The sequence below is a fragment of the Motacilla alba genome, chromosome 2 (assembly GCF_015832195.1).
Source record: "Motacilla alba alba isolate MOTALB_02 chromosome 2, Motacilla_alba_V1.0_pri, whole genome shotgun sequence".
Taxonomy (NCBI): Eukaryota; Metazoa; Chordata; class Aves; order Passeriformes; family Motacillidae; genus Motacilla; species Motacilla alba.
This window is the reverse complement of record NC_052017.1, coordinates 62,408,633-62,466,340: the sequence shown is the minus strand read 5'-3', so window position 1 is coordinate 62,466,340 and position 57,708 is coordinate 62,408,633. Positions and strand designations below refer to the sequence as shown.

At 39.7% G+C, this 57,708-nt stretch overlaps 1 protein-coding gene across 3 annotated transcripts; it reads left to right on the top strand.

Annotated features, from left to right (window-relative positions):
* Nucleotides 1–21,188: 21,188 nt before the first annotated feature.
* On the top strand, nucleotides 21,189–56,611 carry RNF182 (ring finger protein 182). 3 transcript variants are annotated; one of them, XM_038129784.1, is made up of 5 exons: nucleotides 21,189–21,359; nucleotides 27,091–27,219; nucleotides 27,441–27,520; nucleotides 41,767–41,847; nucleotides 47,144–56,611. In XM_038129784.1, the coding sequence occupies exon 5, from the start codon at nucleotides 47,351–47,353 to the stop codon at nucleotides 48,086–48,088; it is 738 nt and encodes a 245-aa protein (XP_037985712.1). In that variant the 5' UTR covers nucleotides 21,189–21,359; nucleotides 27,091–27,219; nucleotides 27,441–27,520; nucleotides 41,767–41,847; nucleotides 47,144–47,350; the 3' UTR covers nucleotides 48,089–56,611. The 3 variants fall into 3 exon arrangements, with proteins under 3 accessions (XP_037985712.1, XP_037985711.1, XP_037985713.1); XM_038129783.1 differs by lacking the exons at nucleotides 27,091–27,219; nucleotides 27,441–27,520; XM_038129785.1 differs by lacking the exons at nucleotides 21,189–21,359; nucleotides 27,091–27,219; nucleotides 27,441–27,520 and adding an exon at nucleotides 41,265–41,323.
* The last annotated feature ends 1,097 nt before the right edge of the window (nucleotides 56,612–57,708 follow it).

Genomic DNA, 57,708 nt, shown 5'->3' with positions numbered 1-57,708 from the left:
ATTCTCTGTGGGAAATGAGGCTAGGAGCACAAGGATGTGGGATGGATTCATAGCATAAGGTTAAAAAGTCAAGATTGTATATTTTTTTCACAGTTGATAGAGCCTTGGAAATGCTGTTCATGGAATCGTATCCCGTTTCCTCGAACCAGGTAGGTACTACATCCCTCATCCTTAGTGTTGCAGAGTTTTCTTGATTTCTCACTCCCAGTGTGTGGCCGCAAAATATGTAAGAATGCTTATTTCATGCGTTTTCTCCCAGGTGCTTCATCAGAAAGCACAGCATTTAAGAGAACCCAGAACCTTAGGTCTCTGCAAGGAATACAGAGCTCTCCACAATGAAGGTTTAAAGGTTAAGACAGAGGTGTCAAAACAGCATTTAGCATTTTTCTCAAGGCACAGATTTTTCTGTATTTGGGATATGATTATCAAATATCATTTAAGCAAGCTCCTGCTGTGAATAAGGTCCACCCACATGCTTCATGTCTGTTGTGAAGTCCCTGGTGAAGGGGGTTGTTTATTTATTATTATTAATCTCCTGTGCAGCAATAAAAATTGTCTGCTTCAGTTCAGCTAGCAAAACTGGAAGCCTTTTGCTATATGTTTTAGCAGACAACTGTTTTTTAAATAACATACTGTGTGTAACATTGCAATGTCAGCTAAGGAACAGTGACAGAAGAATCCACAGCCACAAAAGCAGAGCAGTCATGTATTTTTAGGGGCCCAGTGGAGCTGCAGCCACAGTGTTTATTTTCTGTCATGCCTTGATCTTGACGCTGCCCACACCAGCAAGTAAAAGCAACTGAGACTTTCCAGGCTGCAGCTAATGAGAGGCATGTAGATTACTCACAAACTGGAGTGAGGAAAGTTTAAGGACAAGTTCTCTTCTCTGCCCCTTTATGGCAGATGTTGGGTCAGGGACTGCCTTTGCTATTTAAACAGTAATGATCCAGCAATACTGAGAAACCATAACACTGGAACTGTGACCTGGTGGGAAGCACAGAGCTTTGTACTACAGACTGTCTGCTACTGCCAGCTCAATAAATAGCACCCAATTAATTATACACAAACAGCCAGTCCTCTGAAGTGCCTGGACTTTCGAGTGAGCCATTTGAGATGTGCCAGCCCTGTTTGTCAAAGTGGGAATTAAGTATACTCAACTAGAAATTGAGTGTGACTGAAAGAACAGATCCAAAATGGAGGCATCCAAAATCAGAAATCTCTTTAGATAGTGTTGACCTGGGAGTATAGGAATTGCCTTTAGGCAAGAAGGGAAAGGGAGCAAGAGATTATCACAAGTCTATGCACACAACTGTAAGAATTAGGATAAGGCTGTACTGAAGCTGCACCTAGTCCAGCATCTTTGCTGTTTGCAGCAGCAGGCAGTGAGCTGTCAGGTAGCCAAGCAGCCCAAGGTGCTGTATTCAAACTTCAGTATCTGCTGGAGATACACATTGAAATCTCATTTTCAACAGGGCCTGGATTCTCTTTTTTCATCAGTTTGGTAGATGGTGCTTGTCTCACCAGGCCTGGGGACATCTTGGAGAGAAATCTTTGCAGATTTCAGTGTACTCTACATTGCTTGCCCTACATGTGGGGTCATCCATGCTGCCCTCTCCAGAAGGTAAAGAGCAGATTATTGCTCCTGGCATTTCTACTCAGTTCTGCAACAGTAGTCTCCATATAGTCCCTGCATTGTACAGGTCCTTCTTGGATCTTGCGTCTCCTTGCTACACCCAGCTGGGCATTGTTTTACTAGAGGTCTAAAGTTCAGCATGTCTGCCCCCAAATCATGCTGTGGAAATGTTTACTCCTCATGGTGCTCCTCTCTCTTTTCTCTTGCCTGTACAACTTCCCTAAACACATTCTGTGGGAGCTCTTGCACTGGAAGAAGTTAGGGATCCCAGTAGATCACCTTGTACTCCTAGCTGATTCCATGGCCCACAGGGAATGCAAGTCAGGAGCTGCTCCTGGGAGCAGCCTGTGCAGACAGCAAGCCTTACTGGATGCCCTGACCATTGTGTGCCATCCAGGGACCCAACCATGTACACACACCAACTGTGCCAAGCTGTGGCCCCTCTCCTGGCGTCTTCCAGACTTCTTGGTTTTTTTTAATACCTTCCCCTTCTGTGGTCCCACTGAGTCATGGGATTTCCTGATCAACTTCCCCCACCATCCCCAGCAAAAGAAAGAGGAAGCCTGGTGAAGAGTGCTGGTGACCATGGTGCCTTTATCCATTCCCTTTTCCTCTGAAGTCTGCCAGCACAGCATCAGTGACAACTGTCCGCTGGCTCCTCAGATACCTTCAGGGTGGGGTGCATCCTCCTCTGGTTCCCTATCTGTACATTCCTGACCTTTTGATATTGATCTGCCTTTCTTCTCTCCTTTGCTGTCTCTCATGATCATTTGGCTTTCTCCAGGCCTTTCAAAGAGCATGAGATGAGTGCAGACCTGTGCTGACACTTCAACAGAATACTCGTCTAGCCTGAAATGAGTTAAGGCAACTCGCCCCTACTATGTGTTAAAACTCTGTGCCTTCACCAAATTGTCTTCTCACCATATGCCCTCTTTTCCAGTTCATTTATAAATAGGTTAAACAGCAGGAGCCCAAGAACAAAATCCCCTCAAGCATCACTAAAGACCTCCCTCAAATGTGGACAATGGCCATTCACCCTCCTTTTTTAATAGGTTATTCACATGAAGGCTTTTTCTGTTGTCCCATGGTACCTTAATTTCTTTCAGACTCCTTACCGATGGACCTTTATATCTTCAGAAATTGTTGCTGGGGTTCTATATGGATGACCTTGTTGTGGTTTTCATTTAACTTGCCAGAGTTTATGATCCTTTCTATTTTCTGGTCTTGGACACAACTTCTATTTTGTGAAGAAAGTCTTCTGCTTCTAATAAATTCCTTTATCCTGCTGTTAACTGTGTCAGCTTTTCTTTTCCAAACTCTTTGTCCATACACAGAGGAGAGAAAAAATTTATTCCTACACACTATGTTTAAATAGCCACCAGGCAAACATTTTAGCCTTTAGGGCATCCATTTTAGCTTATTTTTAACAAAGTTCCTTGTTCTTACATAATTCTATTGCAGTCTGGGCTTTTTTGCTTTTCTTTTTTTTTTTTTTTTTTTTTTTTTTTTTTTTTTTTTTTTTTTTTTTTGGTTTTGTTCTGTAAGTATGTTGAGCAGGGGCATTTTGAACCAGGTTCTGCATGTTGCTCTGGGCTAAAATAAAAGTTTCTTCTTCTTTTGTATTCTCTTTCATGCAGAAACAATATTTTCATTTTATGCAGCATCAATCCCCTGTGTGACATTTATATACAAGTAGGAAATTGATACGTGATACAAGTAGGAAATTGATACGTGCTGCTATTGTTGCATTTCTTGCTCTGTCAGCAACTCCAATCTCCCTCGGCATGTAATAGTTACAGACGTTTGAATTAATACTAATATGATATGGCATATTTCTGACTTAGGCCAGAAATGTCAGGCTATATAGGTTTTGAGCTGCTTGTAAACAAAATTTAGCATGTTACTTTGATTTGGCACAATGTTTTCTCTAATATATGTTACCACTTCTCTACTGTTTCTGCCTCCACTGTCTCTATTTTTTTGCTTAGTACCCCAATTCTAAAGCATCTGATCTATTGTCTCCTTCCCATCAAGTTTCTGTTTAAAGTCATCTTGTTTGTTAGACCTCTAGCTTTCATTAAAAAATGCATCTTTTCTTTATCTTTCACTATACTATGAGATTCTTCTTGTTTGGTTATTCTTCATTCTCCCTTTTAAAGTTTCACCAAATTATTGTTATTCAGTAGAGGATAAAGTTTTCCTGACTACTTGTTCTGAATATGTGCCATCCTGAATCATGTTTTAGCACTTGTCAGCTTCTCCTTTCCTTCAATCTAAAAAAAAATCTCCTAATAACTTTTTAGGTGCCACCGCTGGTTTTATTTTAGTTTACCTGAATCTGACTCATGCATAATGAAAGTTTTTCCTTTTTCTAACAAGTTCAAATCCTTTGTCTTCAGCTGGTTTGTAGCCAGGCATTGACAGCTTGTCTCTGTTTCTCTCAGTTCAGCTCTGCTCATGGTATTGGAGGCATTTCAGCTGAAGCTACTATGGAACTCCTGGCCTCCAAATTACCATCTGACTGCACCCATTTTGGCCCCAAAACTATCTCCTTCCTTCTTGAGGCCTTTGCTCCATACACTGTGTCTGGAGATTTTCTCAAGCCTCCTCCAAAAGCCTGCCCAGCTTTTCCACATCATCCAGCAAACACGTATAACATCCAGCAGTCTAATCACCATGCAGTTCTTTTTGGTATCACAAAACCACATGGATGTATGCCTGATAGAGCATCAGGGGTCATCTACTACTGTGTCTTCCTCAAAACTCACTGCAAAAGTGAGTGTGGCCTCAAGATATGAGATCATTTCTGTCCCTCCCCCAGATAAGACTGCCACTCACAGAGCCTTTCCCCACCTCAGCAGCTTGGGATCAGCTTGGAGATAGGTCTGTTGAGTGATGATCCGAAAGACATTGTCAGTGCATCTGTGTGTTCCCCTGAAATCTTGCAGTTCAGGCGTCATGGCCTAAAGGACCGGGATGTTGGGCTAATTGCACTGGATGCACATTGCTGTTACCTATGCACAGAAATGATTCACAGTGGTCAGGTGAGCAAACTGAGAACTCCTTGCCCACTCATTCTGTAAACAGACACTGCTGGTTTACATTAGAAGGGGTCTGATGGATTCCGTAGCCAATTCCAGGGACAGATCCCTGAGGGAGGAGCCATTCAAATGCCTAAATCAGGGAGACAGGCAAAACTTTTCCTCTGGCAGATGACATCACCACGGGTCTGGACTTGCTCTGATCCCATGGTGAGTCTTTGGGTTCTCTCTTATTCCTTGTCACTGACATCCAGAGACAGAAAAGTACAAGGGATGCTGGAATATACTGCTACCTTGCTTTGCCCTCCGGTACATTTTGGATCTTCATTTTTTTAGGACACTCTTACAAATACTTTCATTCAACTGCCCTGGGTAGAAGCATTCCAAAGGAGTCAGAAATGGTGACTTGGAAACAAGAGACCTTATACTACAAACACTGCTGGGGTTGAAGTATGTTCATTCCTTTTAGTTACATCTCTTCTATATACTGACAGTAGCTCCTTCATTCTGTTTTAGCTTTCAAAGAAAAGATCTACTGCCTGAGAGCTCCATACTCATGGAAGAAAACAAGACCCAGCAAAAAGGAGAGCAGCAACACCCAACAAAGACTGTGAAGCACCATGTGTGTAGTTGCCACTGGAACAGCAGCTTCATGTGAGGTAGCTTAGAACGGAGCCTAGCTTGCCTGGAGGAGAAGGACAAGGACATCTAGACAAGGGAGCACACTCATGAGAGTTCCCATAAAGTCTCTGGGAACCACTTTCTTCAAAATAGTAGGACATTCTCCCAGACACTCAGCTCCTACAGACTCCCTCATTCCTTCAGCCTAGGGCTATGCTCACAAGCTGTCATCAGCAAAACTATTGCAACCCTGCTAATGCACAGAAGGGAAGGAAAGGGGAACCACTGTTTCTTGAGGGGGAGGCTGAGGAAACAGGTGACGATGTGTCGTGGGAGGATGAGCAGTGAGAAATGGAGAAATGAAAAATGGAAAGTTTGCACTAGAGCTGTGACAAATGCAACTCCTCTAATAGAACTAGACGGCAGAGTGGGCAGAGTCAACTTGACGTCCTTTTAGAAGAGGAAGGAGTGACAAATATGTGAAGATACTAAAGTGACCTGTGTCCTGGGTGCCCTGACTCTCAGGCTGTGGGGGTTCATGCTCAGGTGATTTAAGAAGCACCTAGTCCAAGCTGCTCACCCATTACCACATGTTGTTGCCCTGTCACTGACTTGTCACAAGTAGTGATGGGCCCACACCATAGGCACCAGACTGATATATTGACATAACTGAGGTGTCTGTGGCTAATTCAGTTTACTAGGAGGTGGACTGTGGTGGCCAAGGCATGTTCTTCTTGATCCCTTGTCAGATTTAGTTGAATAGGTGACCAGCTGAGGTCAGAAACCTCCCGAGACACCACAGCCTAACCAGACAAGCACCAAAAGTGACCAAGAGATCACCAGGAGAGCCTTGACACCAGTTTATCCTATTTTCTTGTCTTTACACCTCCTTCTCTATGCTTTTTACTAACTCCTTTGTTAGGAGTTGCCCCCTAGCTTGCAGAAGGCATTGGAGAAGGTTTTCAGAAGCCCTGTCAGCTTGTCCTTCTGGCATTTCCTTTCTTCCAGGGAGCCAAACCAGACTGAGTGGTACAGGTGGGAAGTGATCCCATGGCATGGTTCAGAGAAGAGCACTGGTAGTTTTATAGAGTGGCTGTCAGGGTGCAGCAAGGGGTGGGTAAGGAGAAATCCCAGGTTGGCAGCAGCAGGGTAGCCTGAGGAGAAGGCACCCCCAGCCCCAGGCTGCCCCAGCCCTGGCTCCAGGCATCCAGCTTCTCCATGGGGATGGAAATGGACCTGTGGCCAGGCAGGGCAGAGCTGTGGGGAGCTGGACACTGGTCCTGCTGTGACATTTCTGGGGCGGAGATTCACAGTTCAGCATCCTGGTCCCTGGTCATGGTGGGGTAGAGCCCTGGAGGAGTTGAAATGGGATCTGGCCCTTGGTCAGAGTTGGGGCAGCCCCAGGGCAGATGGAGCACAAGCAGGGCTGGTGGTGCCCTTGGGATCCTGACAATGTCATTGGCCAAGTCTGAGACTTTTGATCATCTCTGCTCTGCATATTAAGGAACAGGAGAAAAACCTACACCAGCAAATGAGTTGCAAAACTAAGCTTAATTCCCTGTAATCAAATTCCTCGTTGTTACCATGGTCATGTTCTCTGAATATCCATGGAGCAAATGACAACTGCAGAGCATAAAAACATTCCAGCCTTACACCTGGTGCCAGCTTTGGACTGCTTCTGGAAATTTGCTTCTCCTCTGACTACAGCAATCCTTGCATTGCTAAGAGGAGCAGCTAATAAATGGCAAATAGTCCCATGAGAATCACAACTAACGGCATGGCTGCTACTCACTGAGATAATCACCCGTTTAATAAAGGGTGAGCTTCTACCTCTGCACTTCCATGGGGAGCATTAATGCATTCTTTTCCCCTCCTTAGCCACTTATTTCCACAAAACTGGTGGGAACTTGATATTTTTGAAACCACTCTTCCTGTATTAATCTTAGCTGAAATTGCCCAATGAATTCAGAAGTTATTAGGAATAGCTAGTTGGTTGTATGAATGTTGACAGAGACAGACACAAAGCATTATCCTATTAAGAAAGCACTTGAGTTCATAAAAACACAGATTTTTAAATCACGTTAAAAACAGGGAAATTGGCACCATTATGAAGATTGTGTTTAATTTCTGCACAAGTCTACCTCACTAACAGCCTGAGAAGGTAAAGGAGCTCAGATGGAAGTGGCCATTGCTTAGACTTCATGCCTTGATGCTCTTCTCTGAGAAGGAGTGATGGAAGGTTCAGGGTTTGGCAGGAGGGCTTACATAAATATTCTTTAGAGACTAAGGGTTTTGCTTTGCAAGTCAAATTCTAGATCTTTCAAAGTTGCAATTATCATGTTTCTCTTCTCCAACATTTTATAAATTAAATTCCCTCTCACTCTGTCCCTTTTCCCCTTCTTTTATTTTGAAACTTGAATGTGCAGAGGTTGCTACTCTTATTCATGTTGAGTTTCTCAACAGCATAAAAGCCTTATTGTTTGATGAAAGTATTTCTTTCTCAGGCAAGTTCAAGGTTTAGATATAAACATTTGTGAGTAATTTCTCCTTAGGACTATTTAAAATGTAATGAGATCTACATTTTATATTTATTTGAGTTTTGGTTTACTTGTTCATGCATTTTTGAGAAAGAACAGATGCTGCTTGAATGTTTCCTATGAGGCAGATTAAACACACTCTAGAGAGCACACCTGAGCCAAAGGTCAATCTTCCTCAGCAAACCAGCCAAACAAACTGCTCCATGAGTTCTCAATTTTGGTAATGAAGGCTTATAAAATGAAGCATAAAGTAATTATATTTATTTTTATTTAAATTTTACAAACTACTGAAATACAACTTTTGAAAAAAATTTGCTTTGGTGTCCTCTGGAGGATAGCAGCTGCTTGTCTACATACAGTACAGTATAATTTGGAAAATTCCAAGTCTTCCAATAAATTGGTCTGGCAGCTTTCAGTGCAGGGTTGAGTGGTTTTCACTACCAGCCATGTCTACAGTTCTGCCCTTCTAAGAAGTACATTTCTCACAAGACTTAAGATTCTTTCCAGTTAAAGTCTGAAATGGCATTGCCATATCTGTGGGTCACTGTACTCTTATTGTAAAACACCTCATCTAACTAATCTCATTGCCATTGGCTTTAAAATTATGGTGCTCATGACAAGGACAAGACTTCCTTGGGAGGCTTGGCTGCCTCAGGGAGTTGTGCTAATTATGTCAGTAAAAAATCCTCCCTTCGTAGTGGTCCATGCTGGCCCTGAGCAGAGTAGTAAAAACAGATCCATGAAATAAAAGCTGTGATCTGTTGCTATGTATGGCCAAGAGAAATTACTGAAAAGCTCCTTGTATTCCCTCCTCACCCTCTGAGTTGGTCTGGGTGTTACAGTTTACTCTGTGTACTTCAAAAGCAGAAGAGAAACCAATGTCTCATAAATGTTCAAAATGACAAAGCCACCCTAACAAGCAGTGGATTTGTTACTTGTCTGTGATTATCTCTCCTTACAGATTATTCCTAAACTAAAAATTCCAGTTTGCTTATTTTCAGAAAGGGAATGGGCAGTTTGTGGGGGGATGAAGGGAGAAAGAAAAAGAAATCCTTTTTTTCAGGAAGAGTTTTATTGCTATTCATCTAAAGATTGAGCAATAGTTCGCTAGTCAGTGTGAGTGGTTTTCTTAAATGGAGATGGGGAATTACAAGTCATAGGAAGCCTGCCCATATTTCCAGGAGGAAACAGGATATTTGTCTACAGTGGTCGGTGAAAATGTCAACTTCCCTCAGCAAAAAAGCAGAATTACATGACTTTAAAAATATCAAAAGTATTTCAATACATAGCTACATATGCCGTCACTCAGACATTTCTTACAGGTGGGGGAAGCAGAATATTTATATTATAAATAATTCTTGATGGTTCTGAGCGATAAATGTCAATAAAAAGTAATCTCAGCTGGCAGAATTCTAAATCTGCTCTGAAAAGCATATTCAGCCTGAAGAAATTGATGAAACCAATATTTTTCTTAAGCCCTTGGTTTTCTACTTTTATATACAGTTTCTCAATACAGATCTGTAATATTTTCCCCACGCATTTGGAAAATGTGAATTTCTACTGAGATGACTTCCTAACTTTTTCCACCACCACTTCACCCTCATTACTTATCTGTTCTGATATTTTACCTTTCTAAAGTTTTGAGTCAAGGAGTTATCTTTGTGAAATGTCTGGTCAAGCACTTATGGATTACAAAAGCTCGTGTTTGGAGCTCTTTTTCTAGTAAAGATTATTAAAAATGGACACAAGAGAGAGCAGTGAGAAGAATACTGGGATATTTGTCAAAATTCTGTTCAATTTCTGTTTTCCAACTAGTCTGGGAATAAATCCGAATAAAATAAAGAAGCAAATAAACTGCTTTTGTTTTAGAAGTAAAAGTTTAATTGTCCAGTGTAGAAGTAGATACTCTACGTACATAAAAGAAGAGTTGTGAATGTGCAGCTGTTGTTGAACCCTCACTGGGACTTTATTTTCCACCAGTTTTCATCTCCACATTTCCTTTCCTTCCTGACCCTGTGTGACTAAAACCGATGATATGTGAGCTGTTTGGTTTGAAGAAAAAAAAGGGGAGAGGGATGGGATGGGATGGGATGGGATGGGATGGGATGGGATGGGATGGGATGGGATGGGATGGGATGGGATGGGATGGGATGGGATGGGATGGGATGGAGATCCTACCACCTGAATATCCACCAGCAAAGCAGCCCATCAGCTCCACATTTAGCCTGGCAGAGCATCCCATGCACTTGTCACTCCTGAGTTAGTTGGTTTAGTTTTAGTCCTGGTTAATTGAGGAGGCCAGAGCTGGGCTTCCATCTTCAAAGGACAAGATTACTGACATGTGCAAGGGGTTTCTCTGCAGACCCCGAGGAAAATAAGGCTACAGTCTGCCTTGCATTCTGCACAAATGCAAGGCAGACTGTAGACAAGTAGACAACTTGTTGGAAACACACCTCTATGGTTTTTAGATTTTGAATTTGGGATTTTTCTGGGTGGGGTGATTTTTTGTACTGGAAAATAAACAGGGCTAAGTGACAGGGTGATGGGAGGTATCTGGACATGTTGGAGGATTCCTTCTGCCTTAAGTGGAGTGGAAAAAAAGACATGCAGAACTTCTGTGTTGTTGAACTGACTCTAGGTGGCAACAACACCCTATGTAGCCGTACTAGAGGCTAGTCAGGCAAAGACTAATGCTGCTTACAGAGGAAAAAAAATATAGCATTTTCAGTACTGCTTCTAGAAAATTTTACAGCTGATCACACCAGCTGCTCATTGCTAGAAACATTTCCAGATTCTGCCAGTTTTCATTGTAATAGAGGACTTGGTTTTCAAGATGTATTTTGAATAAGATGGTGCATGTTTCATTTTGTAGCCATAATACTGCAGGTGTGCAGAGGAAAATTAGCAAATTATTCTCTTTTGGTTCTCTTGCTTGGATGGGCAATCTCAGGAAGCCTATGTGTCATCCTGATTTGTAATGATGCCTGTAAAAAGTGCACAGATGGATATGTACAACTGCAGTTCTGTAGCATTCACTAAGGATGTTCCTGAAATGCCACTTCACCACCTCATCAAGAAAACAGCCACACAGATACCTATGAAATGCTTGACACATATTCTGCGTAAAACACTGTGTTATCTGCCAAGAGATTTGTAATGCCCTATGTCATTCCATCTTCACTACATATCCAGCCTCCTGGGCCTCGGAGTAGCTAAGCAAACACTTGAACTACATAAAAATTCTTACAAGTATGATGGCCTGCAGCATTATCACATTTTTCTCCAAAGTCAGCTTAACTCCACTGACCTTGAAATATTTAAATCTGTTATTGATGTGTTCACAGGCAAAGGGAGTAAGCAGAGAAAAAGATATTAGCTTTGATTATCCCTTGTAGAAAAAAACTGTCATTGTAACCACTCTATATACTAATAATGACCATAGAAAATCTTTCAAGTGCAATTACAACATACTTGTAGCAGGCCAAAGTGTCTGATGGCACCTACAGGATATGATAAACTTCTTTATTACGCTGTCAAAGAGACAAAGCTGTAAACCCCTCTGATTAAATCAGATTGTTGGTGTAATTGACCCACTCACCTGCATGTTGTCAATTAATCTCCCATGGAGCTTCCTCCAGTGTTTCAATCCTCTAAGCTGTCTAAGCTGCTTTCAAAGATAGGAACTCTCCTTTAAAATGTTAAAATGCATCTCCGGAAAGCAATTTCTTCCTTTCTTACCAAAGTGTGGAATTTCCCTTTAGAAGATACTGAATCAGATTTCCAGATTCACAGTATTCTAAATCAATATCTTATAATACCCTATAACCCTGTAGGCTGATTTTTAATATATATTTATAAACTATTCAGGATTTATTTATATTAGGAATATATATATATATATATATATTTTATCTATTTTATCTTGGATAAGAGTGCCCTAAGAAGGAAAAACAGAATTCACTAACCCTTTTAGCTACTTTATGTCGAAATACTTTGTGTAACACCTGTGTTTATTAGTTTTTCTTCCTTTCCATTAAGCAGTAATTTTATTATACATTTTTCAAAAAGTCGGGACATGGTGGCAAAAGTGGTGGAAATGCAATTAGAAAAATTGGTTATGTCTATGACATATTGTCACTCCCGTTTCTTACTTCTTTCTCTTTCAAGACAGCCTTTTGAACACACCTGACATATAAGACCAAAATAAAAAGAGTTGTGTGTTGGGACTAACATGTTTTTCTGCCACCAGCTAGGCTCTTTGGAAGCTTAGGAAGTGAATTGTCAATGCCCACTATCCCAACAAAAAAAAGGGAGGAATGTGTTGCTTGCTGAGAGCCCAGTGAGTTTCCAGCTGGAGCTGGGTAGGATATATGCCATAGTCTTACCCAGTACTGAAACAGGCAAAATCAATGTGACTACAGGCAGTGAGAATTCAAGTGTAGGAACTGATAGGTAATAAATCATGTGTTCTCTAACTCTTCAGTTTAAAATTGTGCAAGAGTCTGTTTCACCATTCCTTTACCCTATGGGCATCCCTCCACCTTGGGTGTCATCCACATCAGTGAAACTTTCCCACCGATGATTAAAATATTCCCTGAAACTTGCAAACCAGTGCAGTAATCAAAGCTTATCATCTGCCTAAGCTAAAAGTGCCATGCATGAAGTTGTATAAAATAGCCTTGTCTCTTCAACCAGCCAGTGAAACATCAAACCCATAAATGACATGTCAGATGCCATATTATCTTTTAAGATGAGGCGTCATATAATAAGCAGTTTTCAGAACTTTCTGTTGTTTGTTGTAGTTTGTAGGCTTTTTTCTCAAATACAGTCAGACATTACTTTGTATAGATTAAAGCATTCTATTTTCTAAATTAAATTCTTTCATGTTTACAATGCATGACATTACATGTTTGGGTGCAATATGGAATATCATTCTCTACCAGCAGTTCTGGAGAATCCATGGGGAAGAAATACAAGATTCAAAACAAAACCAAATGTCCCCATGTCCCATAAGTGTCAATTCCTTATTTTTGATCCACCTAAAGGAAGCCACTCCATTCCCTCTTTATTCTCAACAGCTGTATCCATTTCAAAATAAGTTTTGTTTGGCAAAAGAGTTATCACCTTTTCAGGAGTTGGCTTCTACCAGGTTTACCCAAATTTTATTTGGTAGAGCACACCAGCATGGAATAGAATAGCTGTTCATGGCAACGGCACAAGTCCTAGGAGATATTTATCTGTTTGCATGTGGTTCTATTTCAAACAGCTTCTCTCTTCTTCCTTCCACATTACAAGTCTCCAGCGTGATTTGCAATCCTAAATACAACCCTAGTTACTGGAGTTGGAAAGTAAAACCTCTCTATGACTGATCTATACTAAGCTCTCACCACAAGCTGTAGAAGAGTGAGGACCTAAACCAGTCTTATACTTTTATTGATTATACAAATAAAAACAGAATTTATGTTTTGTGCTTATGAGGTAAACTGGAGTGAAACAAAACTCCAAATTCAATTTAGATTGTACCAGTTGACTTCTTTCAATGATAAATAATATTTGAAAAGTTTTTTCCCCCAATGAAAGCATACCTTTCTGAATTGCTTCCCTTTTACTCAAGTTCCCTTCAAATCCTGGAGTCACTTTCTCGTCAAAAAATCTTATTTTGTTTTCATTTTTCACTTTGCCTCTCCAATAGACTTTTACCATAAGATAGTTTAAGGTTTCGGTTTTGGGTTTTTTTTACAAGGCAAGCAACATTTCACATAAGATCTATATTTATTATACACAAAATTGGTTTTAGGACAGTAATCATTAATGGTAAATCATAAATTCAGATATTGAAGTTACTATTAAGGCTTACAGATCTTTGTGATGCAGGAACATTAATTCAGCCTGTTCTGCCTGCAGTGGCCTTCTTACTATATGCATCATTAATTCAAAATGAATATAGAAAATAATATATTCAAAGTAAAGAGGAAGTTCAAAGGAAAAGCTATAATGTCTGCAGCATTTTGTTTTCTTGGTTTGATTTTTTCAAACTTTACAGAATCAAAGAATCAACAAGGTTGGAAAAGAGCTTTGAGATCATCGATTCCAACCTGCGACCTAACATAATGTGAATGCTATCATTGTCATGCCACTGATAGACACAGAATCACATACCAGAGAAAGGTGAGCTACCACTAGATTGCTGTTTTCTCCCTTACTGTTGCTTGGGGCAGGGGTGGGGTTTGTAGCTGTTCATCAACATTTTTATGAAAATTCATCCTGACTCTAGCAAACAGCAACAACAACAACGACAAAGAGCAAAACATTATATAGATAGTGTTGATGGCAAAAGACTACTGATATGAAATTGTTACAGTTTTCTGAGGTTGCTTTAGCTGTGCCATCACATTTTGTGATGTGGATGGCAAATGTGAAGGGAAACAGCCATTGCTGGTACCAAATTGCTGCACAGACTCCATGAATTGGAGTGAACCAGCAATTGGGTCTTTTTATGTAAGGCAAGAAAAGATGGGCAATTTTGAATCTGTTGAAGTGTAGTATAGTTTGGTGAATCTACTTGGACAATTCAGACTGGTCTAACACACAAATAAGCATTGAAAAAATTGTGATTCCCATGTACTAAACAGAGAACTTGAGCCAGAGGATTTGTTAGGGTGACATAGCTTATAAAAGAGTGAGAAGTGTCGTGGTTTAGGAATGTCTTCTCCAATTTAGTATTCCCACTAAAACCACGCTGCCACTCACTCCCCCTTCCCCTGGCTCTGAATGAAAGGACGGAAGGGAAAGATCATGGGTTGAGGTAAGGACAATTTACTGGAAACAGCAATGAAATAAGACAACAAACAGTAATAGCAAAAATATTAATAACAAAAGTCATAAGACAAAGAAACCATTTCCATGGAAAGCCACAATAAATACTGACCAGCTCTTCCCGACCATGTTTCTCACCCAATCAAAAAAAGGATGTCCTTCTCCTTGGAATCAAAAGAGATTCCCTTTCCCCAGTCCCTGGAAATTCTGGGAGGTGGTACCAAATAATATTAGGGTCCAGCCATGCCCCCCTCCAGGCTACTGAAAAAAAAATGAACCCTGTACTGGCTGAAACTAGGACAGAATGTCACAGGTGTACAGAGCTCTGTACTGCATCATAATTCACTGTCAAATTTAAGCATAATTCAGGTTTATATATAAGTAAATCTCTGTGAGGTAGAAGTAGTTTTCAGTTGGCTGAACATCTTGGGATATGAGTGTTCTTGTCACATTGTCATCTTTCCCAAGATATATGAAGTCCCTACTCTTTTTGCCAGGCACATTTAGCATGTTGTTGTACCGAATATGAAAAATGCATATCTAAAATGGGTGAATCTATATTATTATGGATAAAAAAAACAAACTCTCTTAATGTCTCCAGTTGGGAGTTTTGTGTTACTAATGGCTGCGAGGCTTGAAGTGAAAATTTTGTAGTCTGGGAATTGTAACACTTTTTTTTTTTAAATGGAAACATTCCATCTCTGAAGAACCTAGCTTCTGTTGGCTTTCACCTAGTAAGTTTGCATCTGTTTGAAGAAACACTAATTGGTCACATATTCGATGTACCCTTGAGCTGGGTTGAGTATGAACACACAGCAAGTTACTAGCACCAGTAACGGAGAGATTTTCAAACTGGAATGGGAGGGTGCTTTGCAGAATTACTTAGATCATGGATCATACAAATACAGATCTGCACTTGTCACATGGATGTGTCTTTCAATACCTGAGTCCCTGAAGGGAATGAGTTTAATGCAAATGAGTTTAAAAAGAACATTTTATGGTTTCCCAGCAGTGTTGTCCTCGGCAAACTGCGGAAAAAGAAACACCCAAGTGTGCAGTTGGAGAGGATGTTCACTCGGGCACAAATGGGTGAATGTGGCTGTGGGACATTAGTCCTTCCTGGATGAAAAAATGAATCTGCATTTCAAATGAGAACTAATATAATTTCTTGTCATAGCTTCTCCCTTTAACCATCAGCAGTAAATGCTTCAGAAGAAGCTTCAAGAAATTTAATAATTTGCCTAAAGATGAGTTTCTGTTAACGATTCTTTCCCTGTCCCTCTGGCTTTATGACAGGCTTATACATTGAAATATTAACATTTTATTTCTTTACATGTTTTACACAATCTAGTCCTTTCTCCAAATTTAATCTCATGTAACAGTGAATGCTTTCACTTTATTAGCTAATATTTCCTTTCATCCCTTTCAAATTTATATCTTTTTAATTCCACTGGACGAACTCTTGTTCTTAAATTATGAAAAAAAAGGTGCCTAGAAATGTAGGATTTATCTTCTTTGTGCCATTCATTATTTTCTATAAAACTCTATCATGTCCTTTCTTCATGCCACCCCGATACAAAATTTTCTCTCTCGGCCTCTAATCATTTGCATGGCCTGTCTCCAGATGATCTCTGTGTCTTCTGTATGTATTTTGCAGCTGAGCTCCCAGAACTGAACAAAGTACTCATGCCGCATCAAATAACCAACCTTTGGGAATTACAATATTCCAAACTGATTTTTAATTTCCCACTAGCATTTTGTTCAACAGTGATGTCCACTGAGCTTTCCACAGTAATGCCAGGATTATTTTTATGAGCAGTTGTTCTCGATTATGGCCCCAGTAGGTTATATGAGTGACCCAAAATATGCCATCCAGTGTTATGCTGACCCAGCATTAATCCCTTTGTCTGCTAGGGTGTTTATTCAGCTCCTTAGGTTAGGCTTCCCTTTACTGTCTCTGAGGCTTTTCAACAGTAAGCAAAATTAAATAACAGTGTGAATTCTGTATGTTGCCACATCATTCTACCCCTTTCTGTATCAATAATATTAACTAGACCTTTTCACTTAGGTGTTCTGTTGAGATGGCATGTGGTCACAGGAGGCCACTAGGAGTTTAGATTTGGGATGCATCTACACTGCCCCACACAGTGAATGCAAACATAGTTGGGCATGTCTGTAATGGCCCAACCCAGGGATTGTCTGTTTCTCAGCAGGCTCCTTCCCTGCTTTGTTTTCAGTGACTGTGGTATCTCAGCACAGCAGTGCATGGTGAAGGATGGGCATGAGCCTAGCCATGTTGGAAGTCAACCCCACCATAGTCATATTTGCTTTCTGACGGTTTTGAATGCTCAACAGTACTTTCACTCCCACCACAAATCTGGTAGAAGTCTTTATAAACCTCTGATGATTATTTTGTTAAATGGTCAGCTGCAATTCTGGATATACGTATACATACTTGATTTTCCTTACACCAACATCTGTGCAATGTGGTTAAAAAATTTAAAAAAATAAAAATATATAAAGTATAAATAGGAAGATTGTGAATCTGAGCATGCCCCAGATACCATGGACCTGGTAACTACAGTGCTCCCTCTCAAGCCCTCCTCACCTCAAAAAACTTTTTGTGTCACTCATCCCTTAAAGCCACTTTGAGCCACTGCTGCTACCGCAGCAGCTCTGCCATCTGGAGCTGCCTCTGAGAAGCAGCCAGCAGAGCTGGGAAAGGCCTGTGTCCTTTTGGCACTCCAGTCCTTCTGTACTGCTGTAGCCTTGTCTCCTGAGGACATCCAGAAATCTCAAGCAATGGTTTAAAATATGCGTTTCTTCCCAAGGTGAAGAAAAAAATGCTCTGGAGAAAGCATATTTTCCTTTTACAAAAGACACAGTCTACAAGTTCATCCCCTATTTTAGCATATTCATGTTTCATTGCTTCCTTCAATTATCACTTCAGCTCATTTTCCATATTCCAAAGTCTCTAATTTCCAAAAGGACTGCTAGCCTATAGACACAGAAAAAATGGTTTTGCACTGTCTTCTGTCAGAACAATTATTACAATTATTACATTATTTAAAATTTATATTACACATATCTAAAAGGCTGCAATTAAATTAGGTCCCACTGCACTTGCCACTACCCAAATGTGTAACTAATGGCATTTCAGGCCCTCAGGAAAAACATTTAATTCTAAGGTAAACTCCTCAGGGCAGAAATTACCCACATTTTTGTTCTGTGGGAAAACAGTGCCCGGTGTTGGTGCAGCCTAAAGGCTGCAACACAATCCTAATAATAATAGAAATGTCAATTGATATTAGTATTAAATGTTGTTACTTCAGTTTTATCACAGCTTACTCCTATCTTTTGTTTGCATATGATGTGATAAGAATGTGTTTCATTCCTTCAGCTGAAGAATTTATGCGAGGTTTTGGTGCTGGTTAAGGATACTTTGCTTCCAGGGAACAAATAGGCCAATAGATTAAGTGTTTGGTGGGATGAATGGTGTTCAGAGTGAGGACAGATGGTGAAAGAGAGGGGACACCATCAAAAGCTGCTCCACTCCACATGAATGTTAACACCTGTTCAATGTCCCACCATGAATTCCTTCAGTACACCGAGTTACTGGGAAAAATCCTCTGCACTGAGAAAGACGCACGCGTCACTGCTGAGTCAGAAGATGGCCATGGTCATACCAGCACACATTCTTCTCAGTGTATGTTTTTGGGAGCTTTGTCACCCTACCCCAAAGAAGTAGATGCTCCTTACAAATTGCTGCCAGAAGGCATTCCGGATGTAGATTTTAAATATATTGTCCTTAAGCCAAACTGGGTGATATAGGGACAAAATGTCAAAATGCAAAGCAGGATAGCTTAGTGTTAAAATGTTACAAACTGCAGTTGCTGATTTAGTACTGATTGATTACTGCAATGCAAGGGTTTAATATTTGTATGTTTCATTCCCCTCTCTGAAGTGTAGAATTATCGTGACTGCCGAGCAACAGCAACTTGGCATGGTTGCAGTTAGTGCCCTACTCTGTAAATGCTATTGTGAAAGTTAGGTTCCAAATGACATTAAGCCAGTTAAAAATTCAAGCAGAGTTAAAAAAAAACAACAAAAAAACAACAAAAAACCAAAACCCCCAAAAAACCCCACACAGTAAAACACTTTACAAGCACTAGAGCACTAGAACAGTGACCTGGCCAAAGTTCTGTCCTAAAGATACGGGTGATAACCATTTACAAAAATGGCTCATCTCTGTGAGTAAAATATCATTGCAACCTCAATAGGAAAAGTAATCTAGAAGGCATGGATATCTGCACAATGCTAAGACATGTCTAGTTGAGTTTTCCTGTAAATCCTTTAAAATATCACCCAATTGTCTCAACTGCCCTTTCTGGAAATGCTGTTCTTTACCTTCACCCTGGAGAGGGAAGTGTTTAAAAGCCTGTGTGTAAAACTGGAACATGTGAAAGGATATCAGTACTCAGGTGCTTTGTATTAGTGAAGACGAGCTAGTAAGCATGCCTTTCCTATCCTTTTTCTGTCCCTTCCTGGGTGTCCTTTTACCTGGGAGAAAGTGCTATGAATTTATTTTGTAAGAAAAATGAATAGGCATTATAGCAACAGCACTGCTTTCTTGCTGTCAAAATAATGACCATTTCTTTAAGCAATGTTTTCATTGCTCAGCTTTCTTTTCTAAATGCATCTTAAGTTAAAAAGCATTCTACACTCTTCCAAAAGATTTCAGATTATGGAATGCTTTCCAGTTTTTAGAGGGTTTTTGGGTTTTGAGGTTTTTTAAAATTATATCTATTACGAATATTGACCTTCCATTTTAAGGAAGGTCAATATTCATAATAGATTAAAGGATTTACTCTATTAAATTAAAAGGATGTGAGCATCCTTTTATATCAGGTAAAATAGGCAGAATTTCTCCTATGCTATGAGATCCAGGATGCTGCAGATCTTTCACTTCTCTAATGTTACTCTTTCCTCGTCAAAGCAAGCAAATTCACTGTAAGGTAGAACAAACAAACAACAACAACAACAACAACAAAAAAAAAGCTCTGCTATGCTCTGACTGGATTTATATTACTTCTTTTCTTATTTTTTAACTCTTGAATTGGTATTTGGCATGCAAATTCAGTAGGTAAATGTGTGGTGAGTCCCTGTTTTTCATACCCAACCTTCTCTCTCCCTCATTTGTGCCACCATTGTCATTTGGCTGTGTGATGGCCTGCCAGCAGCTCTGCTGTAAGCTGGGCTGCTTTGTGAAGAGCTCCTGTGGGGGTCTTTCTTGTCTTTGGCAAACTCTTCATAAAGAGTATTTTCTGCAGTGTGCCAGCAGCTCTTGGCACGGATTCATCAGCTCACAGTGACTTGCAGTGTGGATACTTAATAGTCATCCCCTGTAGCTTGGCAGTAGCTGAGATGGATAATGCAGCCTCCAAGTTGCTCCTTGCATGTTAGGTTTCTTCTGCGTGGCAAACTCGGAAAGTCCAATTTTATCAATATAAACCAGGGAAAGAGAAAAGGGGAGATCCATCTTGCACTTCGAAGGATGCTTTATCAACTTTACTACTATTGCGAGAATAAGAATGTTTCAGGCAGAGAAATTAGAAGAGGATAGATCCAACAAGCCGATTCTGCTGAGCCTCCAGTGCAGGAGGAAGAAAGGAAGAAGAACGGAGGAACTGCCTCAGCTTTTGTCAGTCATGTCAAGCGGGAGAAGGATGTGAAGATGGGCGTCCCTGACGCACCATAGACTGTTGCTGTAGGAAAACATGCCACTCCCCAGACTCAGGATAACTCTAAATCTCATATATGTCAGGACACAACAATATTCCCCACATGCCTGGCTGCTTTACCCGCATCCATTTTCAGCTTTTCCCTCCTCTTCCTTCCAATCACCCATGCTTCCCTTCCTGTTTACAGCACACAGGACAAGTGCTTTAGCTCCTCAACCCTTAGGGCCTGCTGCACAATACTAAATGCTCTGCAGAAAAACCCCGTGGCACCCTAGGATCGTGAGCCACTGCCCAGAGGGGTCCCAGAAGCAAGTTCCCACACAAAAGCAGTTCATCACCTGAGGATGTGGAGCTAAACCACTTTCACGAAATGAAAAACTGTTGTTAAAAATTTGGTCCTGGCTTTGTGGGGTTTTTGTGGTGATGTCCTGGGACCAAACAAGCTGTAAAGGCAGGAGGGCAGCAGCGAGAGCGCAGGTCAGTTCCCATGGTTATTTCATGTCATGGGTGCTCCCTGGGTCCCTGCTGCCTTGGGATCCCTTCTCGGAGTGCGAGCGTACCACTGCGTGTGCTTTGGGGACAAGTATCCCTGAGGAGGCGGCATAGCTGGGACGGGGATGCTCTGAGCCGAGGGACCACATCCTAGTCCGAGGATGCAGTCGAGGTGAGGGCGGCGAGGCGCCCTCCCAACCTCCGGCCGGGCTGGGCGGTGCCGGGGGCCGGCTGCAGGCGGAGGAGGAGGAGGAAAAGGCCAGGATATTCCTGAATGAACGGCTCGCTCCTCACCCCACACCTCCGCCCGGCTCCCGCCTCCCTCCCGCCACTCGCCGGTGTCTGTTCGAGGCGCAGCCAGTTTCTATAGCGACGGCGCTGAGCCGCGGCTCTTCCGAGTAGTAACAAAGCCGGCCGCCCGCTGCCGCGCCGGGGCTGCGGGGGGAAGCGCCTGCCTCTCCCGAGGACACCCCGACAGGTACGGAGCGAGGAGATGCCCGCCGCCCGCCGCCCGCCCCCGGCCGGGCGGTGCTGCCGCCGGGGGACGGCTGCAGGAGGGGCAGGGGATCCCCGCGGGTCCAGCGGCGGCCGCGGGGAGAGGGGGCGACGTCCGTCCGTCCGTCCGTCCGTCCGTCCTTCCGTGCGCCCGCGCCTGTGGCAGCCGAGGGACGGCGGGGAGGGCTGCGGGAGGGCTGCCGCAGGTGCGCCCGGGGTGCCCCTTCCCGACTTGTCCCCGGCGCGGCCGCGGGCACCGGGACGGGGCGGCTCGGCTGCCCCCGCGCACCCCCCGCCCGCCGGGCGGCGGCGGGAGGGACGGCACGGGCGGGCTCCGCGCCCCGGGTGGCGACCGGCGGGCTCGGCTCGGCTCGGCTCGGCTCGCCCCTCTCCGCCGGGGACAGCGCTGCTCCTCGTCCTTACGGTTACCCCTTCATAGTAATACTAATAATTTCGCTGCTGCTGCTGTTGTTGTTGTTGTTGTTATAAAAAATGTGACCCCCTGGAAATTTTGGGGTTACAGAGTTTCGTTTCTTCAGCTTTATAAAGTAATGATGAATAGGGTAATATCCTTAAAATGCGCTACTGAGTTTAAAAAAAAATATGTAAAGGGTTGGTGTTGTAGAGTAAACAAGACAAATACTGCTTGTTTTTAGGAGTAAGTGTACGGAAAGGTTTAAGGTAAAATGAGTCTGTAGCTTTCCGAGTCAGAAGGCTAAGATGGTAGAGGTGATAAACGTGTGCTTATCTCGGGCGGCCAAGGTTAGGCAAGAATAAGCGTCTTCACCTCCTGAGATACGAATGTCAGAGTGGATGGGAAGGTCATTAGCCGGTCATTAGCTTTAGCAATGCTTGTGGTGACTGTAATCAATAACATCCGAATGGTAGTGGCTGTGTGAATAGACACGGGTTTCTGCAGAAGTTTAAAATTCAATGGAACTTCCTGATGATGAGAGAAGGCTGACCCCGCATGATGAGGTCCTAGGGAGCAGTCGTTGTTCATTGCTGAGTGATTTAGGAAATAAACGAGATCCCGGGCCAAAGCAAAATTGTGCTGTGCCAGCAGCACGTTCAAGATGGGAATCTTCCTGGCTGTGAACAAGAGGAAAAAGGGAAATAGTACATGAGATGAGGACACTGTGACTGAGGACATAGTTATTGAGTAGGTGGACAAGGACTGACATTTTAAGTAATATGTAATCTAAATATCAGATTATTTGAAATTGAAAACATTATACATAATGTAATATCAGGGTATCAAACCTCGAAGGCTAAGCATTGACTGGAAGAAGTTTGAGAAGTATATAAATGAAATGCTGAGTGAAAAGTGGAACTACCTGTACCATTAAGTAAATGATGTGAAAAGAGTGGAAAGAGAAGAGACAGCTAATCAGCAATCATGAATACAAGTAGAAAAGAAAATGGAGACAGGCTTCGCTTGCAAGAGATGTATAAATAAAATGAAGTTTTATGTGAGTGTTGATCAAGTTTAAGCTTTCCTCAATATAACATTTAAATCAGTATAATCATAATAATATGTGGACTGGAACTCTAGGGGTTTTTTTAGAAACAGCAGTCACAAAAAAAAAAAAAAAAAAAAAGAAGTGGAATTTCTTAGATATGTTGATTGCAGTGGTGTGCCCAGTGTTTATAAGCGGTTGTTCTTTTCTTCTTTCAACAGTGTCACAACAGTAGTTTTGCTGAGTTATAACCTTCTGAATGACCTCTGGTTTTCATGCAACACTGGAAAGCAAACTCTCGAGTTCATAAAATGTGTGAAAATGTAGACCTCAGATTAGTTTAGAATGATGGATAATAGCATTTCAAGACCACACTGTGGACTACCTGAAATTGAATGCACTTGCAGGAAATAAAAGGTCAGCTGTGCATAATAAGGGCCTGGACACTTCTATCCCCATAACTGTATGGCAGAGAATGAGAAGCATCAGAACTCAATATCTTGCCTTAAAAGTGAAAGGGATAAGCAAAATATTTATGGTTATGCTGCCTTGTGACAATTCAGTCCCAAAATTGTTCCTTGTGGAACAATTGCGAACTCAACTAGACAAAGTTTATCAGCAGAAAAAATGTAGTAGTTGAGGCAGTGTCAGGAAAGAATGAAGTAGTTCAGTATAGATATTACACCCCATAATATAGCCTGTCATGCCTAAGGACTTCCAGTGGTCAACAGCTCTAGCAATTAGATCACAGTCTCTCAGACTGTCATTTCACACCTTTCTGGTGCCCCTCAGTCTAGACTAGGTTTATAGGAAGCCTGTTGTCAAATTGTCTTGAAAAGCATCATCTAAAGCTGTGCATTCTGTGCCTTGATATAAGACCACTGCAGGAGTCTGCTTGCCACTATTCCTCTTGCTGTGTTCAGTCTTAATATTTTTATCTATATCCTAGTTTGATGACTTGCTGTTAAATATTTTTTCTGGAGATGTACATGTGCTTGCTGTAGCCAGCAGCTCTTTCAAGTACACAGGGACACTTATCACCTGCTGCCTGGAGGCTGTGATTTCAGTCCTCCCAGCAAGGTTGCTAAGGAGTACTGGGGATCCTTGGAGAGCAAGGCTCAGGAAATTCTCCTGTGGCCTTTGCACACATTGTGTGCTGAAGCAGTGCCTGTCCAATATAAACTACTGTTCTGACAGTAACATAGTATGACCAGATGTGCACCTTATATATCACACTATAACATAAGATAATTGTGACTTTCTAGTGAAAACAAAACATCTCAAGTGTTAAAGTGCTGTGATGACCTGCAAAGAGCTCAGGCTTCTTCAAAATGTACCTTAGGTTTAAAATTCATTTGCAAGGACAAATCAAGGAGAAAGGATGTGCAGCTTTTAACCTACTACAGCTCTACATTTTTTAAAACCAAATCCTGTGTGTTTCATTCAGAATGTTTTTTTCCTGCAGAGGTGATGCAGCACAGCATTTTAGGCGTAATAAATGCCATAATTCAAGATACCTTTCCTTTTCCCATTTTATCTTTTCCAATGAGTGGACACTTCAGTAGAAGTTGAAATAACTCAGCAGAACTTTAAGCTTAGTCCAGAGAGCATGAAAAGATGAGATGTTCCAGCATCTCTAAAGCATTGAGCAGAGACTTCAAATCCATTTAGGTTCCATCTGATCTCTCTTGCCATTTCCAAGAAATTTAGCCAAAGTGTTACAAAGCTGTAGTTCTCTGAAAGACTCGGGTTTACAAGTGTTTTGTAGATATATATTGCATTTTGAAAGTAACACCTGTACCACTGGTGATAGTTCAGAAATTGGAGAAAGGAATAGGGACAGACTGTCTCACCTCTCAGCTTTTCTACTTCAACTTGGAATTGCCCAAGTTGTTTGCAGAAAGGTGGCCTTGTAGAAAAGAAAGTGGTGTGACAATCTGGTTTTGAGAATAACTGTAAGGAAACCTGACAGTGTGTGGGGCTGTAGTGAGGAAGAAGAGGGGGGCTGATGTGCAGCCCGTGATGCAGACATAGCCCTGGAGTCAACAGGCATGGTGGGAGAGTTACCTGGGACTGGTATGAGGAGTCAGGTTGAGACATGAGTTGGACTGGGACAGGAAAATCTGGTGTTAGACTGTGTGCATCAGTTCCTCCCAGCAGATGTCCCAGCTCAGGGCTGAAGGCTTCTTTTATGCCCCCTTTTGTAAGTCTTCAAGGTGGTGTTGGCAATATACAGGGCAGAGGGCATTGGTAAGGAAACCCAAACCTTTCCATAATAGTTTCAGGGCAGGTGTTGTTCAAGGCAGGGGAACTGATCTTGGCAGGCAGTGCATGGCAAAGAAAGCAAACTCCCATTTCAGATGGATAGCCAGTCTGTACTCAGGCAGGAGATGCTCTCCTGTGAACAGAAAGAAAATATTCCCCACTTTGGTGACTCACAAGCAGTGACCTGATCAGACTCTGCTTGAAAAAGCATCTGACCTTGAAGCTTCTGCTGTGGAATAGCTTTGTGTGAAAGTATGGCTTGACCGCTGAGGAGCTACACTGCAGGTGTTTACCAAGAACCTGCAGATGCCATTTGCCTCCAATACATGATGGGGAAACCTGGAGTATTTTCACAGAAGTATTCTCTGTTAAAAACCAACATGCTCAAAACTCAAGCTCATACTGGCTTTCCATTCTTCAAACAATTCCTGCAAGTAACTCTCAAAAAAAAGCTTTACCAGTGTTTCTACCAATATTGAAAATATTTTGTTTATTCAGCTAGAATTATATAAATATATTAAGCAGAAATTTTGAGTAGGGTTTGAATCACCAGGTGGAGTGTTGTATAAAGTGTGTGTAATGAGGGCTCTTATCTTCCTGTATCTTTCAGTTCACTGGATTACACATCTATGCTGTTAAAGTGACAGCTAAATGAAAGTAAAAGAAATAAACAGTGCTGTGTTTGGTGCTAGGTTCAAATGGTAGAATGAGTGAATTGCAGGGCCACAAATTATACAATGAGAATAAACCAAAAAAAATCACTTAATAACTGCCGACTATACTGCAAACTCAGTGAAACTTCCTGTGGAAGAAAATGATGAGTTATTGTATGCCTAAAACTGTATTGTAATATATACATTCAGTGGAATGCTGGTGTTTTGTAATGCTCTAGTACTTGGATTTTCTTTCAGTATATTACAGATATTTTACTGTGTCCACTGAATCAAAGAGCACTTTTGTAGCTGATGCTTACTCCTGTAATCAAGTTGCCTCTCATTCTCTGACAAACTAAACAGATTGAGCTCTTTTAAGCTTTCCCTTGAAGAAGATTTATTCAGCTCCTGAGTATTTTTTTTGTGACTGTCTCACTGTTCCTGTGAGAAACTGTCCAAACTGTTCATAAACCTATAAAGATTGTGATCGTTGTGACTGTGCAAAATATCTTAGTTTGACTCACCACAGCCCAAAAGGTAATGGTATCTCAGCTGTGTTTCCCTCCCATGTTGCTAAATTCATGTTGCAAAGATCTCACACTCAGATCATTTGTCTTTGTGACTCCTCTATGTCTCTGCTCATTACAGGGGGGTTGGACTAGATGACCTTTAAAGGTACATTCCAACCAAAACTGTTTCAATCTATGATTCTGTATCCACAGTGCGAATTAGGTGTCCAGCTTACCTGAATAGTCAAAGCTTTTTCTACAGTAATCTGATACACTAAAACAATGCAGCTAGCAAGTACTTAAATGTTAAAGAGCTTTTTTTGTGTGTGTTTGTGTTCATTCCTCATTTTATTTGTATCACTTGAGCAAAGTTGTTAGGTGGAAGTGGTCTCTCTGCTTTTCAAGATCCTAATGTATTTCTCCTTTCTTCTCTGCCATCACCATGGCAGACCTAAAGTTGTCTTTTCCTTCTATTAGGCCTCTGAGATAAGTCCCCAATGTTTGTGCTATTAAATTCAAGGTCAACACCTTGAATAACCCTTGTTAAGTAAATTGAAATTAGATATTATCTTACTAGTCAGATCTGTCTAAAAAGACCAAAAAGGGAGAGCATCTTCTGACAGTATTTACACTCAACATGATAGGCATGAGTACCTGCTCATTTAAAGATCAACTAACAATGAAAAATTTAATTTCTGGCCCTCTCTGTGTACTAAAAATTAGGAACAAGTATCTATCCAGTAATATAAAAACTGCCCTCTTTATATTGTAAGTTTTTCTTAGCCTGAAATATCAACCTTAATCTTAAAATGCCATGTCTTCCATAGGGCAAAGAGAGAACAGAAAGCATACCAACGATGAATCATCTGTTTTTGTTATCAGTCATTCAGACCCTTTGGTGATGGATGGGTGAATAGATTGAGCCTAGAGCTCTAAGCCAGCTTGGCAGCTGGCAGGTAAGTCCCTGGAAGCTTACCAAAATGCTTTTTGAAGCACCACACTTCTGTTTTAATTGTTGTATTTAGCAAAATCATATCCTAGAATATGAAGTATCCTCTTAAGACAATAGGATCACACTTAACAGTACATCTACTATCAGTGGAATTTAAGCATACAGAGATTGTACATGTGCTCTGGTAGGGATCTGAAGAAGGATGCTTTTTTTTTTTTTTCACAGGGAAATAAAGAAGCAGCTCTTACAAGACTTGGAAAGAGCAAGTCAGAACTGAAAACAAATGGTGTGCGGGTGATGTAAAGGTGAAGTAATAATATTGCATATTGATAAATCCCACAAAAAATCCCCCAAAAACATCCAAGTTAACTACGTTTCCAGTAAATTTTGTGTGATTTGTTTCTTAAGGATTAATGAAATTTTCTTACATGACTGCTTTGCCCAACTATGCCACCTGACAGGCAAGTTAAAAGCATTTTGTTGGCCTGGAATGGAGAAGCACTGGGTGCAGTGGTAGCTCCCTTCCTTCCCCTGGTATACCTCCCAAGACAGCTTGTTCCAAAGTAGGGTGCTGTGCTAACGGCAGCATTTAAGAAGATTCTTTTTATGAATTTATTGTAACTGCTTCATGTTGAAGTGTGGTTTTTAGACTCTAAGGACAGGTCTCTGTGTGTTCATCAGTGTAAATGTAAGGCTTCAGTAATGCATATTGACACAGATTTATTAAAATATGAATTCTCATTGACTTTGGGACTGAGAGGAGGGAAGAATGGCAAAAAAAAAACCAAAACAAAACCACATAGAAAGAACCTTTCTGGGGTGTCTCTTTTCAGTACAGTTTTAATATTCAGGTATGGCTATGAATAGATTGAACAGGCTTCTAAACTTTATGCCCTTTTAAAAATTAAGTGGCCTGCTTATTTTCTGTTTCAGTAAAGTAAAATTATTCATGAAGAGAAAGGTCAGTTGTACCAGTCTTATAATTAATTTTCAGTTTTAATAACATTAACAGGATGCTTCACTCACTGTTTGTCATTTATACAGATAGCTCATATGATGCATGAGTGTGTATTTGAAATTCTGTAGGTATCTTGAGAGGGTAACAGCTTTTCTCTAGTTCTAGCACACACACACGTGCATGCACACACATTTATACATGGTACCTTCTCAAGACAGCTAGAGTATTTTAAATTATGCATATATATGGACATGTATATTTGTATTTGCCAGACAGACCAAGGGTATAAATTGACATCATAGATACAGGTGTGGAAATTTTCTGCATTCAGTGGTGCAGATTACTTTACAAACACATTCATCCCTGTAACCTTTTGTTTGCCTTTTGCTCAAGGAAGAGAAACAATTTCACACAATATGATCAGTAAAGTGCATCTGTGGACATAATTCTATGCAGGTGTCCAAACCAGAACTATCTATCCACTGACTGTAAAATAGGAACTTGTAATAAACAATCCTGCTGCATATTTGATGCCTCCTCCTTTTTACTGTATTACTCTGCACTTCTTTCATTAGCAGTGTTATATCTTTATGCATAGCTTTTTCCCTCTTTTATTTCGCTTACAGTCTTGTCTGTCTGTGTGCAAAAAAGCCAGCCTCATTGAAACAGAATTTTTTTTTAAGAGTTAAAGATCTTTTTTTTTTTAAAGAGTTAAGATCTCTTTTTAAAGAGGTGTTTTGTTTCAAAGAGTTACCGTCTGTGTTTTATTTTGCTGCTCACGCATTAGCTATGTCAACCGAAGCACAGATAAAGAATAAAAAGAGGCATGAAATAAAGCTTTGAGAAATAGTAAATACTGGGAAGTAAAAAATATACAATGATCAGCACGTGGCAGTCTGTATTGAAAAGTAAAGCTCGTATCACTCCATTACTGCTGGTCCAGAGCTCCTTTGATCATGTTTGAAGAATTGCTTTTGTCTGGGAATGTTCGGAGGGCTGATACGAGTCGACTTCAATGAACACTTGCTTTTATGTTTGTATATTCATAAAATTTAAAATTCAAATGCGTATGTGTGTGTTATAGCAGTGCACATAGCTGATGGATTAGGTTCATTATTTGCTGTTAAAATATTAGCAATAACTTTCGTGAACAAGACACAGTAACATGGATTTTGCTGTGCAAAATATAGTGCCTGAGCAGACAACTGTGCAACAAGTAGGGTATGTAAGAAAATTCCAAAGAAGGAGATAATCATATTTGGCATCAGTTTTGAGTCACAGTGGATTGGAGAGGTTTGATGTGTTTTGCGGGGGTTTATGTTTATTTTGGCTTGTGCTTTTTTATGGTGGGGAAGATGGATGCTAGGGGTCTTTCAGGAAGAAATATTAATTACAAGTGGAATTTCTGCACTGTCATGTGGATGAGAAGAAATTTCTGCCCTGGCAGTTTGCCTGTTAAAGTATCTTAATTCTGCACTACCAGACACACTGCAATGCTTGTATCAAATTTTCTAGAGAATACACTGAAGGCAGATCGCAGAGCACTCAGACAATGGGCAAAACCTGAAAAGACTTGTAGAGAAAAAAAAAATCAAACTGAACCCATATATTACAAGATCATATTGTTTTGAGAGAAGAAACAAATCTTGGGAAGGCAAGTTCATCAGCATTCATAGCACTAAGAGTGGTCCAGTTCCTGTGCTGCCAGCTCCAGAACTGACGTCATCTGTCCACCATGACATACTGGACCACTCAGACTGGCACACAAATACTGAGCAGCTGCCTCACACAAATCCAGTCGCATATCTCTAGCAAAAGAAAGACTCTAGTCAGAGATATGAATGGTTATTCAGCCATTTGCAAAAAAGAAATGCAGTGTGCTAGGCAGCAAACAGCAAGCATCACACATTCAGTAATGAGCAAAGTGATAATGGGGAAACCACGGGGAATTATGTTGATAGGAAATGGGTAAATATTGGGGGTCTGTTCAGCTCAACCCACTGGTTCCAGGGAGGACACTTGACAAAGCTCACATCTTGCATGCAGCACCAGATGTCCATGAAACTTGGTTTATTTTTTTCTCTGATTTTTCTGTCTGCTGCAAGCCTGAGAGAAAGGGAACTGAGTCCTAGATCTCTGCTCTGCCTCTCCAGAGTGCCAGCTGCACTGGAAAGACTGAAGTTAAGTTGTTGTGTTCCTGCAGCTGGCTTTTAGGCTCTGGGATATGACAAGAAAGATATGCACAGGTTGCACCAATTTTTGGGTTTCTTTCAGTTACACTGGAACCAAAAGGGGCCATTGTTAAGGAATAGACAGTATAGAAAATTATTTGATCCCCTGCCTAGACTGTGTGAATTAGCTAAATGGTGAATATCTCACATTGTGCTATCATTATTGTTCATCATTGTGACAGGCCGGAAAGAGCAAACATAATAATTAATACTCGGCATTGTGATAATGCCATTGTGCCCCAGCTTTAAACTGTTTAAACAAAGCTTCTCTTTTATTTAAGTAACTTCCTGTTAATTCTGTTAAATCTTTCTGTTCTTCAGTCTTGAATCAACTTTGCAATAGAGACATCTTGTATTTAAGTGGGCTTAAAGGCAGGGAATGTCTTGTGTTTGTATGGGTGTGTCTCTCCCTTTCAAGTAGAGGACAGCTATAACTGAATTACATTCTTCAAATATCAGATAAAATTATCCAGCTAGACATTATTGTACACATACATATGGTATGTGTACAATGTGTTGCATATTGTAAATATGTAGATTAAAGCATTAATCTATTAATGCAAAGTTTAAAGAAACATATTGAGCTACTTTTCATGGAATCATAGAATGGTTTGGATTGGAGGGGACTTCAGAGATCTAGTTCCAACCCTCCTGCCAAGGTCAGGGACATTGTCCACTAGTCCAGGTTGTTCAAAGCCCCATCCAACCTGGCCTCAGATTTCCACTTCCTTTTTTTTGCATTTTCTGAAATGCAGTGTTTTATTCCAGCTGAACAACAGTCACTAGCAACCATATTCTATCTGATGTGTCTTCTTTCATGAAGAGATACTAGTGCTTATTTTCAATGTGAAAATTGCAATTTCAGTTTTTATCTGTGCATTTTCCTGGATGTATTGTAATGGATTTATAAGTGTGGAAACACAGTGTGTAAAACAACACACTCCCTCCTTTGTAAAACTTGCTGGAAAATGCACTGTGTGTTAGACCTGCTTTTGAAAATCAGAATAATCAAAGACGTAATATATTATAAAGAAAAATATCTGGAAATGTGGAAGTTCCTGTTAAAATATATACATATAAATTTTATCTTTATTTGATAGTGCAGTCATGGGTGGTTGAAATAAAACTACATTCCTCACTGACAGTCACTGCCCAGGGGCTTTGTGAACCCTTCAGCATCGCGAGGGTTCATAATGCTCAAATGGACAAGGCTCTTCAGACCTGTCTCTACTTTTACTGAGAATTGTAGTAGGCACCTTGGTGAGAATGGGATTGAGCGGGTGTAGAAGCACCAAAGTGACCATGCGAGAAGGACTGTGAGAATGGCACCCAGATGAGGTCATTGCGATAACAGCGAACATCTACCTGACCTTCCAAGGACACCCACTTCAGGAGACAGTGAGTAAGGCCTGATGACTCACAGAAGTGGGTGGGAAGAATAGATTGTTTGCTGTTGCCTGAAGACAACAGAAATGCACATCCAGCAGCAGCACGTGTTTGCCAGCCTGAAAACAAGGATGAGGCATGCCCTGTTCACCACAGTCACTGTAAGGATTGTATCTCCATTGTCAATGCTGAACAGACTTTTGGTTACCTGTGTCTGGGTACTTTGTGAGTGCATGGATTGGAGTGTGATCAGCACCCTCCCATTCTGTAAGATCTCACACTGGAGTCTTCTAAGTTCTTGGTACGCTGTACTGCAGTATTGTCCTCTGGACTTTTCAGGATGTGAGGTTTAAACCAGATGATTTCCAGAGGTTCCTTCCAATGTAAATTGTTCTGTAATTCTGTCACTTGAAAGCAGTAGTATGTTCCATGAACTTCACTGTGCAGGTCATAAGATTAGTATAATATAGGTTTATGGTCATTTTTTAAATCTTACACTTTTATCTTCATTTGTTTGAACTACCCATGTTTTGTTTTTTAAAAATGGTTTTAAGTGACCTAGGTACAAAAAAAAAAGAAAGGCATTTCTGAGCATAAAATTAATTTTAAATAATCTTGCACTAGAAACAGTTTCATTCAGTGTATCTTTCTGATCAGAAGGCTGTAAACCTCTGAACATCAGGGACTTGGGATTGAAGTGCCATCTCAGTTGTTGGCTGAGACAGGATCAATGACAAACAATGAGGATTATGTATCCACTTAAAAAAAAATACAGTGCCCAGACTGAACTGTCCAATTTGCAGACCTCATCTTGTCGCATTCTTTATGGCTCTAAGCTGATTGTATGAGGCTGGAGCCACAAATAATCTCTCTCATTCAGCTCTGCTGCAATGTTGTTGGACATACAGAATGAAGGCTTGTTACTCAAAATCAGACACATCTCTCAGCTTTAGCACGGGCCATGAGTTGTGCTTTTGGTTTGCTACTTGTCTGACAAAGTACAGTTTCTTTAAAAACACTGAAGGATCTGCTGTGAACCCTACCAGCCTTTACCCTTAGTAGAATTCTCTGTAAATGAACTGAGCCATGGTGGTGGTCTGACAACTCAAGGAGTAAATGTACAGCTAAATGAAACAGCTTTCTCCTGAACTTTGCTATTTCACTGTAGCTATTTTACTGGTATTTTCAGTATCAAAATGAATGCTACATTTTGATCCCAAGTACTTTTTGGGATGTTCTATCAGTCTATGGCTATTTATCCCCATTAATTCTCATCAGTATGGTGGGCAACAGAAGGTATATATCGTTACTCCATTTCTTTTCATATTCAGATTACTACCAAACTTTAGTATCATCTATTCTTGTATAACTCACATTTTTCTCACCTTCCACCTCAGTCTGTGCCTTAAAATGTTTCAAATTTGATTCCTGTCACTTGTAATATACACCTTGTAACCTGCTCTTTCCTAGCTGACTTGACACTTCCATTGCTTCCCTTTCCCCCTAGCCCCCTTGTGCCTCCTCCTAAAGTGTATAATTCTGCTTCTTTGAAATCCCCCCACAAATTCACTTTGTGTATCAAACTTTGTTTTATTCCACTCAGTCCTTCTCCCCCTGTACATGCTTCCTGCTGTGTTTCCTTAGCATGCTAATTTAGAAAGCTTTTTCCTAAATGTTCTTCGCTTGCACTTAGCCGTCTCTGTCCACTCCCTACAGCAAAGTCTTTCCAAGTCATCATACTGCTCCTCTCTTTTCTCTGATTCACAACTCTCCTCTGTAAGGATCCCAGGACTTTCAGGCAACAATCTTGTAAATTGTGTTCTGTGATCAGTTGCACTCAGGCAACAAAAGTAACACAATGGAATTGAGCCCAGTGGCTTTGCACAAGTATAAGAGAGATAAGGTAGTGAGCATTTACTTGGAAGGTCCTTTTTTGCTCCATTTAGGTCTTGTGTTCAATGATGTGGTTATTAAGTTTTTAAGATTCCTTACAGGTTTTTAAAGCTAATGTGTATGCTTTAGTTCATTTCTCTTGAGTTGCTGAGTTAAAATCTTCCTGTGTGAAATAGTTAAGAATTGCTATGGATGGTGAGTGGGATGTCCAGTTCGTTCATAACCGCTGGTGCAATAAGCCAGTGGTTCCACCTGGTATATTTACAGAATATGAGACACATCTGAGGCTGCAGTGTCTCATTTGGACGTGATGCCGAGTCTGTGTGAGTGTATCAAATACTTCATTCACATAATGTTCAATCAGTAAGTCCTTCAGACTTGATATCCTGCCAATGGGGCTGCCACAATTCGTGTATTCATAAACAGTGTCCTTGAGATCTTGTCTGCTCCTTTCTGCATAACCCAGTGTATTAAACAAACTTTATCTTTTTGAGGAAGGGAACAGTATCCTGTGGTTTTTATGAATGACTAGATGTCATCATAGTTGTTTACTGATGATGTTCCCCAGTTGGAGTTATATATTATGAAGCACAGTTGATTCCAAGATTTAATAATGTGACAAATTTATTTTCTTTTTCAGTAGCAGAGCCAAGGAGAAATTGATGGTTGTTTGTGTCAGTCTTCTAGTCAATTCGGTATGACTTCTGCCTTAGTAGGAATTACAGATTTAGGACCTGAATAAATGAGACAGTAACAAATATTAGAAACATCAAAAAGGTATCCTACGAAATAGTAATTAAGAAAAGCATACAGTAGTAGTTTAATTCTACCAGCTTTCTCACTGTTACCCAATAAATAAGCATTTTGCCTGAGAAAGGCCTGCCTGTGCATTTTAAGAAAATGTTTGCATCCAAGATTTAATTCCTGCTGTCATTTTACAAGGTAAACTCAGTGACAAGTTTTGACAAACAAATCCCTCAAGGAAAGTTTTTCTTAGCACATCTTTAGAGCTACTGGCTATCATAAGGAAAGCAAGAGGAAAACTACTTTTTATCTTAAACAGAGGGATTTTTAAGAGAAGCCAATGTGATTTGTTGACATATTTGTAAGCATTGGAACTTGTTTGGTGGAATCACTCTTGATTTACACAAGAGGATTTTTGTCTTATGAATTATCCATATCCTGTGTTGCCATTTTTCTTATTAAAAGACTTGTGACCACACTGACAAAAAAAAGGAGAGAATGCTTTTATTGCTGTAGGATACCATAAATGCATCTCTGAAAATGCTGTGCAGAGCTTTTGATTTTACAGAATTCAGTGGGATCCTTGAGAGCTAGAGATTTGGGCATAGACAGTGTGATATACTATCACCTTTTGCTGTGGACAAGGAATGCTTCATTAATAAGACTAAATGGGCACTAGGGCTGTCTAGTGAATCTACTTAACATAAAATTCACTATTGAAGCAGCTGCTTCTCTCCCAATCCACTTCTGTCTTATGATCTATCCATACAGCAGTGTTCTGTGAATCCCACTCAGAAGCAGGAGTGTCTGGGAGAAACTCAGAAAAATAATTTTCATTATTTTTCTCCCTGTTTTTCAGAGAGACAAATAATGAAAATTAAGTTTCTCAAGCCTTCTACTGCTGGTCTTGTCACTTCATATACACAAGGTGTTTATGTGCAGGAAAAAACTTTGGAAGGCATCTGTATGGAGGAGCACTGACAGACATTGTGTGAATAGCAACATTTGCATAAACTTTTTAGTAAGTAGAGATGAAAGTCTCCATTTTCCATGGTTACTGATCCTCAGTTATCCAGTTCAAACAGACATATCTGAGAATGAAAGGTACAACTTTTGCTGTCTTTTAGGGTATCTCCTATCATGTTTCAAAGTGCAGTCTTCTGTAGCTTAACACTCTACTGTGGTGGCTTACAGATAGGCAAGATATATTGGCACAGGTTGTAGACAAAGCTCAGCATATTAACACAGGATGAAAGTGTGGGAAATGGTACATAAGGCTGGCTGATTCTCCTCCAAGCCAGATTAATTTAGCTCATCCATAAGTACATGTTATTATGGCTAGGTTGGTTCCACTATGAATCCTGCTCAGTTATATCAACTCTGCGCTGCAATTTAAAGTGTAGATGTACTCACTGTTGCAAAATATATCCACCACAATTACTGAGAAATGCTCCTCAGGGTGCACTTTCTTTGGGTGCACTTTCTGAAAGAGTCCTCCAGAAGCAGAGAAGGACAAATATGAGCTCAGAAGCTCTCAAGTAATCTTGCAATCATTTGACTCTGGAGCAGAATTGGATTTTAATCAATTTCACGGAGAGTTCTTTCTGTCAAGAAACTAAGCCCAAGGAAAGAGGTCTAGTTTAACCTGCTGCAAATTATGTGGTTGGTGTTTGCAGAGATGTGAAAAAGTCAGATTCACAGTGGATGCTGCCTTTTGCACTGATTACTAGTGAAATACTTGTTAACTTTCATAAACTTTGGTTTAGTAGGCTAACAAACAGCAGTGGGCTATCCTGGTGCTTCAAACATGGAGCTTTCCATTAAAATAGCATAAATAAAGGATAATGCTTCTTAGCTTTTGAATAGATAATACATCTATATAGGATTTTTTTCCTAGATCTTCAGTCTTTGCAGATTATATGCATTCAGCACACCGGAAATGAAAAACAGTGAAATATGTGCTATCCCCTAATGTCTAGTTAATTAGTTCACTTCCTAGCATGTCTTTCTAATATCACTTTTTGGAAAAGAGACTTACACAGTGGAACATTCAGAAGCCTTATATTCACTGCTTAAGTGAAAGCAGAGCAGAGGAGATTCGTTATTTAAAGTAGTTTAAAGAAAGCTGTCATTTAAAACATCTGGTGTTTTAAAATGTTCCCGGTTATGTTTCGATCAAAAAAAATATTTTCTTACTTAATGGAAGGCAAGAAATGTTTCTAATTTCCTACTTTACTCCATAAGCCTTAGCCAGGCTGCTCATTTGTGATATTGTATAGAAAACCTGATATCCTTGGGAATACTTGGTGAAGAGCAGATTTTTATTACATCATAACCTGCTAGTGTTCTTTTTTCTAGTCTTGAAGTACATGTTGCAAACCACTTAAAATCCCCATTCATTATTACCAGTTAAAAAATACCAATAGCTGATCTCAGTTATTAATTTACATGAAACTAAATTTATAGGTTAATAGGGAAGTGAAATGGCTCTCTGTGGACTGTGTTGCTTTTGAAACCTTTAGAATTCCATTTTAGGTACTTTCTCTCTGGTTTGTGTGTTGGTTGGGGTTTGGGTTTTTTTTAATTAGTTTAATATACAAGCTGTGCTTCTGAATATGCCTTGATTACTTCCAAAATTTCTGAAGTGATGCTTTCCTCTCATGGAGTTTTGTACTTTGAATATGCTCAACTGGCAGACTTCAAATGTTTATTTCATTTAACCTTTCAACCACTGTAGTTGCAAATGACATCAAAATGCTGTAGCTCTGCTCAAAGAAAAGACAGTTTCATATCCTTCATTGAGTTTGTGAGGCTTACCCAGTGTAACTCTTTTGAATGATGGAAAATTTGTAAAGTCCAGGCTGCCCTTGTCCCAGAATAGAATTATGCAGCTCCTTCTGAAACACATTTCCTAAGTGCAGATTTTCCGATTTTTTGCAGGTTCTTATTGATCCGATTTAGACCTGATTGGATTATCTGCTGCTGTGGCAGTATATTTCTATCACAAACACATGGGAGGGAGATACACTGCATTCTTAACTGGATTCTGATGCATCCTATGAATAAATTTCAGCTTCTTTCTGCTCCTCTTATCCAGTCCAAAGGGCACTGTATATAGAGTCTCAGCCCAAAAGGATTCCGCCCTTTGCTTGAAATATTCCATCTAGTAGCACTTCAACTCTTTCACTGACAGTTCAGAATGAGTAAAAAAAAAATTACCACATTTCACTGCTAAATAACATGTTTAAGCTGAGCAATTCATATCAGTCCTCCTGAAGTTTAATTGCTTTATAAGCATTAATCTGAGTTAAGCAACTCTGACCAGCAGAACACTCCAGTGGTTCTGACATTGGTGGTGTAGCAATTTATGGAGCTCTGACAGTCCCAGATCATCCACAGTAGCTACAAAGATACTACCAGACTAATACTTAAAGCTGCTCTTGTTTCACATGATTCCTGTATTCCTTAAAGGAATAGAATAAAAGCTCTGCATATCATTTGACACAAATTAATTTCCCTCCTCCCATCCGCTTTCTCAGTGCCTGCAATTTTATGTCTCATACCTGTGTCTAGAATGGTGGGTGTGCATATCATGTACAAATCAGGCCAAATTGAATTTTTCCACAAGCCTGTTGTAAGAGGGCAGTACATGCTGCTGTCAAAGTTAATGTCTCCTCACTGACACTTCTCTGTTAGGATTGTTCATGTCCTAGGAAGGCAGATGAAGAAAGATGAAAAAACTTTACTGCATGTCAACCAGATCTACTAATATTGTACTTTTTATAGCATCTGTGGGGTTTGTGTTTGCTCTTTTTTAAATACTTCAATAAGATTTAAAAAAAAATTCTTAGTTACATTGAAATTCTAGTGATGATAATGATGTAATAATAATAATAGTAATAATAATAATAATAATAGATATAATAATGCTGATTGAGGAGGGGTTATATGCCAACTTTGCTGTATTGCTAAAGTCAGAATAATCTTTATCCCAGAAATAAGTATTTTTAGGTGCGTGCTTTAGGGGAACTAAATGAAATATTAAAATTACACTTTATTGGATCCAGGTTAGAGTGTTGTTTCCTCAGACCCCTCACTTTTCAAGCTATTGGGACTATTTGCAGCATCAGCTGGATCAGACTTTAGTAGCCAGTGTTTCAAATAGGACACAGTGATAGAAGACCAGGTCTGAAAATGTTGTTTGTAAGTGGAAATCTGTATTGGATTTGGATTATTTTGATGTAGAGTTTTCAAATATTCTTGTGACTGAAGGAACTGCAGTTGTTTTTTATGATTTCCTTTCTGCACAGGATCAGATGCAAATTCTGAGCAGTAGTTAAAGCAGAAAACCTTGTTACCAAATTTATGTAACAAGTACATAAAATCCAGTATCAGTACTGCCCTGTATAATGTCCACTCATTTTATTTCCTGTTTGCACTATGAACATAAAATAGACAATATAGTAAAATCTTTGTATATAGTCATATTCTCAAAAATGTCTGAAACAGAATATACTAAGTTAAACATACTTGTATTGGGTGGATTTTTCTTGATGACAATAATAAAAGCAAGAAGTACAACTTCTTTTCTAGCCTATTCTGCGGTTGTTTTCAGCTCCATTAGGACAAAGCTAATGCCACACTTACTTTCTATTAAATCCTATTTTGAAGGTTAATTGGAACTTATTATAACGCATTAAAATTATTCCCCTGTGTGGAGAGGAATTTCTGACTGAATGATGTAATCAAGATAAATTTTCTGTCATTTTGTCTCACCTGGTCTCTCCCAAATTATATAACAGAAAATATGTCCAAAGAGAGAGAATTCTGTTATATTTTGGGGATGTTACATTTTGAGTATGTCACTTGATATCTTCTATTAGAAGTCATTTTTATTTGAAAAGCAGAAGTTATTTTCTTGCATTTCTGGACCTATTTTAATTACTTACATTTAAGCATACAGCAGCAAGCAGAGCAAGGATGTAAAATTCTATGGTGTTCTCATCATGTGTTCTGAAACCTAATACAAAATCGTATTGGCTTTTAATAGTGTCTAATATAAAGATAAATGCTAGACATATCTGTAGGCCATATGATTAAATATTTATACCTATATTAAGCAATACTTGGAAGCTTTTTATTTATTTATAATTTTGTATCTTTTCAAGTCATATTCTAGAACCAATGTCCTACAGTCTGTTAAGCTCTCAGAAGAGCTCCTAAAGGGCACAAGCACTAAAGCAGAGAAGCAGAACTCTATCTTATTTGATAAAGCTACCAAAACCCACCCATTCTAACAAAGAGGAGAATGTCTAACCTTTCCCTGAAATAGTAGTGATGTCATGAGTTCTGCTGTGAAGACTATATTAACTGGAGTAGATTGCTTACTGGTTTCAGAGTCAGTGAGAAAACTGCAAGAGAAAATGCCTAAACAGCCCAAGTAAGCAGGTTGTGAAAGAATTAAAATAATTTTAAAGGAATTAATTCTGTTTAACTAGCATATTTCCAAAATTAAATGTTACCATTTTAGATACAAATTTCTTACTTATTTTTTTACTCAAATTTTTTACTTATCGATTTAATCTAATTAACCCAGTTTAAATCAAGATAGCTAATAGAAGCTTAGATCCTTTGTCCTTTATTAGTTTAATTCCTAAACAGCTACAAAGCAACCCACAACCATATTTCACATTGAGCAGTCACTTGGCATATTACTGCATAAATAGCTCATGAATTCTACATGAGGGAAAATTTCTTCTTAAGAAATATTGGAAAAGGTTTTGGTTTTGCCTACAAACCTAAATAATAAAACATTTTTTTCCTACACCACAAATACTGTAGTAGCCTGTAGCTAGAAAGTAAGTAATTGAGAATAGTAGGGTTTCAATAGGGGATTTACTGTGTATTCATACCATTTTCCACTACTACCTGACACATAATGTGAGTTATTGGAATAACAAAAAAGTATTGCAAATTATATTGTTAATAGGAAATTGATTCGATGATATTAAATACGTACAGGCAAAGGAGGTAAAAAGTATCCTAAGAGCTTGTGTCAAACACTGAATTAAGTGGACCCTGTTACATTAAAATCTCCCTGATTACTTAACAGGATGGGGAGGAGGAATAATAATTTTTAAAAGGGACTGTTTATTTTTTTTTCTTTTAGTATGAGATGGCACATTAATATTACATGACTTCCTATGCTAAATAATTAGAGACCCATAAATTCCAATTCAAATATGAAAAACAATAATTTTCTGTGTTTTGCATTTTTTGACATTATTGTAGAGGATTGAGAGAGATCAGGCAAAGACTCTAAACATTGTAACAATAACTTCTGATAAGAATGTTTCTCTTTTATATTAGTCTCAGTAGTCAATAATGCACAACTTTTTTGCTGTATATGTTGTGGGGTTTCTCTTTCACACATAGTAATTGGAGGAATGACCTCATTACCTATGCTGGTGAAAACTAAGCTTTTGTGAAAAGAATGGAGGCATTTTTCATAGCAGTTTACACAGCTGACCATAAGCCAAGCATGGATCAGTACATCACATTCTGTAACTCCTGTGCAAATTCTCGCATTGATTGAGTTGACAGGGAAATGCCCATTGTTAAAATCCATCCACTGTTAGCAGTAATGTGGCATGAAACAGGTTGAACATGTGATAGCTGCTGGCACTTTGAATGTTGTCTATTCAAATGTCAGATTAGTAAAGCAGTTTGGGGTGGGTTTTTTATTGCACTGTGCTTAGCACAAGCTGGAAAAATCTAGTGCGATGGTCATTTCCTGCTGAGTCAGAATGCAGCAAAGCTCCTCCATGCAACATGAATGCAGTGGCCCACAGGAGATGGTTGCTTTCTGATCTGTGCTGGAGAAGAAACTGCACTGTGTATGGAAAAGTAGAAATTATCAAAGAGCTTCTGTGACATTTGTGAAGGAAAGTATTTCAATATGTTTTTACAACTCTTTTTTCAGAGCACAGTTTATCTCTTCGGATGCTCTGCCTCTAGATTGGTTTTTTTTAGTGAATTGCTAACATTTGTGAATATGTGGTTGCTAGAAGAGATAGCACTTCAGAGTGTTTAGCACATAATATTGAAAGAGGCTTAAAATCAACAACAGATCTGTAAAGATAACTGGATTATGTTACAGAATTAATTTTAGTAAATGAGATTTACCCAATATATTTCTCTAAACAGAAATCTCAACATATGGCTGTTTCTATCCAAACTAGAGTAGTTGGACTCCTTCCTCTCTTTCAGAGAAAATAGGCTGAAAAGTCTCCCAGCTGTATTCCTGCTCTACTAATTTTGTGTCCCTCCTTTCTACCAGTTTTTGCCCATGTGGAGAAGAAAAGGCATTTCCTGTGCTCCCCGCAAGTGAACCTTTCCAAGGAGTTCTTTTTCGTGGAAAGTAAGTTTCTCTGTATTTATTTATCTGTCTATATTTTTTCCTTTTCTTCTTTCCTAAATATGCTCAGCTTGTATTTAAAGGAAACTTTTAAAACCTTTGAAAATATCACATGTTGAGTAGGTCCATGGATGATGTCTTATGGAAGTTGCTGAGCTCATATATTCATTTTAGGTTATGTGTGAAATACTGGCAAATTCCCTTCACAGAAAAAAAAAAAAAGTGTGAGAGATGAATGATAAAACATTGATTTGATGAACTGGGCAAAGATGATCTTCCATTAGGGAAGAGAGGCACAAGTATCCCATCTACTTTGCCCTGTCAGCATGACTGAGCTCCAATATTGAGAGTTTCATCTACAAGTAATTGCTTCTGGCCTCTCATAAGAACACTTTGTCTACACAGTGTTTGATAGATGAGTGCAAAGAAGGACCATAACATGTTGCACAGCCCAATCACCTTTCTTTCCATGTCTGGGAAGAAAGTCTGGCCATGCGTGGGTCATACATAAGAGTTTGCTATTATTGATTCAGTCTGGTCCTGTGGGTCACCTCCTCTCGCCCGCAAGGGAGGTTATTCCCCCTGATTCTCAGTCTGCCCTCCAGCAGTCACATGGAGCACTGCATAGCCTGCTTGTGCCTTCTATCATGCAGAAGATGCCTCTCTGTCTTCAGCTTTTCTCCCTTTTTACTATAAGTTTCAAGTAGTAGAGGAGTTCATAGCGTACAGGATGGGTGGCACAGGGATGGAAAGAGAGGAAGTCAGAGCTCGAGCAGCAACAGGAATGATGGATTTACTCCTGCAGTGCTTAGTCAGGACTCTCACAAAAGGCAAGTGCTTGTCATAGGATAACAGATGTGCTTGTTCTTGAATACACTGCAGAGGATACTGTCATCATTGGACGTGTCTAGTAGTTTATATTTTGTTCAGAAAGCTGCTGTGTGCTACATAACACTCATGGGAATGAAGTGTTCTGCAATTGCATTGTGTTCACCCCATCAGATAGATTCTGTGGAAGGCTAGCAGAAGGACTCTAGGTTTTGTAAAAATTAATTCATATGTTAAATGAAAGAATTATTATCTAGGAGAGCTGTTTATCTATGTAAACAATTGCCAGCCTGATTCTTTATTCACTAAGAGATAAAGCTTTTCAAACACATCACATAGAGTGAGTTCAGGATAGCAAAACATTGAATCATAGAATAATTTGTTTTAGAAAGAATCTCCAGGAAAATCCCGTTCCCTTTGCTCAAAGCAGGGCTGAGTTCCAAGGCAGAGTGGCCTGACCAGAGTTGTATCCTGTCAGGGATTCTGTAAGGTTGCAGATTTCATTTACATCTGCCTTCACACGTGTTCAGTGTTTGAATACCTTGTGTACTATTTTTTTTTTCTGATCTGTAATTAAAATTTTCCTAGTTACAACTTGTGTCTCTTGGTATCAAATAAGCAGGTAAAACAAGTCTAGATTCAAGTGAAAAGCTGGACATAAGAAGCAGTTTAAAATCATGAGAAATACCAGAGTTAATAAAAATACACACAGGGCTTTAAAATTAGACATGGGGCTTCACTTTGATCTCCAGTGACTACAAATTTCATACTTGATGTGAAAGAGGTTAGATTTATCGTGACTGCCCCTGGATTTCAAGGTCAGAAAGAACATGCAGGTTGCAGCTCAATATTCAAAATAGCCCAAATATTAATGGATCACATAATAGGGACATACCTTCTTGTGGCATCATAAAAAAAAAAAAAAGTGTCTCGAAGAGGAGGATAAAACATGATTATATAGACTTTTTTGGTGAGGGAGCAGGATTCAGAGGGGCAGTAGTTAACCTCTTCCTTTCTTTAATTCCTTATCCTGCCTGCTCCCAGTAAATACTCACTTGGGAAGCATGCAAAAGACCAGCTAGAAAATCTCTGATATAGAGCAGAATTTGCTTGAAGGAGTAGCTAGCCACGTTTCTCAAGAAATGCTTCATTTTCTAAAGAAATAGGAATTATTTGAAGCCAAATTTCTTTAAAAGCATCAGTTTCCATATATTTTTAATAAGTCTCTGATTAGAGAACTTTTTAGTGTATGTGATGTATATAATAGTAGGGCAGCATTAATTAAACCCAAAAAGGTGGCAATTCCCAGGGGAGAAAAACAAAGAGCAGGAAAGTGGATATTGAGGAGGAAAAATTTCCATAAGAAATCAGGAAAGCAAAAACGAGAGAGGAAGCATCTAAAACCCCCATAGAGCTGAGAGGGTAAAAAATGCATGAAAAGCATTAATAGGAGCGAATGATTAAATTTTAATTTTCAAAGGAAAATATGTATAAATAACGAATAGTAATAAGCAGTATTCATACTAAAACACGTAAGGAGAAATCCAACATCTAAAGTTAGCCAAAAACAACCAATCAATACTGTTTTATTGGAGACAGACATTTTTTTTAGATACTCTGTGAAGTGAGAAATATGATGAAAGTCGCTCTTTCTTGTACAGTACATTACATTAAAAAAAGAGTTTGTAAAAGAGCTCATGACACAAACTACAATAGGAGGGCCACTGTGCTCTGGAAATTGAGCTAATGATCCCAGTTTAGCAACTGGGACATTGCTAGTCCCAGAGACTTGTTATTCCTTGTATTAATGTCAAAATTTAGCACTTAAAGGTGGTAAAATCATAAAACACATTCAGTTTGAAAACTGTTTCAGGGAGAGGTGATCCATGTCCAAATACAATTGGTTGAAAAGTGGAATGGGTTTTGTGAAAAGACTGGAAATATTAATTAGAAGGATAAAGACTAAAATATCAAGGTTTTTTGAATTGGAAGTTTTGCAAGAAAGGTCATAATTTTCCATGAGAAGCAGACACATATTTTAGAAGATTTTTGGTTATTGATAATCTAGTTTTATGTTGTAGGACAACATTTGCCAGCAGATTACTAACAGTACCTTGTTAGCAATCCTGATTCCCCACAGGTACAGAATGTAAAGATACCCAAGATGTGAGAGTCCAAAACCATCGCTTTTTTGTTTGGCTTCTTAATTTTACAGCAGTTCTTTGCCTTCCTGTAGGCTGGCATTTCACTTTTTTTGGTCCATTTTGTGGTTTGTTCATCCTTTGGAAAGTTAGCATCTCGTGACATTTATATCTACCTAAAAGTCATCTAGAAGATGATATTTGGAATGAAATAAAAGGAGCAGTAGAAATTAATAAGGAAGCACACAGTGTAACGAAGGATAAAGGATAAATTGTAAGTTCTGTAAAATATGTCCTTTTTGTGTCACAGAAGATGTCTAGCTTGTACACTTTGAAAATTGTGGATGGTGTAATGTTTGCTTTGCCTGATGCCACCTGCCACAAATATATCCACAGTACAAATAATAAAAACAACAGTTAGGCAGAGATGAAAACCTTTAGAGCTTCAAGACAAAAACTGGAAGAGGCAGGAAAGGAGTTATTGAAGCAATTGAATGGGAAGGGGGCCATGTCTGTAACAATTTTTAGAGAAACATGTATGTTTTTTTCACTGTGTTGTCACCTTTCTTTTTCTCTGCATTGTCTGATGTTTACATCTTTGTTTTAAAATTCTGGAGGTGAGTTTTACAAATTATGTTGCTTATAGAAGTTATATATCCACCTCTCTCATATCTCTACGTCTTCTGCTGGATATACGGAAATGGAAAATACTTAAAGCACAGTAAGAACAAGAGGCTCATGAAAGAGACTTCACTGATGGTTGGCAGGTTAAATGTATTTACAGAAGGACACGTTGCTTAAAAGACTTGCTTCCTGCCTTGTCCGCAAAAAAAAAAAAGAACAAAAATCTGAATGCTAGGAGTGAGTAACAACTTCCCAACAGAAAGGGAAAAAAATCACATATTTACTAAAACAAATAGTCAAGAAATTACTTTCTAGAAATAGGCCACTTTATCACATTCAGTGTGCCTGATACTTATTGATAATGTAAGAGGCGGCAAGACACAAGTGCTGACTTTGCCCGTCATTTGACTGTGGCCAATTCCTTGCTAGTCTAGCAATGAAGGGATGAGTTTGAAAACCTGCAAAATACAGTTCTGTCCTCATTTCTTTGAGCAAGCATGTGCCTGAATCTGGATGAAGTTTTTATCTTCTGGCAGATAAGAGCTGGTTTTGTAAATGCTAGTGATTATTGATCCCCAGAGCACATACTCCTGGTTAATGCCTTGTTTATAATACATGCACTGTTTCCTGAAGTCATGTTAGAAAATATGACAAGACATTTGTTTAAGTGAGGCAGATGTGTCTGGTGGCAAAACTGCTGCACAGAGTGGCAGTGCAGCAGGGCAAACGCGCCACAGACCTCTCCTTAGCTGAGGTGTGAAACAGCTGTCACAGCCATGACACCCTTGAAAACCAGAGCATCTGATGAATGCCCTTGGAAGACACATTAGCCTTCATCCCAGCAGCCACATATTGAAGGAGACATTTGTTGCAAGCTAAAGAACACTTACTTTTTTAATCGTATGTCCAGCAGCTGGATGGAGAAAATAAATGAAAAAAGAAAAAGAAAAATTAACAAAGCCTAATCCGGATTTGACCTAGGTCCCCACATAACTCTTTACAATAACCCTGGATCTCTTTCATACCCATTCCACTCTCACAAAGTTTTTATTTCCCCTGAGTAGCACCAGCTTCCCCCGGTTGCTGTCCTCTCTGGCTCAGCTATAGGCAGCATGCCGCCCATTCAGAGCAGAGGTTGGGGTGTGCTGACCACCCACTGCCCTCCAGGATAAATGGTACTTATTGTAAATATCTCTCCTCTACCCAAATGCCAGTGCTCATTTCTTTTTAGCAACTTAATTATCTTCAGTACTGTCGCCCCTCTGCTGATTTGTTTGAAATTGGACAGCAGGTTCACAAGTTACCAGGAAAGACCAAAAGCTCCAGGTGTCAAGTCTCATTTCCTTGGGAAAACAGAGTTTAAATAAATGGTCACAGATCAGTGATTAGATTGCAGCTTCTGCTGAGAACTTCATGGGCTGAACCACTCTGAGCTTCAACTCTAAAATAAATCCATGCAGTACGATGCTAAGTTTTATCATCACGATTGTTATATAGGCCTCATATGCCACAGAAAAAAGCTACCTTATAGGTAGTTTTAGCAAAGAAAGCTGAGCTTATAAAAAGTAGAACTTGCATATTTCATTTGCTAAAGCTCTCCATTTTCCTCTCCGTTTTCCTCTCCCCTTCTCTTTGCTTTTCCCCTTCCCTTTGCTTTCCTGTTTTTGCCTTTGCTTTCAACAAAAATTCCACTTTGGGTTTTTCAGATGGACACCGGGCTCAGAGTAAAGGACTCGCAGTGCACAATCCCTAGCAGAAGCTGAAAATGGATGATGTCTACTGATGTTTTTCAATGATGTCATCTCCTCTTTTTCTGTTTGAGATGGGTGATAGGAAAATGTTCTAAAATAAGACTGAGTGACCTCTTCATCCCTTGACTTCTCTTTCCACGCGTCTGAAAACCGTCTGAAGAAATGACCACTCAGCTACCAGAGGAATCCTTGGAGACCCAGGGCTCAGATGAGCTTGAGTGCAAGATCTGTTACAACCGCTACAACCTGCGGCAGAGAAAACCAAAAGTGCTGGAGTGCTGTCACAGAGTGTGTGCCAAATGCCTTTGCAAGATCATAGACTTTGGCGATTCCCCGCAAGGAGTCATAGTGTGCCCATTCTGCAGGTTTGAAACATGCCTGCCAGATGATGAGGTTAGTAGTCTTCCTGATGACAACAACATCCTTCTGAATTTAGCTTGTGGGGGAAAGGGAAAGAAGTGCCTACCAGACAACCCAACAGAACTGTTGTTGACTCCCAAAAGGCTGGCATCTCTGGTTAGCCCTTCTCACACCTCTTCTAATTGCCTGGTTATAACAATCATGGAAGTACAAAGAGAAAGTCCCCAGACTCTGAACTCCACCCCCGTGGTGGAATTTTACAGGCCTACAAGTTTTGACTCTGTTGCAACTGTGTCCCACAACTGGACAGTGTGGAACTGCACATCTTTGCTCTTCCAGACCTCGATTCGGGTGCTAGTGTGGTTGCTAGGGCTGCTGTACTTTAGCTCCTTGCCTTTAGGGATTTATTTACTGGTATCCAAGAAAGTCACCCTTGGGGTTGTCTTTGTAAGCCTTGTTCCTTCGAGCCTTGTTATTCTCATGATTTATGGCTTTTGCCAGTGTGTTTGCCATGAAGTTCTAGACTGCATGTCATCTTGATAACAAATACAGTAAAAAAAGGTGTATTACCAGATGTGTAGCATAGTTGATTTATCCTGTTTTTGTATTCTTTGTATTCTTATTTATTCTTATTGTCCATCCCCCTAAATGGAAGCAGTGGCCCTAGTTACATGGTCCCTTTTTTTCCAACTGAATTTGACACCCCTCACCCCAGTCATTTTTTGAGCTAAGAACTGGAAATAAAAATTACATGTTGATTTTTAAGGGCTGAATTTTAGAAAAGGGATAAAGCAAAATCGTCAAACTTGGTGCCGCCTGCTGCTGCCCCTGTTCAAATGAGTAGGACTTTGCTTTGTATTGGACTGATCAAGTCAGTTCATGCTGTAGGATTCACCCAAGAAGAAATTACTGCAGCAGACACCTTTCAGATGCAAGTAGTGCATCTTTTCACCCAAAGCATCTCATGCTCTGAAATATCTGTTATTTATAATCCATCATCATTTACAGCAAATTAAATCACTTTATTAGTCAATATTATAAGAAGAATAAAACAAACTACCAATTTTTTTTAGTTCTTGTTACAGCAAAAATACTTGTGGGAGGCCAACTTTTTTTTTTTTTTTTGAATGTTAAAAACTTGTCTCCAGAACACTTTCCCTAAAGAGAAGCCTATTTTTCCTTGTCATACAGTTGCAGCTCACTGTGAAATATTCCTGCTAATGAGTACTTCTGGGGACCCAGCCATGTGTTTGCTGTTCTCCAGGTGCACTTATTTCAGTGTACACACCTTAGGCTTCCCTTTGAGGGTGCAGAGCTCTGCAGGTTTCTCTAGCTATGTTCTGTTATGCTTACCCTCCCTCCCAGCATTTCCACCACCACTAGTGACATTTCCAAGCCACCAGTCCTTCCCTATGGATGACCAACCTCATGCACATGTACTCTGAGGTAGCTGTGCTGGAGAATTTGTCTTATGTGACTGTAGCTCTCAAGACAGACTTTTATTCCCAACCATTAGGAAACAGATCTTCAATCAGTAATACAAATTCGAGGAAAAAAAATCTGAAATGGTTAACTGGGGTTTTGTTTGGTTGGTTTTTTGGGTTTGTTGGTTGGTTTGTTTTTGTTCTGAGTTCTCAGAATGAGCACTGTAAGGAGATAATGTGACTTTGAGAAGATTTCTGTTTAAGGCATAGTCCTTCAAAATGTTTTAATACTCTGAACTCCGCCTGTCACCACTGTGACTTGATGACAGTCTAGATGTGGCAATTAGCATGTCTCAATTAGTGGAGCTCAGAGGAATTACTGATACTTTACCATTCCACAAATAGAACCAGGCCCTGTAAGGCTTGCTTGTTATGTTGCATGGTTTAGGCTATTTTTTGAACTACTGGAAGAACACAAAAATAAGTAATATTTAATGTTTATGTGTATAACTAGGTCTAGCAACACCCAGCTGCAAACTGGTTTTCTTGTGCACAACAGAGTGGAGTTGAGCAGTGCAAGCCTGGTTTTTGGGTCTGGCACAAGACTTAGTCATTTCAGGGCAGTGTAAAAGGAGAGGGGTTTGTTGCATGAAAATTGAATGTATGGCCTAACAATATACTCTTAGAGCAAACAGACTTTGGTAAGAATGAAAAAATGACAGTGGGAAAAGCAGAGCCTGTCAAGAGGATTTGAAGTTAAGCTGGTTCAATTTTTGTAGATGACACAGGTGGCATCTGCAGTTTTATTCGTATTGCAAACAGAGGAAATGTGGAAATGTAAAGGTCCTGCTTTTCTTGACCCTCATTTTATAATAGTGCGTATATATGTGTGTGTATGTACATATAGACACATACGTGAGAAGAAAACTTACAGCCAAATTATGGTTTTCAAGTGTATGGAGTTATGGAGCTATGTATTGAGTGATTAAAGGAAATGTTTCAGACTTTTCTGTAATGACAATAATTATACCTAAAATATTTTCAGAATTTCTAGAAAATGCTGTTCCTAAGTAGTTGTTTTTAATGTTTGTGGTAAAGCACATGTAGTTAGAAGAGGAATCATCTCCAGTCAAGGTTTGACTCATCTATGAACTCATAAATTTTAAGTATCCAACAACAATCATGTCAAAAAGAAAGAAAAATAGAAACCTATGTGGTTTTATAGAACTTCATAACTTTTGGAAAGATGTATTTGTAGTGTTAGGGGTTTATATGTTTTAGGATTTGTTCAATTTGTCTGAATATAGTGTCTCTAATAAAGGGCTAACAGAGGATATAGGTTTTGCAAATGTGTGATATATATGAATTACCTCTACACAACATGCTCTACAGTGCTACCTGTTGTCTTTTCCTTTTGATTTTCAGCTGATTATCTTAGCTCCAGCACCAGGTATTTTGTACTCTGTTTTAAAACAGAGCCTAATTGTAGCAAAATGACAGTGGTATCAGTTACACATCACAGCACAAATTAATACACCTGTTGTTATACTTCTCTACTTTTCAGACTGCCAGCCCATTAAATTTATGCTGTTATTTCAGGCTGTGCTGCATTTCTAACCCACTCAAAGATGCAAGTGTGCAAAAGCATATTGATTGTACAGCTATGCTGCCACTCAGCCAGAGCATGCTATTGCAACTTTGGGGTCATAAAATACCTACATGACTTACAATATGGCCATTGAGAATTGCTGGGAAATAAATCTCAATTATTTGTGGAGAAGAATTTTTGCTGTGTGACTGAGACTAGAAGAACTTCAGATATTACTCTTTCCTTATTTTTATTCTCTGCCATCCTTTAGACTTTGAACTGAAAGCTCCTGTGTCCTCTGCAGTGGAATAACTGTGCTGAAATCAATGTAAATGGGGCTAAAATCAAGACTGGCATGCTTCTCTGCCTGGTTTTCCTTCTTTTTCTCTGACTGTTTTTCTCTCATTGGAAAGTAATGGCTCCTGGGTTTGTAAAATACTGCCTGTACACCAAGGCAATTCTCTTCAGTGGGATTTATTCCTGCTATGCCCAGACATGACTCAACCAAGTACAAAGTGCTAGAAATTCATTACTACAGGATTAATTTAGTCCAAATGAGATTTTTTTTGTTTTGTTTTTAATTCCTGCTTATCCTATGGATGCAGACTCTATCCTCACCAGCTGCCCATTTACAGTATGATATTGTGGTATCCCCTGAGGGCAGGGGCAGGATGATGCAGGAGCAGCTGCTGGGCACAGCTTAGGAAGGATGTGCTGAGCTGGGCCATCCTGTGAGCAGGACTTGGTGAGGGATGAAGCTCTGCAGGTGTGGCTTGAGCCCAGAGGCCAAAGGGCAATTAACAGAGTGTGGGTTAACAGAGTCTGTGGGCTCTTACATAGGATGTGGGGCTGGGGCTGGGCTGACTGAGAAGCTGAGCAAAGCAGAGAGGGGGTTTTGTCCATGCTTGGGACAAAGGGGCTGTTTTGAATAAATATTTTGGGATGGAGCTGCTGCAAACAGTTTAATGTTTTCCATACTGACCTTTCTGGGGTTTAAAATTCATTTGGTAATTAAATTAATTCACTACTGTTATTACAGTTGAGAACATTTACTTTCCAAATGGCAAAGTATTGAACTTCATTCTAATTTAAACAGATCTTTAGATTTGGGCATACTCCCACTGTTATGTTAACTATTTAAAGCTACAGGACTGGCCAAAGTAAGGGCTGATGTTTTTGATTTAGCTGCATTGTGAGCTTTGGTAGATCCTGCTATATTGATTATAGGCCCACAAAATTGTATGTGCTAATATAAAACACTTAAAATAGGCAAACTTGTCCTGATAACATTATTGGCAAACTTCAGAGTTGCCCGTATTTTATGATGTACCCAAAAACAGACTCTTCCAAACAGACTTGATTACCTGAATTTACAGATAAGTTGGTCAGAGAATGATGCTGATAACGCCAAGGTCATGGCTTCGATCCCTGTATGGACCATTCACTTGAAAGTTGGACTTGATGATCCTTGTGGGTCCCTTCCAACTCTGAGAATTCTCTGGTTCTGTGGAGTCCAGCAGCACACAGCCAGGTAGACAAGAACACAACAGGAAAACACAGCTTTCTGCCTAAGTGGCTACACTTCAACCTGAGGAAGAGGAAATGAGGAGGTTCACAATAAGGTAGATGATGTTTTCAAGGGAGTCCATTGTTATTTGGTACAGGGCCATTGTTTTTCTTAATTTTAACCAGTTCTAATGGTAGATTCAACTCACTATTCCTCTTACTTTTCTGCCCACTCTCATGAAACAAGTCTACATGAACTGTGGATAAACAGTATTTTGAAATGAAGCAATCTTTTCTACTACACTGAGTTTGCAGCCCAGTCCAGCACGGCAAGGCTAATACTGAAAATATGGCAAATTGCAGCCAGGATGCGAGAGTGAACAGGGTGCAGAGGGTAAAGCAAGGAAAACATGGAGCTGTATCCTGCCTTGTCTTGACTGGTTCATAATTACTGAGAGGCTGTCCTAAGCCTGAGCACCAGCATGGCTCAACACCCACCCCTGCATTACCTCTGGGACAGTTCACTTCAGCTATGCATCTTGATTTCTTGTACAGGAGTTCTACATCATCATTTCATCTTCCTTAATGGGTTGCGGGCGGAGTGAAAGATCCACAGTGTTACACTTCTAAACATTTTGACTATCCTGAAGTTTCTCAGGGTTGGGGATTTTTTCCATTTCTTCATATTTATTTCTACAAAGCAAGACAGTGCACTTTATTTTTAATGGAGTAGTGCCTTTAAGGAATAAAAAAAAAAAGTGAAAAAGAAAAAATATGGGGAAGAAGAACTGAGAATTTTGAAATCATTTTAAGATATTCAAAGTGATAGAGACTGAGAGTCTTTTTACTTTCATACTAGCAGACTAGATGTTATCCTTTGAGAGACATCAGTAAATATTTAGTGCTGGAGATTCGCGAGGGAGTTCATAAGCCTGCCCAACCTTAGGCACAGACCCATACTCCACTAGTTTTCTGTAAAGCACCATTCTTCTTTTGCATCAGCTACCTCTGTCATAGTTGAAACATGACAGTTCACAAAGAGTTCTGGCACAAAGAATAAATTCCCAGTCTGGGGAGAGTAAATCATCTTTTTAGAGACACGTGTGACAGTAGCAAAGCCTTCAGTGTTAGACCTTAAACAAAGAGAAGTCATCTCACAGTCTGAATTGCTAGCATAAATTTAATTTTAACTCAAGTTTCATCGTGCTGGGCAACACTACAACTAGAAAACGGGTGGTTTTTTTTGGTTTTTTTGCCTTTTGCTATAAAGATGTGGTTTGCATTTTAAAAAATGTATTAAATTGAAGAAATCAGAGATGGATAGGAAGAAGCCTAATAAGTAATTTTATCCATTTCCTTCACCCCTGTAGAGATGAATGCTTTGTCTAGTCTGGTTTTAAATATCTAAAGTGATGAGGCCTCCACCTCTTCCCACAAGGGACTTCTCAGCCATTTAATAGGCTTCTTTGTTAGGAAATACTTGCCTCATACCAATCCCATTTTTTTTTCTTCTGCATAATGTAGTCCCTTTCTTCTGTGCCCACTATTTTAACTTTTATGAAATCTGGGAAATGTATCCTATTTATCCATTTCATACTGTAGCTGAATAATTCATAATACTTGTTATTCAAGTAACAAAAGAGATAAGCAACCAGTAGCTGAGCAGCTAATACTTCACTGAGATGGTGTACCATGTACCAGTGGATATATTTCCTGGCAAGTCCTGGCTGGCACTGCTTTCTGCATTAGGGAGTGAAAAATGTCAAGAATGTCAAGTGCAACTGAAGAAATGCATCTTCCCAAGTGCATGCATGGCAATATTACTGAAATTTCAAGAGGTGCTGAGGCAAACAGCCCACTTCTTTGGATAGAGCTTTTCTTTCTAAAAGTAGATGACTTTATTAAAAGTATGCTTTTAAATAGCATTTGAATTTTCTTTTCATAAGAAAACCTCTAGATGAGAACCACACTATGTCAAAACTCTTTAACTTGTTGAGAGACAAGGCTGGATTGATTGCCACTCACTGCTAAGCAGTTTTTGCTGACAGCTTAGCTCAGAAGAAAAAATTAATCCAGTGTTACAGAGTTTGAAAAGATGCTTTTGCAACTATGTCACTGGAATCAGATCTGTGCCTGAAAAAATGACTCATGTTTTGACAACAGTAACTGCATTTCTGATTTAATTACAACATATTAGATAATCCTCTGCCTCACTCAAAGGACAAGAAGGAGCAGTGTGACTAAGGAAATCCTAGGTGGACAGCTAGATTTTATGTGGTTTTGCATTCAAAAGCTACATACTTTAAAAAAGCAGTGCTATGCTTTATGCTGACCCTGGGCCAGGTGAGAGGTCTTCTGGTCTCTCTAACCTCAGAGCTGTAGTGGATGTCAAGTAAGAAAGGTATATGCACATAAGAAAGGTATATGAACAGCCCACATGGATGTAGAGCTCCTCATATACCTCCTAATACAGGGCAATCAGCAGTTTGGAGATCTCTTGAGATGGGGGTTGTGTCTGTGGGTTTCATCCTTGCCTATGGACTTCTTTGGATTCCTTTAAATATTGTTTTTAACCCACTTACAGGTGCCCACTTGGCACCTATAAATTCCCACAGCATAGGGTCCCACAATTTAATTCTATACTTGGTTGTCACAAAAACCCCTAAGATACTTCTGCCCTACTTACTCCAATGAGGAAAGCCATTCTAAGGTATGATGGCACATTGTTTCCTCTACACTCCTCAGAACTTCATCTATCCTTGGAGATGGTAAAGTCAGGGTTTTATCCCTCATACTTGTCCTAAGCTGCCTTTTGTCCAAGCTGAACGTCCCAGTCTATTTGATCTCTCCTTAGGCAGCAGGTTTTCCATGCTCATCACCGGCCACTGCACTTGCCTGAACCTTTTCTACTGCTTCCTCTTTCTTATTTTGAGGTGGAATGAAGCATTTAGAAAGAGATTCTAATTAGTGCCATTTGTTGATAAGCCATGTGACCACATAAGGTACCTGTACTCCTACAGCCATGAAAATGACTTTGTCATTTTTGTTGGTCCTGACAGCACATCTGAGATGTTACACTTGATTATTGTTAGTTTATATGTTATATGGATGTGCATTGATAAGCCAACATGGGAGTTTATCCTCTGCATTCTAATACCCCTGTTTAAATTGTCTGGCTCACATGAGTGCAGGAGACAGTAGATTCCAGAGAATATTTAATTTAATCTTGGCATAGACTGCATGGATTTTAGCTCTATTAAGCACATGGCCTGACATTGCTGGACTAAGCAGCCACTCATCATCTCTCTCTGCCATAGTGGTGGCACCTACCTCACCCACTTGCTGCAGTCATCCCAAACTACGGCCTAGAGCATTTTTATTGCAAGAATATGTTTTTCTTTTAAGCACATTTTACTGAATCTTTTATTTCCTTAAACCCTGGGGCCTTTTTCATGTCCTTCTTTCTTCATTCCAAGAAGAGGAGGTGCTCTCAGATAATATTATTAATAATGATGTTCTTTAGACTGTAAGCTCATTACATTGGGTTCTTCGTATTTCCTCATAGGGCAAAGGTTTAGGGTCTTTTCCTTCAGATATCCTACCAGATATAAGTAGGAACCTCAGCATTTTGTTGTCCTGGGCATCACAGAAGGCTTCCTGCTGCCCCTGGAGGTCTTCATGCTGATGGTCTTTACATCAGTGTCCCATCTTTTAGTTAGAAAAACCAAGTGACTCTAAGGAAACTTTATTATTGCATTAAAACTAGATAGAGCTTATTTTCTTTCAGCAAAGAATGAAATTATGAGGCTGAAACTTTTTGGAGCACTTCCAGGGTCAGCTGCAAATCTCTAACAACTTTTTTTGTTTGTTTTAGTAATTAAACACAATAATGAAACCTGGTCAGTGAGACTGCATGAATCTTGCAGATAGTTAATGAAGTTTCACAAGTAGGTGCTGAAAATGTGGGGGGGAAAGGGATTTAAAAAAAAGAAAATGGAGGAAAAGACTTGATCACACAGTAGGGCTTGAGTGGAGAGGGCAAACAGCTGTAGATCTTCTACAAGAGATTCCAGAAATAGTGCACAAAGACAGGTAGAATGTGAAGAATGTGTGTGTTCACGCTCCAGTGAATTATGGACACATTGTAGAGTGAAATTCTCAATCCAACAAACTTGAAAAAAGAAGTTCTAATCATATATTGCTTTACTTTTTACTTTGCCACAAAAAATTCATAGGTTTTAAATTCCAGATCAAGTTGAGGCTTACCAAATGTAACATGAGTTTTATGAGAGGAGTTTGGCTGCTGTAATTTTGCCTTCTATAACTGTCGTTTTTTAGATTTATGTGGAAAAGTCATAGTGTGGGAACTTCTTTTTGTTTGTGTTTATTTCATGAGTGGAACAATGAAATCTACCATAATCTTGCAGATAAGGAAACTATGACATGGAAGCAAATGGCAAAAATATAACCATTCCTATCTGAAATAATGAAGTACTAATGTAAAAGCAATTGTTTCACTCAATAAAACTTTAATTTTTCAGTAAAGATTTGTCATGATAAGCATATTTCTTAATGTCTGGGTTTGACGCACTTTCAGATTTTATTCCTGTTACTCATTGGAACAGTTCAAAGACTAGACTGCAGGGGAGTATGCAATAGTATTTCACAGTGTTTTAACCAAATAGACAAAATATTTTCATTTACTGCACAAGTATGTAAAGTGTTTTGTGCAAAGGAAGACTGCAAGAAAACTAAATTAAAGCTAAACAAATTTCTAGATGATCACTCAACCTTGTATTTTTGCAATAAAATGACAGCATGTACGAGGGAGCATTCCAGGTAGCAGCCAGAAAGTCGTTTGCAGCATGTATTTTGCATTGGAGTCCTACATTTTCTGGCCTTGCCAACTGACTGGTTATTAAAACACAGGGCTGATTCTTGGTTTAGAGAAGGATGTTCTTGCCTGGAAACCCTTAGTGCAGGCGCCTCTAAAGCCTGAGTCCACAAGTGTTTGCTGCTTTTGGAGGCAGCCAGCTGCAGGTTGGGTTGTCCCTCGCGTTGTCACAGAGGTGTTGGTGGAGCCTGGTCTCAGGGACACGGATGTGATTTGCACACACGTGCACAGGGAAATGGAGCTGCTCAGCAAACACACACTCCCCTGGCATAAATTATTCCTTCTTTTAGCAGGACTGCAATGAGCAAGAGTGTTGTGTAATTCTGCTGGCTTCAGGTGCAGCTAGACCACAAAGGAGTGCAACTCACAGGTATGTGAGGTATGTGATCTTGTAGAAGTGGGTAGAATGGGAAGATTTATTCACATTAGCCAGTATGTGGCCACTGGTGTGATTTGCATTTTGGATGGAGGAGACTTTGGGTTAGTGATGGCTAGATATAAAACTCATGCAGTTCTTCTTTATGTTTTAAATTGCAAAACCTTCCCTGCCATGCTTTGCTTCCTTCTTCTCTGTTAAGCTGGGATGGCCCAGAACTGATCAGCTTTCTGATATCCAGATCTCATGAGCCTCTAAGTTTGCAGATCTTTGAACCCTGGATTGCAGGCCAAACTCACTCTGAGCTGAAAGCAACCCATCCTTGGAAAAAGGTGGATGTGTGTGGTAATCACATATCCTCTGAACAGAGAG

Coding starts and splice junctions, on each gene's coding strand:
- RNF182 (XM_038129783.1), top strand. CDS start 47,351: ATGACCACTCAGCTACCAGAGGAATCCTTGGAGACCCAGGGCTCAGAT.